Here is a 71910-nt window from a genome sequence, read left to right as displayed (position 1 = left end):
TGTCTAGCATGGATGAATTGGGTGAGCGTGTTGCTCATCTTTATGCGAAGGTTCGTCGTATAGTCTTATCTTGCACAGACTCCCCTTGCAGAGCTTAAAATTCCCGTTCCTGAATTTTTTTCGGGAGATAGGTCGAGATTTTTGAGCTTCAAAAATAATTGTAAATTATTTTTTGACCTGCGCCCTAAGTCCTCAGGGAATCCCGTACAGCAGGTTAAGATTGTCATCTCCTTGCTGCGTGGTGACCCTCAGGACTGGGCCTTCTCTTTAGCGTCTGATGATCCGATTCTCAATGATGTGGACTCCTTTTTTCAGGCCTTGGGATTATTATATGACAAACCCAATATTGTGGACCAAGCAGAAAATGTCTTGTTGTCCTTAACTCAGGGTTTGGATTCTGCAGAAACGTTTTGTCAGAAATTTCGTAAGTGGGCGGTCCTTACCAAATGGAATGATGATGCGCTTGCGACTCTTTTTCGCAAGGGTATTGCTGATACTGTGAAGGATGTAATGGTAGGATTTCCCGTCCCTTCTGGTCTTGATGCCTCTATGACCTTGGCCATTCAGATTGATAGGCGTTTACGTGAGCGCAGGAAGATACAGTACCTGCTGGTTTTGTGCCTGTGGAACAGCCTTTGTAGCCTATGGAGTGTGATAGGGTCCTTTCTAATGCTAGTCGGCAGGGGTTCAGACGGAAGAATAGACTGTGCTTCTATTGTGGAGACGCTTCTCATAACATCTCTGTCTTCCCTAAACGTGAAAGGAGATTGGCTACCTCTGTTACTGTGGGTTCTTTGCAACCAAAGTTTCTTTTGTCTGTCACATTGATTTGCTCATTGTCTTCCTTTTCTGCATTTGCCTTTGTGGACTCAGGGGCAGCGCTCAATTTGATGGATTTTGGGTTTGCTAGGGATTGTGGTTTTCCCATGGTTCCTTTGCAAACTCCTATTCCTTTAAGAGGCATTGATGCTACCCCTTTGGCAGAACATAAACCCCAATTTTGGACCCAGGTGCCTATGAGAGTTGCACCAGCGCATCAGGAAACTTGTACATTTTTAGTATTGCATAATCTACAGGATACCTTGGTACTGGGATTTCCGTGGTTGCAGACCCATAATCTGGTTCTTGACTGGAGATCCTTGTCGGTAGCTAGTTGGGGTTGTCAAGGTTTGCATCAGGACCTTTCCGTGTCGTCCACGTCTGCTCAGGCAGTTGATGTTCCGGCTTTCTTGTCTGATTTCCGTGATGTATTTAACACTAGAACTACTGGACTTGTGACACTTATATAGAAATACATGGTGCAAAGTAGTCAAAATGACTACCTCAGTAGTTCTAGTGTTAATGACCAGGAATCTGATTCTCTGCCCCCACACCGGGACTGTGACTGTGTCATTGAGTTGGTGCCCGGTTGTAAATTTCCCAAGGGGCGGATTTTCAACTTGTCTGTGCCCGAACATGATGCTATGCGGTCATACATTCAAGAATCATTGGAGAAGGGGCACATTCGGCCCTCATCTTCTCCTTTGGGTGCTGGCTTCTTCTTTGTTGCTAAGAAAGATGGTTCGTTGAGGCCTTGTATTGATTACCGTCTTCTTAATAAAATTACGGTCAAATATCAGTACCCTTTGCCTCTGATGTCTGATCTGTTTTCTAGAGTGCAGAGTGCAAAATGGTTTACGAAACTGGATCTCAAGGGTGCGTATAATCTCATCCGTATTAAGGAGGGTGATGAATGGAAGACGGCTTTTAATACTCCTGAGGGGCATTTTGAGTACCTAGTGATGCCTTTTGGGCTCACTAATGCACCCTCCGTCTTCCATGCCTTCATGAATGATATTTTTCGGGACCTTATTGGTAAATTTTTGATTGTGTATTTGGATGACATCTTGATTTGTTCTGATGATTGGGACTCTCATGTGGGGCAAGTACGGGATGTTTTTCAGATACTTAAGGATAATGCACTTTACGTTAAGGGGTCAAAGTGCCTCTTTGGGGTGCAAAGGATTTCCTTTTTGGGCTTCATCCTGTCTCCCTCCGCTATTGAAATGGACCCGGTTAAGGTTCAGGCTATTTACGACTGGGTGCAACCGACTTCTCTAAAATCTCTGCAGCGGTTTTTGGGGTTTGCTAATTTTTACCGTAAATTTATAGCCAATTTTTCTGCCATTGTCAAACCTCTGACAGATTTGACAAAGAAGGGAGCTGATGCTGAGAATTGGACCCCTGAGGCTATTGTGGCCTTCCAGGAGCTTAAAAGGCGATTCACTTCTGCCCCAGTTCTGCAGCAACCTGATGTGTCTCGCCTATTTCAAGTTGAGATCGATGCCTCAGAGATCGGAGCAGGTGCTGTTCTGTCTCAACGAGACGCTACTTCGGGTAAACTTAAGCCCTGTGCCTTTTTCTCTCGGAAATTTGCTCCTTCTGAACGGAATTATGATGTGGGGAACCGGGAATTATTGGCTATGAAGTGGGCATTTGAAGAGTGGAGGCATTGGTTGGAGGGGGCTAGGCATCAAGTTGTGGTGCTTATGGACCACAAGAATCTCATCTATCTGGAATCGTCCAAGAGGTTGAATCCTCGGCAGGCCAGGTGGGCTTTGTTTTTTCCCCGGTTTAATTTTGTGGTCTCTTTTTTGCCGGGCACCAAGAATGTTAAGGCCGATGCCCTTTCCAGGAGTTTCTGCACTGACTCTTTGGAGGTTGTCGAACCGTCTACTATCCTGAATGATGGTGTAGTTTTCTCGGCTATTTCGCCTGATCTGCGGTTGGCACTGGCGGAGTTTCAGGGGGATAAACCTGAGAGATGTCCTACAGGGAAACTGTTTGTCCCAGACCAATGGAGAGACCGAGTTTTCTCTGAGGTTCATTGCTCTGTTTTGGCGGGTCATCCTGGCATTTTTGGTACTCGGGATCTTGTGAGACGCTCTTTTTGGTGGCCTTCCCTGTCCCGAGATGTCCGTCGTTTTGTGCAGTCGTGTGGAGTTTGTTCTAGGTCCAAGCCCTGTTGTTCACGTTCTAGTGGGCTATTATTGCCTTTGCCTGTACCTAAGAAACCTTGGACGCACATCTCTATGTATTTTATTTCAGAGCTTCCTGTCTCTCAGAAAATGACTGTGATTTGGGTGATCTGTGACAGATTCTCCAAGATGGTCCACTTGGTTCCCCTATCTAAGTTGCCGTCTTCATCAGAGTTGGTGCCTTTGTTTTTGCAACATGTTGTCCGTTTGCATGGTATTCCCGAAAACATTGTTTCTGACAGAGGGGTGCAGTTTGTATCCAGGTTTTGGAGGATTTTTTGCTCCAAATTGGGTGTTCAGCTGTCTTTCTCCTCGGCGTTTCATCCTCAGACCAACGGTCAGACTGAAAGGGCTAACCAGACCCTGGAGACCGATTTACGGTGTTTTGTTTCTGCGGATCAGGATGACTGGGTTTCGTTTTTGCCTTTGGCTGAATTTGCCCTTAACAATAGAGCTAGCTCTACCACGTTGGTGTCCCCCTTTTTCTGCAATTTTGGGTATCACCCTAGGTTCCTCTCAGGGCAGCTTGAGGCGTCTGACTGTCCGGGGGTGGATTTGGTGGTCAACAGAATGCAGCAGATTTGGGGGCAGGTAGTGGATAAATTGTTTTAGTCCCAAGAAACTGCCCAAAAGTTTGCCAACCGGCGTCGGACTGTTGGTCCCCGGTTTAAAGTAGGGGACATGGTGTGGTTGTCCTCTAAAAATATTCCTATGAGAGTTTCGTCTCCTAAATTTAAGCCCAGATTTATTGGACCTTATAAGATTTCGGAGATTATTAACCCTGTATCTTTCCGTTTGACTCTGCCTGCGTCATTTAAGATTCACAATGTCTTCCATAAGTCCTTGTTGAAGAAACATGTGGAGCCGGCAGTTCCTGCAGCAGCGCCTCCTGACCCTGTTTTGGTACAAGGGGATCTGGAGTATGAGGTTGAAAAAATTCTAAAATTCTGGATTCCCGTCGCAGTAGGCGTCAGCTTCAGTACCTTGTGAAATGGAAGGGTTATGGGCAGGAGGATAACTCTTGGGTTGTGGCTTCTGACATTCATGCGGACAGGTTGGTTCGCGCCTTCCATCATGCTCATCCCAAGCGACCCGGTGGCGTGGGTGAGGGTTCGGTGACCCCCTCCTCAAGGGGGGGGGTACTGTTGTGAATGTTAGTTATGTCTTGGCTGCTGGGAGGCTCCCTCTGGTGGCCAGGAAGGGTTTGGACAGAGACCAGGTGTGTTGTGCAGTGGGTGTTTCCTTTGCTAACTCTCTGCTTATTTAAGTCCTGGTCTGATTGCAGGCTGTTGCCGGATGTCAGTTGTTCTTTGTATCTCTAGCCTGCTTAATCCTGCTCTACACCACATCCAATCCAGATAAGTTCTTGCTCTTTATTTATTGTCTGGTTCTTTGCTTATCTGGGTTTGTCATTTGTTGTGGTTGGTTTCAGTTTATTTCCCTCCAGGGATTTTCCCCCTCAGTGGATTGTTGAGGAACTCCCTGCAGTTCTGTGTGTTGCTCCTTTGGGTCCATGTGTTTGTGATCTGAGGACCTTTTTGTACTATCAGGAAGTTGGTATTTTGCAGGGTTTTTCTCTGGCTACCATCAGTCCCTTTCCTGTCCTTTCCTATTTTAGTCAGCGGGGGCCTCACCTTTTGCTAATCCTGTCATCTACCTGTGTATTGTGTTTTTCCTATATCACCACAGTCTTTGAATGTGGGGGGCTTGCTATTCTTTTGTATTTTCTGAGGCAGAGAGTTATTCATCTTTCCTACCTTTAGGATAGTTAGTTCTCCGGCTGGGTTCGCGGTGCACAGGATGTTAGTTCACCCCTCGGCTACTTCTAGTTGTGTTGGTTAGTAAGGGGATGGCGGCCGGATTAGTTGCCAATGCTCTTGTCACCTTTTTGCCGATGATTTGTGGTGGCCTTCCATGGTTCCGGATCATAACAGGGCAGCACCCCTTTTCCCCAGTCCGGAAACAGGACCAGGCTACCCAAGTGGGAACGGGTACTGTGCTACGCACCCAGCAGTCATTCAGAGGCCCCACGTCCAAGGGGACCCCTGACCCGGAGGATGGTCACCGGTTCTGATGGTGACCGGACCCCAGCCTGCTCTGCTGCGGGTCCCTCCTCCAACCAGCCTCTCCGGAGACTGGCAGTTGCGGAAAGGGCAGTTGGACAATATTTACAAGCCCAATAGTTATTGGGTGGCTTGCTAGTTCTCAGCCTTGTCTTTGGGGAAAAAGGGGACAACATCAGTCCCAATGGGGACGGGCGCTTCAGCAGCCGGTTCCGCTGGCATGAAACAAAACAACTGTAGGGTCCCAACGGGGACTTGCTGTAGGGTCCTGTCACTTGGGTCCCAGGGCCTATCCACAACACTTGACTCCGGTACAGCTGCCTCCTGAAGCTTTCCCACAGTCCACCACCGGACAGCACGAGCCCCCAATGCCACCCTCCCTCACGGGCGACACTGTCCCACAGGACTCCATTTTCAGCTGCCGGCGGTGCGGGTACGACTGCTCCTCTGACCGGACTCTTTAATCTTGAGGGCTAACTGGAACATCAACAGGGTCCCAACGGGGACCGACAGCAAGGTAGCCGGGAACCGCTACCGATTCAACTCTCTTCAGAATAAATGTGGGCATGCACATCCGCTCTCCTGCCCAGGAGCCAGGACCACTTGGGTGCCCACAGCGCCGGCTACGACCGGCCTCTCATACTGCCGTGGGCCCCACCAATCAGTGGTCTGCTCTGGATCAGCCTGTGTGGGGGACGGGCACAGCTGGAGTCCCTCCTTTCCGGCTACGACCGGCACCTTCAGTAATGAGGGGTCCTGCTGTGACGTGGCCTGCTCTGCCGCTTGGCAGCTGCGTCCCCACCGTGCTTCAGCCGAGGCCGGGTGTCTGGACTTCTGGGCGAGGGTCGCCTCCGTTGCGGTCATGCTCGGGGTCGTCGGCGGTGCTGGAGCAATGGTGACGGTAAGGCTTGAGAGCCCAGTAACTGGGTCCTCCCCCGTAGGTGGTACGGGCTCCGCTGCCACGGACTGGGGCAGCAGGTTGGTCGGGGCGTTGGCTGCGGGCACGGGCGACGAGGGAGATGGTGTGGCAGACGGGAGCAGGCCGGGTCCTTCAGCCGCAGCGGCTGATCGCTGAGGGACATAGGGGCGTGGGTCACTGCTTACCCGCTCCTCCGAGATTATCTCCACTTCGCGTGCCCGGACAGCTGCAGCCAGGCCCTTCCTCCCCAACATCCACTCGCCAGCATGAAGTGGACTTGGGCCTGGATCTTCCGCCACACCCTGCCGCATTGGTGTCCAGGAACGTGTTTCGGCAGAGTCCTGGCGTCCCTACTCTCCACAGCGCTAGTTACATGTCGCCATTCTTCACCCGCTCCACCTTGGTCTTTCTACAGCACTTCTCTCTTTGGAGGCGGGGCTTCACTTTCGCGCCTTCACTGAACGGGGAAGATGACTCGAGCGGGAAACCTTCGCGTCCAAAATAGCGGATCTTCAGATTTTTCAGCGGGACGCCGCTGACGGGAACCACAAGGCGCACTTCTACTGGTAAGTAGACTGGTTCTATCCTGTTCGTGACGCCAGGAGAGTCGATGTGTACCGCCCAGCGGCCTCGGCTGTGGCCGCAGAGCCGCTTAGGTCCGCGTTCGTGTGTCAGTGGCTCGAGCGCCTCCGGACCCGGTGGTCACGTCGCTCTGGAAGGGTGTAGTGGCGGTGCACACAGGGGTTGTGGGGTGGTTGTGTTGTACAGTTCGTGACGCCACCCACGGGTTGTGGTGATGGTGGACACCACCGCTGCGGTGAAGGTACGGGGACTCCCGGGAGCGGTGTAGTGGCGCAGCTAGGTGTTGACCCCTCCGTGGGTAGGGGATGTTGGTCCCGGGGCCCGTTTGGTGAGAGGCTGGGGTGCAGGGCACAGTGTGGCGGTGCAGCGCGGTGCGGTGCCTGAAGGCACTGGTGTACTCACTCTGATACAAGACACTGGAGGCGCTGGTAAACCAAACGGGGTGATGGACGGGGCCCGCAGCCGGCTGCAGTTTCTCCAGATAGGTTGGTAATGTCCGCATTTCTCCCGCACCTGTATGTGATCTTGGCTACCATGCCTGGGCACTGGTAGCCCGCTCCCCGGCGTATATGTGTCGTAGGAGCCCGTTTGCCCGCAGACGCTGGCCCCTTGGATCTCTGGCCTCTGGCGGTGGCTCCTATCCGGATGGGTTGGGCTGTTGCCTTCAATCGGGACTTAGGTGGGAATGAACCCCTGAGGTCCAGACCGCAATATGTTGATTTGACTATGGTGGTGTCTTATAGCCTAGTTCGGGGTCTGAGTACCCTGCCTGGTGCTCTGGTATCCAGTTGGCTCCCCGGTTCAGTTCCGGCGGGCCACTACCCTGTCTCGGTCCCTTACGGTTCCACCGGTCGTACTCCCAGTCTCCTGCAGGCGGCCACTACCATCTGCCTGCCTGACTGATCAGGGGTCCTAGGCTCCAACCCAGGCCCCAAGCAGAACTGTGCTCCTCTCACTCCTCTCTCCAAACTCAACCTCTAACTCCATCTGCTTGTGTTTTCCTGCCTCAGGTCAGCAGACTCCTCGGAGGGCGTGTCTATCCGCCTGCCTCCGTCCACTTGGTGTGCCTGTCTGACTCTGAGGGAGGCAATCAGGTCTTTTGGTTGACTGATGGTACCTTACTGGGGTATGTGGGGTGTATGTGGTGTGTGTGATGACCTGTGACCCCTGGGGTGTCCAGGGCGTCAGAAAAGCACCTCCCCTACCCGTGGAGGGGATAACATCCAGCTGCTCCACTCCATCGATCCCGGGCATCACCCCCAGTGGCAGCGGCGGTGCCACCAAAATCCCCGCACCTTACGGGTGGCGTCACTGGCCAAACCTTCCCTATACGAGTATATAAATCCTCTTTTTCACTTGCGGGCGATAGACGGGTGCTCAGGTCCGGGTCCAACTTCCCCTCGAGCCACCGCCACGACCCCGGATCTGAGCATCTTGAGCAGCCCCCCTGCCGTGGTCTGTGCCCTGCCCGCAACACTGGGACTGTAAAAAGCAGCATTTTACTTGCATAGATTTGCATAAAACCAAGGTAAATATGCAGCTAAAAAATGCTGCAAAAATGCTGCAAAAATTCCCAGTGTGAACATAGCCTTAGACGACTTGCTCGTCAGCCTTCGTTGCTTTTGTTTCTGGTAACGGTTTACAGAATATAATGCACAATTTACATTTTATTCTGTTGTCACTTTCTGGCACTCACCACTTGTAAATTTAATAATACTACTTACACTTTAGACTGCTGTATTTACTTATTAGTGCCGACTATTAATATGTGCCAGTGTGCGTGTATAAACATTATATATTTGTTGCACATTTATTTGTGTCTATCGATTGCTGTAATTGTGCACCCCTGACTGTTGTGCTGTGCCCTTTTTGGATTTTTTGCTCACTTTTGCTTACCTTGCGTATTTTTTACTAACTAATAAAGATTGTATTTATTATTCAAATTTTGGCTATTTTTGTATATAGGTTTCAGTTAAAGGTATGGTCTTTTGAATTACAATGCTTGGGTTTAGTGATATAGAATTTGATATGTTTATACCCACTGGTGTTTTGGCACATAGTCAAAGTTTAATAGCATTTTAAGCCTGCCCGATGCCTGCATGCTGAAATCCACTGTGGGGAGGAAATTAACTTTAATTCTCCCAGCAGCATTTTGGTTTCAGTTAAAGGGGAGACCTCAACGCGGATTCACTTACATCTCTGTTTATGGACATCGGAGGCTGTAACCATGCTGTTACGGTTGCTGCGAGCACTGGAGACTAAGTCCAGATTTCTTGCTACTGCACATGTGCGAGCGCTGGAGACTAAGTCCAGATTTCTTGCTACTGCACATGTGCGAGCGCTGGAGACTAAGTCCAGATTTCTTGCTACTGCACATGTGCGAGCGCTGGAGACTAAGTCCAATCTTGGAGCCATTGCACATGTGCGGGTGACATCATCGCTGACACGAGGTCACATGTCTCTGACACCTTCTATGCCGATTGGTCGCTGGTCATGTGCTTGTGACGTCTTGCTCGGTGATAGGCCAGCATGACGTCACTCCTGTCGTTCTGGCAGCGGATTGGCTCTGGTGTCCTCCATATTGGATGAGGCACAGAGTCTATATAAGACCCTGACACACGCCGCATGGTGCTCAGTCCTCTTGGTTCATGCATATGAGTAGACGCTCTGTGCGCGTTCCTCTAGGCATTCCTCTGTCTATGCTAGGTGAGCGCTACCGGCAGGGTAGCGTTCTTATACCTTACAGCTTCGGCTGCTGTCCGTATCCTTACCTCTTAGGGGAGCGGACATAGGCAGGTGCCTGAGGCACATGGTCTGGCTGGGCCTTGTGATTCTACTCGTAGGTGGACGTTGCCGCTAGGGTAACGTTCCTTATACTGCGTCTGGCAGTTGTTCGTATCCTCGCACACTAGGGGAGCGAACAGAGGTAGGAGCTTTGTGCGGCTTACGCTGCTGTTCGTCTCTTTTGCACCACTAGAAGAGCGGACCTAGGCAGGTGCCATATCTAGTGGTTCGTGTCCTCGCACACTAGTGGAGCGAACGCAGGTAGGAGCTTTGTGCGGCTTACGCTGCTGTTCGTCTCTTTTGCACCACTAGAAGAGCGGACCTAGGTAGGTGCCATTTCGCACACATTGCCTTTGTCTCTGTGATTATTAACAGAGATCATTCCACACACCCTCCAAGTAAGGGAGGAATTGCTTTACTTACTTATTATATCCTTCTGTGAGTTAACAGAGGTATTGCACTCTGCCATAGTCTGCAGCAAAGTCTTTGCACGGTGGACCCTGACTGTCTGATACTCCTTTCAGTTATTATCAGACAGCCCCCCGTAACACATGCCCTCAACACTCACTGACCGCCTCCTCTACTGCTGAGTGGAAAAAGTTACAATAATGTGTAGAATGAGCTCAACATTTTTCATTTTTACAAGAGATGTATTGCATTGCATCACTTCCAGGAGCATTGTATCTCTTCCAGGAGCATTGTATCTCTTCCAGGAGCATTGCATCTCTTCCAGGAGCATTGCATCTCTTCCAGGAGCATTGTATGTCTTCCAGGAGCATTGCATCTCTTGCAGGAGCATTGCATCTCTTCCAGGAGCATTGCATCTCTTCCAGGAGCATTGTATCACTTCCAGGAGCAATGCATCTCTTCCAGGAGCATTGTATCACTTACAGGAGCAATGCATCTCTTCCAGGAGCATTGTATCACTTCCAGGAGCAATGCATCTCTTCCAGGAGCATTGCATCTCTTCCAGGAGCATTGCTTCTCTTCCAGGAGCATTGTATCTCTTCCAGGAGCATTGTATCTATTCCAAGAGCATTGTATATCTTCCAGGAGCATTGTACCTCTTCCAGGAGCATTGTATCTCTTCCAAGAGCATTGCATCTCTTCCAGTAGCATTGTATCTCTTCCAGGAGCATTGCATCTCTTCCAGGAGCATTGTATCACTTCGAGGAGCATTGCATCTCTTCCAGTAGCATTGCATCTCTTCCAGGAGCATTGCTTCTCTTCCAGGAGCATTGCATCTCTTTCAGGAACATTGTATCTCTACCAAGAGCATTGTATCTCTTCCAGGAGCATTGTATCTCTTCCAAGAGCATTGTATCTCTTCCAGGAGCATTGCACTTCTTCCAGGAGCATTGTATCTCTTCCAGGAGCATTGTATCTCTTCCAGGAGCATTGCATCTCTTCCAAGAGCATTGTATATCATCCAGGAGCATTGTATCTCTTCCAGGAGCATTGTATCTCTTCCAGGAGCATTGTATCTATTCCAAGAGCATTGTATATATTCAAGGAACATTGTATATCTTCCAGGAACATTGTATCTCTTCCAAGAGCATTATATCTCTTCCAGGAGCATTGTATCTCTTCCAGGGGCATTGCATCTCTTCCAAGAGCATTGTATCTCTTCCAGGAGCATTACATCTCTTCCCGGAGCATTGCATCTCTTCCCGGAGCATTGCATCTCTTCCGGGAGCATTGCATCTCTTCCAAGAGCATTGTATCTCTTCCAAAAGCATTGTATCTCTTCCAGGAGCATTGCATCTCTTCCAGGAGCATTGCATTTCTTCCAAGAGCAATGCATCTCTTCCAGGAGCATTGCATCTCTTCCTAGAGCATTGTATCTCTTCCAAGAGCATTGCATCTCTACCAGGAGCATTGCCTTTTTTCCAGGAGCATTGTTTCTCTTCCAGGAGCATTGCATCTCTTCCAAAAGCATTGCATCTCTTCCAAGAGCATTGTATCTCTACCAGGAAAATTGCATCTCTTCCAGGAGCATTGCATCTCTTCCAAGAGAATTGCATCTCCTCCAAGAAAATGGCATCTCTTCATGGAGCATTGCATCTCTTCCAGGAGTATTGCATCTCTTCTAGGAGCTATGTATCTCTTCCAGGACCATTGCATCTCTTCCAGGAGAATTGCATCTCTTCCAAGAGCATTGCATCACTTCCAAGAGAATTGCATCTCTTCCTGGAGCATTGCATCTCTTCTAGGAGCTATGTATCTCTTCCAGGAGCATTGTATCTCTTCCAGGAGCAATGCATCTCTTCCAGGAGCATTGCATCTCTTCAAGGAGCATTGTATGTCTTCCAGAAGCATTGCATCTCTTACAGGAGCATTGCATCTCTTCCAGGAGCATTGTATGTCTTCCAGGAGCATTGCATCTCTTGCAGGAGCATTGCATCTCTTCCAGGTGCATTGTATCTCTTTCAGGAGCATTGTATCTATTCCAAGAGCATTGCATCTCTTCCAGGAGCATTGTATCTCTTCCAGGAGCATTGTATCTATTCCAAGAGCATTGTATATCTTCCAGGAGCATTGTACCTCTTCCAAGAGCATTGCATCTCTTCCAGTAGCATTGTATCTCTTCCAGGAGCATTGTATCACTTCCAGGAGCATTGCATCTCTTCCAGGAGAATTGCTTCTCTTCCAGGAGCATTGCATCTCTATCAGGAGCATTGCATCTCTTTCAGGAGCATTGTATCTCTTCCAAGAGCATTGTATCTCTTCCAGGAGCATTGCATTTCGTCCAGGAGCATTGTATCTCTTCCAGGAGCATTGCATCTCTTCCAGGAGCATTGTATCTCTTCCAGGAGCATTGCACTCTTCCAAGAGCATTGTATATCATCCAGGAGCATTGTATCTCTTCCAGGAGCATTGTATCTCTTCCAGAAGCATTGTATCTCTTCCAGGAGCATTGTATCTATTCCAAGAGCATTGTATATATTCCAGGAGCATTGTATATCTTCCAGGAGCATTGTATCTCTTCCAGGAGCATTGCATCTCTTCCAGGAGCATTGTATCTCTTCCAAGAGCATTATATCTCTTCCAGGAGCATTATATCTCTTCCAGGGGCATTGCATCTCTTCCAAGAGCATTGTATCTCTTCCAGGAGCATTGCATCTCTTCCAGGAGCATGGCATCTCTTCCCGGAGCATTGCATCTCTTCCCGGAGCATTGCATCTCTTCCGGGAGCATTGCATCTCTTCCAAGAGCATTGTATCTCTTCCAAAAGCATTGTATCTCTTCCAGGAGCATTGCATCTCTTCCAGGAGAATTGCATCTCTTCCAAGAGCATTGCATCTCTTCCAGGAGCAATGCATCTCTTCCAAGAGCATTGTATCTCTTCCAAGAGCATTGCATCTCTACCAGGAGCATTGCCTGTTTTCCAGGAGCATTGTTTCTCTTCCAGAAACAATGCATCTCTTCCAAGAGCATTGCATCTCTTCCAGGAGCATTGCATCTCTACCAGGAGCATTGCCTTTTTTCCAGGAGCATCGTTTCTCTTCCAGGAGCATTGCATCTCTTCCAACAGCATTGCATCTCTTCCAAAAGCATTGCATCTCTACCAGGAGCATTGCATCTCTTCCAGGAGCATTGCATCTCTTCCAAGAGAATTGCATCTCCTCCAAGAAAATGGCATCTCTTCCTGGAGCATTGCATCTCTTCCAGGAGTATTGCATCTCTTCTAGGAGCTATGTATCTCTTCCAGGACCATTGCATCTCTTCCAGGAGAATTGCATCTCTTCCAAGAGCATTGCATCACTTCCAAGAGAATTGCATCTCTTCCTGGAGCATTGCTTCTCTTCCAGGAACATTGTATCTCTTCCAGGAGCATTGTCTGTTTTCCAGGAGCATTGTATTTCTTCCAAGAGCACTGCATCTCTTCCAAGAGCATTGCATCTCTACCAGGAGCATTGCATCTCTTCCAGGAGCATTGCATCTCTTCCAAGAGCATTACATCTCTTCCAAGACCATTGCATCTCTTCCAGGATCATTGTATCTCTTCCAGGATCATTGTATCTCTTCCAGGAGCATTGCATCTCTTCCAGGAGCATTGTATCTTTTCCAGGAGCATTGCATGTCTTCCAGGAGCATTGTATCTCTTCCAGGAGCATTGCATCTCTTCCAGGAGCATTGCATCTCTTCCAGGAGCATTGCATCTCTTCCAGGAGCATTGCATCTCTTCCAGGAGCATTGCATCTCTTCCAGGAGCATTGCATCTCTTCCAAGAGCATTGTATCTCTTCCAGGAGCATTGCATCTCTTCCAGGAGCATTGCATCTCTTCCAAGAGCATTGTATCTCTTCCAGGAACATTGCATCTCTTCCAAGAGCATTGTATATATTCCAGGAGCATTGTATATCTTCCAGGAGCATTGTATTTCTTCCAGGAGCATTGCATCTCTTCCAGGAGCATTGTATCTCTTCCAAGAGCATTATATCTCTTCCAGGAGCATGGCATCTCTTCCCGGAGCATTGCATCTCTTCCCGGAGCATTGCATCTCTTCCGGGAGCATTGCATCTCTTCCAAGAGCATTGTATCTCTTCCAAAAGCATTGTATCTCTTTCAGGAGCATTGCATCTCTTCCAGGAGAATTGCATCTCTTCCAGGAGCAATGCATCTCTTCCAAGAGCATTGCATCTCTTCCAAGAGCATTGCATCTCTACCAGGAGCATTGCCTTTTTTCCAGGAGCATTGTTTCTCTTCCAGGAGCAATGCATCTCTTCCAAAAGTATGGCATCTCTTCCAAGAGCATTGCATCTCTACCAGGAGCATTGCATCTCTTCCAGGAGAATTGCATCTCCTCCAAGAAAATTGCATCTCTTCCTGGAGCATTGCATCTCTTCCAGGAGTATTGCATCTCTTCTAGGAGCTATGTATCTCTTCCAGGACCATTGCATCTCTTCCAGGAGCATTGCATCTCTTCCAAGAGCATTGCATCACTTCCAAGAGAATTGCATCTTTTCCTGGAGCATTGTATCTCTTCTAGGAGCTATGTTTCTCTTCCAGGAGCATTGCATCTCTTCCAGGAACATTGTATCTCTTCCAAGAGCATTGCCTGTCTTCCAGGAGCATTGTATATCTTCCAAGAGCACTGCATCTCTTCCAAGAGCATTGTATCTCTACCAGGAGCATTGCATCTCTTCCAGGAGCATTGCATCTCTTCCAAGAGCATTACATCTCTTCCAAGAGCATTACATCTCTTCCAAGACCATTGCATCTCTTCCAGGAACATTGTATCTCTTCCAGGAGCATTGCGTCTCCTCCAGGAGCATTGTATCTCTTCCAGGAGCATTGTATATCTTCCAGGAGTATTGTATCTCTTCCAGGAGCATTGCATCTCTTCCAAGAGCATTGTATGTCTTCCAGGAGCATTGCTTCTCTTCCAGGAGCATTGTATCTCTTCCAGGAGCATTGCATCTCTTCCAGGAGCATTGCATCTCTTCCAGGAGCATTGCATCTCTTCCAGGAGAATTGCATCTCTTCCAGGAGCATTGCATCTCTTCCAGGAGCATTGTATCTCTTTCAGGAGCATTGCATCTTTTCCAAGAGCATTGTATGTCTTCCAGGAGCATTGCATCTGTGGCGCCCCTGAGGCTTCCGTCGCCACAGGAACATTACACCCCATCCAGCGGTGTGATGTCCCATTCTGGGTAAGGAAAGGAGTGAACGCCGGTCCCCAGGCAAATCTACACTACACCCATTGTTAGGTACACACTGGGACCAGGGACAGTGGCAGCAACCCTCCCATGCTGCATGCTGGGAGGGGCCGTAAGACCCATCCCTGCTCCTATAGGGTACAGCTTAGCAACTGGGGAGGTGGGAGGAGCCACCAGAGAGCAGACAGAGAAAGGAAGGTCAAGTTTGAGCAGTCTGAGAGAGAGGGGAGAAGGAGGAGGAGGTCTTCGGGAGGCAGAGGAGAAGGAGAGAGAGTAAGAAAGTCAGGAGCTAAAGAGAAGAAAGTGACGCTTCCTGGTGAAGAACCTGGAACTCAGAGGGTCCAGGTGACACCAAGTAGAGAGAAGAAGGGATTCCAGGGCCACAGATAGCTTTTGAGCTGGTGGCCTGTTCCACAGGAACATCGGTGGAGGGATCAAGCTGCAACAGGGGATGGTCCCTAGAAACAGAAGGAGTGAAAAATCATCTCCAACAGTAAAAACCGAGGCCCAGGGAAAGTTGCAAACTCCCTGGGCCATAGCCCACAGCAGAACCTCTAGAAAAGGGGCAAATAACCGACAGGCGAGCTCCCAGCCCGGAGGATGTAGTGGAGGCCGAGCCAGGTTCATCCTACAAGGGCAAGGCTGATGGAGACAGCTGAGGACAGAGACACTTTAGAGAAGGGTACTGGCTTTCATTCCAAGATCTACCCAGGATTGGCCGAGGTCCCTGACGGTGGGTTCCAGCCGCCCAGAGGCACCAGTGTGCTTCAGCCCAGGAAATGTGAGTAAAGACCTTGGAATTGCACCCTCTGGTGTTGTCTCAGTTATTGTCACCTGCATAGACTTCCATCACATCATAGACTCTTACAAACACCAACTGTGCCCCGGGGTACCGCTCCACCTGTGGGGAGCAGTACCATCATTGCTGCCATTCCATCACCCCGGAGGCCTCATACAGCAGCGGCGGCTTAATAGCCGCATACCACAGGTGGCGTCACGACAACCATAAACTTTATTCACCAGCCATATTTAATTGACACCCATCAGGGCCACGGAGTCGGGCCCCGCCACCACTGACGACCCCCGGACTAGTCCGGCCCGGCACCGGGTGTCCCATAGCCCTGGGAGTGGGAGGGAGAGCGAGTCACATCTCTTCCAGGAGCATTGCATCTCTTCCAGGAGCATTGTATCTCTTCCAGGAGCATTGTATCTCTTCCAAAAGCATTGTATCTCTTCCAGGAGCATTGTATATCTTCCAGGAGCATTGTATCTCTTCTAGGAGCATTGCATCTCTTCCAGGAGCATTGTATCTCTTCCAGGAGCATTGTATATCTTCCAGGAGCATTGCATCTCTTCCAAAAGCATTGTATCTCTTCCAGGAGCATTGTATATCTTCCAGGAGCATTGTATCTCTTCCAGGAGCATTGCATCTCTTCCAAGAGCATTGTATATCTTCCAGGAGCATTGCATCTCTTCCAAGAGCATTGTATCTCTTCCAAAAGCATTGTATCTCTTCCAGGAGTATTGCATCTCTTCCAGGAGCATTGCATCTCTTCCAGGAGCAATGCATCTCTTCCAGGAGCATTGCATCTCTTCCAGGAGCATTGCATCTCTTCCAGGAGCATTGCATCTCTTCCAGGAGCAATGCATCTCTTCCAAGAGCATTGCATCACTTCCAAGAGAATTGCATCTCTTCCAGGAGCATTGCATCTCTTCTAGGAGCATTGTATCTCTTCCAGGAGCATTGTATCTCTTCCAGGAGCATTGCATCTCTTCCAGGAGAATTGCATCTCTTCCAGGAGCATTGCATCTCTTCCAGAAGCATTGCATCTCTTCGAAGAGCATTGCATCTCTTCCAAGAGCATTGTATCTCTTCCAGGAGCATTGCATCTCTTCCAAGAGCATTGTATCTCTTCCAGGAGCATTGCATCTCTTCCAAGAGCATTACATCCCTTACAAGACCATTGCATCTCTTCCAAGAGCATTGTATCTCTTCCAGGAGCATTGTATCTCTTTCTGGAGCATTGCATCTCTTCTAGGAGCATTGTATCTCTTCCTGAAGCATTGCATGTCTTCCAGGAGCATTGTTTCTCTTCCAGGAGCATTGCCTGTCTTCAAGGAGCATTTTATCTCTTCCAGCAGCATTGTATCTCTTCTAGGAGCATTGTATCTCTTCCAGGAGCATTGCCTGTCTTCCATGAGCATTGTATCTCTTTCAGGCCCCCTGCACGCGTCCGTGAAAATTTACGCACGTGTGTTACGTCCGTTTTTCGGGTCCGTTTTCCATTTTTGTGTCCTTTTTTTTGGTCCATGTGGCATCTGTGTGAACTGCGCATGCTAGCCGTGTATGCGTGTGAAACTTAACTGACGTGTGTGTGTGTGTTGTCCGTGTGAAGTGTCCGTGTGTGTGATGCTAAATGTCATTGATACATAACCGCTGACAGCAGACAGAGTCGCGCGCTGAGAATGAACTCGCGTGAACTTCACCCGACTTCATCCTCATAGCGTGGCTCTGTTTGTGTCGTGTCCTGATTAGCGGTCACCCGTGAAACACTCACCGGTGACCGCTAATCCCCTGAGTGACTGCAGTGAGCAGTGAGATTACCGCTACTGTCACTCAGGTTACCCGTGGCTACCTGGATCCTCCTCCCGTGACCGCAACTCACCTGTGACTTCATCGCTGTCACACGGGCGACTTGCTGTCACAGTTGGAGGATCCAGCGGTGGCTGCGAGTGACCTCAGTGACAGCACAGCTGATCGCGCTACTCACCTCAGTTGCTGCGTGGAGTTGACAGGAGCGGCGGTGTTCTTCTGCAGCTCCTGTCCCCTTCATGTAGCAGGACTGGAAGCGACGAGGGACCTCCGTGGATTACGCCGGACATGGTTGGTTATTTGTGGTATAATAAATTGGTTAACGAGAGTATTTGTTATTGTTTATTATTTCAAATAAAGGATTTTTTCACTGTGTGTGTTTATTAACTTTAACTTGCTGGTTAATCATTGGGGGTGTCTCATAGACGCCTGCAATGATTAATCTTGGACTTATTGGCAGCTATGGGCTGCCATTAACTCCTTATTACCCCGATTGCCAACGCATCAGGGCAAATCAGGAAGAGCTGAGTAGAGTCCCAGAACTGCCGCATCTGTTGTATGCGGCAATTCTGGGCGGCTTCTGGCTGATATTGTTAGGCTGGAGGGCTCCCAGTCTTCAGCCGTATGGCTTTATCTTGGCTGGAATCAAAATTGGGGGGACCACACGCCGTTTTTTATAATTAATTATTTTTTTCTACTGCACAGTATAGTCCTGCCCCCCGGCGGCTGTGATTGGCTGCAGTGAGGCAGCTGTCACTCAGCGTGGGGGCATGTCTCACTGCAACCAATCATATGCGCCGGTGGGCGGGGAAAGCAGGGAATACGAGATTGTTTAATGAGCGGCCGACTTTTTCAAAAGAGGAAAAGCCGCTGGAGTTTAGTGAACAGCCGTGCAGCGCTGCGGCAGTGATCGGGGAACGGTAAGTATGAGAGAGGGGGGAGACTGACCGACAGACTGTGAGACGGGGACAGACAAGACAGAGAGAGACCGACAGACAGACAGAGAGACCGACCGACGGACTGAGGGAGATAGACTGGAAAAAAAAATGACCGACATCGCTAGAAAAAAGTACAAAATGTACACGGAGCATACAGAGATGCATCCGTGTCACGTATTGTGCGCACATAACCATTGACTTTCATGGTGTCCGTGTGTGCGTGTTCCGTGCAGAAAACGGACATGCATCCGTGCAAAATGGAAACACATACGGATCACGCACACGGACACATGGGCTGTATGGAAAAACGCACGTGTCAATACAAACATAGCATAACATTGGCGTACGTATGTCCGTGTCTCCGGTATCACGGAAATGGATCAAACACGCACGTGTTTCACGGACGTGTGAAGGGGGCCTCAGGAGCATTGCATCTCTTCCAGGAGTATTGCATCTCTTCCAAGAGCATTGCATCTCTTCCAGGAGCATTGCATCTCTTTCAGGAGCATTGTATCTCTTCCAGGAGCATTGCATCTCCTCCAAGAGCATTGTATCTCTTTCATGAGCAATGGATCTCTACCAGGAGCATTGCATCTCTTCCAGGAGCATTGTATCTCTTCCAGGAGCATTGCATCTCTTCCAAGAGCATTGCATCTCTTCCAGGAGCATTGCATCTCTTCCAAGAGCATTGTATCTCTTCCAGGAGCATTGCATCTCTTCCAGGAGTATTGTATCTCTTCCAGGAGCATTGCATCTCTTCCAAGAGCATTGTATCTCTTCCAGGAGCATTGCATCTCTTCCAGGAGCATTGTATCGCTTCCAAGAGCATTGTATCTCTTCCAGGAGCATTGCATCTCTTCCATGAGTATTGCATTTCTTCCAAGAGCATTACATCTCTTCCAATAGCATTGTATCTCTTCCAGGAGCATTGCATCTCTTCCAGGAGCATTGCATCTCTTCCAGGAGCATTGCATCTCTTCCAGAAGTATGGCATCTCTTCCAGGAGCATTGTATCTCTTCCAGGAGCATTGCATCTCTTCCAGGAGCAATGCATCTCTTCCAGGAGCATTGCATCTCTTCCAGGAGCATTGTATCTCTTCCAGGAGCATTGCATCTCTTCCAGGAGCAATGCATCTCTTCCAGGAGCATTGCATCTCTTCCAGGAGCATTGTATCTCTTCCAGGAGCATTGCATCTCGTCCAAGAGTATTGTATCTCTTCCAGGAGCATTGCATCTCTTCCAGGAGCATTGTATCTCTTCCAGGAGCATTGCATCTGTGTCGCCCTGGGCAAGCCAGGGGACACAGATAACAACACCACTACACCCCACGCTCCAGGTAGGCACACCTGCTAACCAGAAATCCTTGTTGCCTTCCTCCAGAGGTTGATGATGCACACCAGGGGGTGGGCCAGGCGGTTGGCTCCGCCCACCAAGGAGCTCACAACTCTGGAGGCAGGAAGTAAACCAGGCAGTTAGCTCAGGGGAGAGCTGGAGAGAGGAGTTCTGTCAGGGAGGAGGAAGTGGAAGGAGTGAGGAGTAGCCCAGGCAGGGGCTAGAGTAAACAACAAGAAGTGAAAGCGAAGGAAAGGAAAGTGAAAAAGGAGGAAAGCAAGAAGTGGAGACAGCGCAGAGAGTGTGCAAAGCCTGAGAGCCCAGCTGTGTGTAGGGCTAGAACAGCAAGGTCAGCGACGGCGGTGACTGTCCGGAGTGGGACAGTTCGGAAGTTCCTGGAAGGACCCCGTTGGCTGTGTGCCCGGTGGTCTGGAGCAGTGTTCCGAAGGACAGTCAGCACCAGGGCAGGGGCCTCTCGGACCCCGGCAAGGCTAGGAGTCGCCCAATTTGCCGAATCCGTCAGTGACGGGGACGCAGATCCCCCAACAACAAAGTCCCGATTGACGGCAACAGCCCGACCATTAACGGGGAGACACCGCCACCGCCAAGGCACCAGTTTCCCCAGGGCCAGCGCCTGCGGGCAAAGTGTAGAGCTCCTCCGGCCCAGATTGCAGTCGGGGAGCGGGTAACCGGAGGGAATCCACCGATACCACCAGACCACACAGGTGCAAGGAAGAGAGAAGTCACCGTCACCTACCGGGAGTGCAGGTGCAGCCGTCTGTGGGACCGTCCTACCAGCCGTTGGTTTACCGTACAAACTGTGTCCGTGTCAGGCTGAGTGAGTACCATAGTGCCGCAAGGCACAGCGCTGCCCGCGCGTCCCTGCGCCCTCCAGGCCCTACACTTTACATCTCTCCACCGGGCCCCGGGATCACCAACCCCTACCCACGGAGGGGCAACACAACACCTGGCTGCTCCCATCACCATCCCCGGGACCCCCACACCGAGCAGCGGTGGTGCAATCACCACAACCGTGGGTGGCGTCACGAACTATAACCCCAACAAACAACCCCCCTTTCACTCACGGGCGAGGAGTGCCGCTCGAGACACCCCGGGATCCGGCCCGCAGCTCGAGCCACCAGGAGCAACTGCCGGACCCGAGCAGAAGGGGTGAGCGCGGTGTGCTGACACCCTCCTCCCCGCCCGCGACAACTTGGCGTCACGAACAGGATCTTACCGCTCTGCCGTCAGGTAGAGGTGCGCCTTGTTACCGCCGGAGGCATCCGGCAGAAAAATTTCAGAAGCCGCCATCTTTGGCGCGAAAAGTTCCCGCTCGAGCGTCTTCTCGAGCAGTAGAAGCGCGAAGGCCAAAACCCCGTCCCGAGAGAGGAGGGGCCGGAAAGAGCTAAGGGGGACGCGATGGCGGCTGGCGGCATGTAGTCGCCGCTATAAAAGCAGGGACGCCAGGACCTTGCCAGAATACAGTTCCTGGAACCAAACAGTGGAGATACCATGTGGATGCCGTCCCGAAACACCGTGGCCCCCGCACCGGGAACCGCAGCGTGGGTGGAAATCCGGACCGCGCAGCTCCACCTAAGGCTGCAGGTCAAGATGCAGCTCCTCATGGAGGAGTGGGAGACCGACATGGCGGACGTTGTGGCAGCCGTGCGGAGACGCGAGGAGGAAGCGGAGGAAGGGAGGGTGAGTGACCCACGCCCCTATGTCCCGGAGGGACCGGTCGCTGCGGCTGAGGGACCCGGTCCAAGCCCTCTCCCCCCATTGCCTCCTTCGCCACCCGTCCCGGAGGCCGTGACCCCGCCACTAGGCCCGCTACCACCGCAACCGGTAGCGATACCCAGCCCGTCCGCCCCAGCGGACCGACCTGTAGCCGGAGCCCGAAGTCAACCGGAGGCATTGCCATGGAAGGCCCCAAAGATTGTGCCAGAGACAGTCCCCGAGCAGTTCCCCGAGCCGGAGCCGATGACCCGCTCCGAGCCGAAGGCCCCACTGCGGAAAGCCCCTGTGCCCATCCCCCACACCTCGGCTGAGGTGGCGCCGGGTTGTTGCTGCAAGGCAGCGCCCAAGGCCATGACACCGCGGGATACGCCGCCCACCTTTCTGACAGTGGGTAACGTACTGGATGTCCCGCGGGGCTCAACCCGTGCGCCGGAGCCATACTGGGACAGGGAGCCAACCAAGCTGGGCCTGGAAATCGCGGAGAGGGAGCGAAGAAAAGCCGAGCTGGTAGCCCGAGCCATCCGGGAAAAGGAGAACCTGCGGCAAGCGACCTTCCGTGTCCAGGGCCCGTTCTACGAGGGACAGGTGCGGCGCTTCGATATCCGCCGGGGCTACGGGTTCATATACGAACCGGGCCTGGAGGCCGAGGTGTTTGTAGCCCGGCGGGATGTGCATGCCCATCTGCCCGAGGAGCATCCTGGCCGCAACCTAATACCAGGGGACATGGTGCGTTACACTCGGCACTGCGGAGAGAGGGGGTGGTTTGCCCTGGACGTAAAGCTGAAGGGCAGCCCGGAGAGCAAGGTGAGCTCTGCACCCCCTCCCTCGGATGAAGCAGCAGCAGGACCGGAGTAGGGCAATGGAGGCCCGCAGCACCGTCCCCGTTGGGACCGCCACTGAGTTGTTTGTTGTTTGAAAGTTTTGAAAAATGAAAAAATGATTTACCGAAGTTTACCTGATTGTCTGCAGTGATTAGCAACCGGCAGGAGCCGGCACCGTTGTCCCCGTGGGGACCGTTTAAAGTTTAAAAATGCATGGGAACTATCCATGGACAAGCCCGTGAACTCTGCAGGGCAACCACAAACGTTAGTGGCTTGTAAATATGTTGGGTACCGTTACCGTTTCCGCAATGCCGCCTCCGGAGAGGCAGGTTGGAGGGAGGGCCCTGAGCAGAGCAGGCCAGGGCCCAGCCACCAAAGGGACCGGTGGCTACCCTCTGGAGGGCAAGGACAGATCCCGCTCGGGTGACTTGTGCTGGACTGTGGGTCAAGGGGTGCTGCCTGGGTTTTAGGGGCAGCATCAGGGCGAGGTTGCTTGGGTGGGAGAGAGCGGAAACCGTGACCGTACACCGTTGAAACGTTAAAAGTAAAATGTGCCTCCCGTCTTGGGAAGAGTTGATTGAAAATGTTATGCTTATGTTTTGTTTAACCCTGTTATCCCCTTTTTACAGAAAAATAAAACCGGTGTAGGACGGCAGCCCGCGGACGGTCTGCATTTTGCTAAGGGGGAATGTGTCGCCCTGGGCAAGCCAGGGGACACAGATAACAACACCACTACACCCCACGCTCCAGGTAGGCACACCTGCTAACCAGAAATCCTTGTTGCCTTCCTCCAGAGGTTGATGATGCACAGCAGGGGGTGGGCCAGGCGGTTGGCTCCGCCCACCAAGGAGCTCACAACTCTGGAGGCAGGAAGTAAACCAGGCAGTTAGCTCAGGGGAGAGCTGGAGAGAGGAGTTCTGTCAGGGAGGAGGAAGTGGAAGGAGTGAGGAGTAGCCCAGGCAGGGGCTAGAGTAAACAACAAGAAGTGAAAGCGAAGGAAAGGAAAGTGAAAAAGGAGGAAAGCAAGAAGTGGAGACAGCGCAGAGAGTGTGCAAAGCCTGAGAGCCCAGCTGTGTGTAGGGCTAGAACAGCAAGGTCAGCGACGGCGGTGACTGTCCGGAGTGGGACAGTTCGGAAGTTCCTGGAAGGACCCCGTTGGCTGTGTGCCCGGTGGTCTGGAGCAGTGTTCCGAAGGACAGTCAGCACCAGGGCAGGGGCCTCTCGGACCCCGGCAAGGCTAGGAGTCGCCCAATTTGCCGAATCCGTCAGTGACGGGGACGCAGATCCCCCAACAACAAAGTCCCGATTGACGGCAACAGCCCGACCATTAACGGGGAGACACCGCCACCGCCAAGGCACCAGTTTCCCCAGGGCCAGCGCCTGCGGGCAAAGTGTAGAGCTCCTCCGGCCCAGATTGCAGTCGGGGAGCGGGTAACCGGAGGGAATCCACCGATACCACCAGACCACACAGGTGCAAGGAAGAGAGAAGTCACCGTCACCTACCGGGAGTGCAGGTGCAGCCGTCTGTGGGACCGTCCTACCAGCCGTTGGTTTACCGTACAAACTGTGTCCGTGTCAGGCTGAGTGAGTACCATAGTGCCGCAAGGCACAGCGCTGCCCCCGCGTCCCTGCGCCCTCCAGGCCCTACACTTTACATCTCTCCACCGGGCCCCGGGATCACCAACCCCTACCCACGGAGGGGCAACACAACACCTGGCTGCTCCCATCACCATCCCCGGGACCCCCACACCGAGCAGCGGTGGTGCAATCACCACAACCGTGGGTGGCGTCACGAACTATAACCCCAACAAACAACCCCCCTTTCACTCACGGGCGAGGAGTGCCGCTCGAGACACCCCGGGATCCGGGCCGCAGCTCGAGCCACCAGGAGCAACTGCCGGACCCGAGCAGAAGGGGTGAGCGCGGTGTGCTGACACCCTCCTCCCCGCCCGCGACACATCTCTTCCAAGAGCATTGCATCTCTTCCAGGAGGATTGTATCTCTTCCAGGGTCATTGCATCTCTTCCAGGAGCATTGCATCTCTTCCAGGAGCATTGCATCTCTTCCAAGAGCATTGTATCTCTTCCAGGAGCATTGCATCTCTTCCAGGAGCATTGTATCTCTTCCAGGAGCATTACATCTCTTCAAATAGCATTGTATCTCTTCCAGGAGCATTGCATTTCTTCCAAGAGCATTGTGTCTTTTCCAGGAGCATTGCATCTCATCCAAGAGCATTGCATCTCTTCCAGGAGCATTGCATCTCTTCCAAGAGCATTGTATCTCTTCCAGGAGCATTGCATCTCTTCCAGGAGCATTGTGTCTCTTCCAAGAGCATTGCATCTCTTCCAAGAGCATTGCAGCATTGCATCTCTTCCAGGAGCATTGCATCTCTTCCAAGAGCATTGTATCTCTTCCAGGAGCATTGTATTTCTTCCAGGAGCATTGCATCTCTTCCAGGAGTATTGTATCTCTTCCAGGAGCATTGCATCTCTTCCAAGAACATTGTATCTCTTCCAGGAGCATTGCATCTCTTCCAGGAGCATTGTATCGCTTCCAGGAGCATTGCATCTCTTCCAGGAGCATTGCATCTCTTCCAAGAGCATTGTGTCTCTTCCAGGAGCATTGCATCTCATCCAAGAGCATTGCATCTCTTCCAGGAGCATTGCATCTCTTCCAAGAGCATTGTATCTCTTCCAGGAGCATTGCATCTCTTCCAGGAGCATTGCGTCTCTTCCAAGAGCATTGCATCTCTTCCAAGAGCATTGCATCTCTTCCAGGAGCATTGCATCTCTTCCAGGAGCATTGCATCTCTTCCAAGAGCACTATATCTCTTCCAAGAGCATTGTATCTCTTCCAAGAGCATTGCATCTCTTCCAGGAGCATTGTATCTCTTCCAAGAGCATTGCATCTCTTCCAAGAGCATTGCATCTTTTCCAAGAGCATTGCATCTCTTCCAGGAGCATTGCATCTCTTCCAAGAGCATTGTACCTCTTCCAGTAGCATTGCATCTCTTCCAGGAGCATTGCATCTCTTCCAGGAGTATTGCATCTCTTCCAGGAGCATTGTATCTCTTCCAGGAGCACTGCATCTCTTCCAGGAGCAATGCATCTCTTCCAGGAGCATTGCATCTCTTCCAGGAGCATTGTATCTCTTCCAGGAGCATTGCATCTCTTCCAGGAGCATTGCATCTCTTCCAGGAGTATTGTATCTCTTCCAGGAGCATTGTATCGCTTCCAAGAGCATTGTATCTCTTCCAGGAGCATTGCATCTCTTCCAGGAGTATTGCATTTGTCGCGGGCGGAGGAGGAGACGCCGCGCTCTCCCACTGCTACTCGGGTCCGGCTGCCGCGGCTTGCTGCTGCCGCTGCTCGGTGGCTCGAGCGATGGGCCGGATCTCGGGGACTCGAGCGGCGCTCCTCGCCCGTGAGTGAAAGGGGTTGTTTGGGTGTTGTTAGGGCCAGGTGGACGGGCAGACCCAGGAGGTGCATCCACTGGGCCGAACTCCTTGATGAAGGTAAGGGGTCCGGTAGCTGGAGCACTACGGGTAGCAGGACAGTCCGTGCACAAGAGTAGAATGGAGAAGTCCCTGGGACCACGGAGTCACTGATGGTAGTCCGGGTGACAGAGCTCAGGTTCGGAAGCCGAGATGTTGTCAGGCGGAGTCCGGAACCGATGGAGCGAGAGGACGGGTCACCGCAGGGATCAGAGATGGAACGGACTGTCAGGATGGCAGATAGTCAACGTTCGGGGTTCGGGATTCGGCAGGACCGGATGGCGAGGCAGGATCGGCTCTAGAAGAGAGATAGGTGAGTATATCACAGGAACACAAGGAGACCTGACTCCTAGCTTGGGAAACACGAAGAACAGGCCCCGCCCACTTGGACACTTAACCCCTTTATACCCTGTACCTGTGTGCTCAATTTCCTGTCAGTGGACGCTGGCCCTTTAAGAAAGGGTCAATGACCGCGCGCGCGCCCTAATGCGCATGCGCGAGGCCCGGGTGCCAGAAGCCAGGGCAGGGAGCGGTGAGGAGGAAGCAGCAGAGCCGGGCTGGGGCTGAGTAGCCGACGGGCGCCGGGAGCGGGGACCAGGACGCCTGGGAACCGCAGGCAATGGAGGCTGGAGACCGGGGAGCGGCGGATGCCGGACAGAAGAACCGGGGAGCGACGCAGGGAAGCCGGAGAGCGTGGCAGGTGAGCCGGGGAGCAGAGCAGGGGACCCGGGGAGCGTGACAGTACCCCACCCCCCACGCCCCCCTCCCCGCAACCGGGACAGGAAGGCACGGATCAGAGGAGTACCCACATTCTCCCGGGGTTCCCAGGACCTATCCTCAGGACCATACCCTGCCCAGTCCACCAGGAAGAACTGTCGGCCCCGTACGGTTTTCATGGCCACGATATCCCTTACCGCATAGATGTCGTCATCGGCAATAGGAGGAGGAGCCGAACTGGCAGCAGCGGAGAAGGGACCAAGGACAACCGGCTTGAGCAGGGAGACGTGGAAGGAGTTGGGTATCCTCATCGTGGCCGGGAGCTGCAGCTTGTAGGAGACCTCATTGATCTTGCTGAGGACTTTAAACGGCCCAATGTAGCGAGGTCCCAGCTTGTAGGATGGTAGCTTCAATCGGACGTACTTGGAAGCAAGCCAGACGAGATCTCCTGGAGAGAAACACGGAGGGTCCAGACGCCTCTTGTCTGCGTGTCTCTTCATCCACAGGGAAGCACGTCCAAGGGACGCCTTAACAGAGTCCCAAATGGTTGCAAAGTCACGGGCTACAGCATCAGCAGCAGGGACATCCGAGGAAGAGGATACAGGCAATGGGACGGAAGGCTGAAGTCCGTAAATGACATGGAAGGGAGAGCTGGAGGAGGACTCACTGACGTGGTGGTTATGGGAGAATTCAGCCCAAGGAAGAAGCGTGGACCAGTCGTCATGATGGGCGTTGACGTAGTGACGTAAGAAGGAGGTCAAGATCTGATTGACCCGTTCCACTTGGCCGTTCGACTGAGGATGGTAGGCTGAAGAAAAGTCCAGAGTCACTCCCAGATGTTTGCAGAGAGCCCTCCAGTCGGACACAATGTGTGATGGAAAGCCATGCAAGCGGAAGATGTGTTGTATATAGGCGTCAGCGAGTTCCTGGGCAGAGGGCAGTCCAGCCATAGGGACGAAATGAGCCATTTTAGAGAACCGATCCACCACGACCCATATGACTGTGTGTCCGGAGGACAATGGCAAGTCCGTAATAAAGTCCATCGCAATGTGTTGCCACGGAACTGAGGGTATAGGCAGAGGCAGAAGACGGCCATATGGCAGGTGTTTGGGCGTCTTGTTCCTGGCACAAGAGGAGCAGGCTGAGACAAAAGAAGCGACGTCCGTGCGAAGGGATGGCCACCAGTAATGACGTACAATCGTACTCCATGTTCTCTTCTGACCAGCATGACCGGCTATTTTCGAGGCATGGCCCCAGTGTAACACTTTTTGCCTGTCAGTCTCAGAGACATAGATCTTCCCGGGCGGTATCTGGGCCAGGGTGACAGGAGTCACCGTAATGATTTTACTAGGGCAGATGATGGGCTGGGATGTCTCCTCCTCCTGCTCCATGGGCATGAAAGACCTGGACAAGGCATCTGCGCGTACATTCTTGTCCGCGGGTCGGAAATGGAGCTGGAAATCGAATCTGGCAAAGAACAAGGACCACCTGGCTTGCCGTGGGTTCAGTCGCTGAGCAGACCGCAGGTATTCCAGGTTCTTGTGGTCCGTGTAAATAATAACGGGGTATACTGCTCCTTCCAGAAGGTAGCGCCATTCCTCCAGAGCCAGTTTGACTGCCAATAGCTCTCGGTCACCGATGGTGTAGTTGCGTTCAGGCACTGAGAAGCTCTTGGAGAAGAAACCGCAAGTCACCATCTTCCCGGAGGAGGACTTCTGCATGAGCACTGCTCCGGCTCCCGAGGAGGAGGCATCTACCTCCAAGGTGAACTGTCGGTTTAACTCCGGACGGTGGAGCACAGGAGAGGAGGCAAATGCCCGCTTCAGAGAGCCAAACGCGGCGTCGGCCGCAGGTGACCAGTCCTTTGGATTAGCCCCCTTCTTGATCAAGGCGGAGAGAGGAGCAGTCAGAGCAGAGAAGTGAGGAATGAACTGGCGGTAATAGTTGGCGAATCCCAGAAAGCGTTGGATTGCCTTTAGTCCAGAAGGAGGAGGCCAGTTGAGAATGGAAGAGACCTTCTTCGGATCCATCTGCAGTCCGGTATCGGAGATGACGTAACCCAGGAAGGGAAGAGAAGACTGCTCGAAGACACACTTCTCGTACTTGGTGTACAGACGATTCTCCCTCAGTCGTCGTAGTACCAGCTGCACGTTCTCTCTGTGGGTCTGGAGGTCCGGAGAAAAGACCAGGATGTCATCAAGATACACCACCACACAGATGTAGAGAAGGTCCCGGAACACGTCGTTCACCAATTCCTGAAAGACTGCTGGTGCGTTACACAGGCCGAAGGGCATCACACAGTATTCATAGTGCACATCGCGAGTATTGAACGCGGTCTTCCATTCGTCCCCAGAGCGGATGCGGACCAGGTTGTAGGCACCCCGAAGATCCAACTTGGTGAACACACGAGCTCCTCCAAGCCGATCAAACAATTCGGGGATGAGCGGCAGGGGGTACTTGTTTTTCACGGTGATTTGGTTCAATCCCCGGTAGTCTATGCATGGGCGTAGGTCACCTTCTTTCTTCTTAACGAAGAAGAAGCCTGCTCCAGCAGGAGAGGAGGATCTCCGAATGAATCCCCTTGCCAGGCTCTCTGTGATGTAAGTAGACATAGCCCTTGTTTCGGCTGGAGACAGCGGATATATCCGTCCTCGAGGTGGTGTAGTTCCCGGGAGCAGGTCGATGGCACAATCGTAAGGACGATGTGGCGGAAGTACCTCTGATTCCTTTTTGTCAAAGACGTCCGCGAAGGACCAATAGGCCGAGGGCAGTCCCGGTAGGGACTCTGGAACCGGAGGTCGTCGGATGGGTTGTATGGTCTTCAGACAGTTCTCATGGCAAGAAGAGCCCCATCGGGTGATTTCACCAGTGCCCCAGCTGACTGACGGTTCGTGTGTCCGTAACCAGGGAAGTCCCAGCAGGATTTGATGGGACATGTGTGGGAGGACGTAGAGAGCGATGTTCTCGGTGTGCAGGGCACCGATACGCAGTTCGACCGGCCTGGTAATCCAGGAGATGGTGTCAGAGAGGGGTCTCCCATCCACAGAGGCAATCACGAGGGGTTTGTCGAGTGGAGTAACAGGCACCTGGTACTTGTCCACTGTGGCCTGCTGGATGAAATTGCCTGCTGCCCCAGAATCGAGGTACGCCTCAGCCGTGAACCGCGTCTCTCCCGTTGTCACTTGAACTGTCCACATAACCGGGTCTGAGAGAGTCCCAGCACCTAGGGTGGCCTCTCCTACCAACCCTAGGCTTTGGAGTTTCCCGGCCTCTCTGGACAGGAGCGTAGCAGGTGTGTGCCCTCTCCGCAGTAGAAGCAGAGGCCCTTGGCGAGCCGCTCTGCTCGGCGTTGTTCAGACTGCCGCACACGGTCGATCTGCATGGGCTCGTGGACGGAGACACCAGATGCCATTGACTGAAGTACGGCGGGCTTCTGCGGAGGAGAGGAATGCCGTACCGGACGTCTCTCACGGGACACCTCTTTGGATCGCTCCTGAAAGCGAATGTCCACTACGAGTCGCTAGGGTAATCAGGGCATCCAGGGTGGACGGTACGTCCACGACCAGCCAGCTCATCTTTAATTCGACCCGAGAGTCCTTCCCAGAAGGCGGCGGTTAGAGCCTCGTTGTGCATTCACATCCCGCCGGGCTACAAACACTTCTGCCTCCAGGCCCGGTTCATATATAAACCCATAGCCCCCGGCGGACATCAAACCGCCTCACCTGTCCTTCATACAGCGGTCCCCGGACACGGAATGTCGCCTGGCGGAGGTTCTCCTTCTCCCGGATTGCACGGGCCACTAATTCCGCTTTCTTCCTTTCTTTTTCACCGATCTCCAGGCCCAGCGGTACCGGCTCCCTGTCCCAATTCGGCGCTGCTGCGAGCTCCGGCGCACGGGTGTCTTGGCATTGGGCGCCACCTTGCAGCGACAACCCGGCGCTACCTCAGCCGAGGTGTGGGGGATGGGCACAGGGGCTTTCCGCAGCTGGGCCTCCGGCTCGGAACGGTTCATCAGCTCCGGCTCGGGGACTTTCTCTGGAGACGCCTCCGGTGCGGTTTTCGGAGCCTTCCAAGACAGCATCTCTCGGTCGACTACGGGCTCCGGCTGCAGGTCGGCCCGCCTGGGCGGGCATGCTGGGTAGTGCTACCGGTTGCGGTGGTAGCAGGCCTAGTGGCGGGGTCACGGCCTCCGAGACGGGTGGCGAGGGAGGCAGCGGGGGGAGAGGGCTTGGACCGGGTCCCGCAGCCGCAATGACCGGCCCTTCCAGGGCATCGGGGCGTGGGTCACTCACCCTCCCTTCCTCCGCTTCCTCCTCGCGTCTCCGCACGGCTGCTATAACGTCCGCCATGTCGGTCTCCCACTCCTCCATGAGGAGCTGCATCTTAACCTGCAGCCGTTGGTAGAGCTGCGCGGTCCGGATCTCCACCCACGCCGCGGTTCCAGGCGCGGGGGCTACGGTGTTGCGGGACGGCATTCACATGCTGCTGGTGGCTTCTCCCAGGAACAAGATGTCCGCAGAGTCCTGGCGTCCCTGCTTTTATAGCTGCTCTCACATGCAGCCAGCCGCCATCGCGTCCCCCTTAGCTTCTTTCCAGCCCCTCCTCTATCGGCGCGGGGTTTTGGCCTTCGCGCCTCTGCTACTCGAGAGGACGCTCGAGCGGGAACTTTTGGCGCCAAAGATGGCGACTTCTGAAATTTTTCAGAAGGGATACCTCCGGCGGTCACAAGGCGCACCTCTACCCAACGGCAGAGCGGTAAGATCCTGTTCGTGACGCCAAGTTGTCGCGGGCGGAGGAGGGGACGCCGCGCTCTCCCACTGCTACTCGGGTCCGGCTGCCGCGGCTTGCTGCTGCCGCTGCTCGGTGGCTCGAGCGATGGGCCGGATCCCGGGGACTCGAGCGGCGCTCCTCGCCCATGAGTGAAAGGGGTTGTTTGGGTGTGGGGATTGTTTATTGTCCGTGACGCCACCCACGGTTGTGGTGATTTGTTGGCACCACCGCTGCTCTGTATGGGGATCCCGGGAAGGATGGTATGGAGCAGCCAGTTGTTGTGTTGCCCCTCCGTGGGTAGGGGTTGGTGATCCTGGGGCCCAGTGAAGAGTTGGGAGATGCAGGGCTTGGTGGGCGCAGGGACGCGGGGGCAGCGCTGTGCCTTGCGGCACTGTGGTACTCACTCAGCCTGAGACGATGACACAGTTCTGTTAGGGCCAGGTGGACGGGCAGACCCAGGAGGTGGATCCACTGGGCCGAACACCTTACTGAAGGCAAGGGGTCCGGTAGCCGGAGCACTACACGTAGCAGGACAGTCCGTTCAAATGAGTGGAATGGAGAAGTCCCTGGGACCACGGAGTCACTGATGGTAGTCCGGGTGACGGAGCTCAGGTTCGGAGGCTGAGATGTTGTCAGGCAGAGTCCGGAACCGATGGAGCGAGAGGACGGATCACCACAGGGATCAGGGATGGTACGGACTGACGGGATGGCAGATAGTCAGCGTTCGGGGTTCGGGAATCGGCAGGACCGGATGGCGAGGCAGGAGCGGCTCTAGAAGAGAGATAGGTAAGTATATCACCGACACAAGGAGACCTGACTCCTAGCTTAGGAAACACGAAGAACAGGCCCCGCCCACTTGGAAAGGAACCCCCTATACACCCTGCACCTGAATCTGCAATATCCTGTTTGGAGGATGCTGGCCCTTTAAGAGAGGGTCAATGACCGCGCGCGCGCCCTACTGCGCATGCGCGAGGCCCGGGTGCCAGAAGCCAGAGCAGGGAGCGGTGCACAGAAGGCAGGAGCGTTCAGCATCGCAGATGGGTGCCGGGACCGAGGATCGGGTTGCCTGGAGGACGCAGGTGAGTATGCATGGGAGCCGGGGAGCGTGGCCGGGGAGCCGGGGAGCGTTGAAAGGGAGCCGGTGAGCATGGCAGGGAGGCCGGTGAGCGTGACAAGTTCTCGGTAAAACACACGGCTGGAAAGACGGTTCCCACGGACGGCTGCACTTGCTTTCCCCAGTAGGTGACGGTGACGGTCCCTCTGTCCTGCACCTAAGTTGACAATGGTTGTGATGGGTTCCCACCGGTAACCCGCTCCCCGGCTTGGATATGGGCCGGAGGAGCCCTACTTTGCCCGCAGATGCTGGCCATGAGAAACTGGTGCCCTGGCGGTGGCGGTGTCTCTCTGTAACGGTCGGACTGTTGCCTTCAATCGGGACTTGGTTGTTTGGAGACAGACGTCCCCTTCACTGACGGATTTGGCAAATTTACGGCGACTCCCAGCCTTGCCGGGGTCCGAGAGGCCCCTGCCCTGGTGCTGACTGTTCTTCGTATACTGCTCCAGACCGCCGGGTCACTACCCGTCCGCGGTCCTTCCAGCAACCTCCGAGCAGTCCCCCTCCAGACTGTCACCGCCGTTTGCTGACCTTGCTGACACTGTCCGGGCACACAGCCGAACCAACTTCAGGCTTTACTACTCTCACTTTTTCTGTCACTTCAGCTTTTCTCCTTTGCTCCACTACTACTTCACTTCCACTTCCTTAACTCATCTCTGTTCACTTAGCTCCTCACTCAAGCTCTGCCTGAGCTAAACTCCGTTCTTTCCACTTCTCCCTCCAAACTCTAACTGCCTGGTTCTCCCGCCTCCAGGGCTGTGAACTCCTCGGTGGGCGGAGCCAACTGCCTGGCCCACCCCCTGGTGTGAACATCAGCCCCGGGAGGAAGGCAACAAGGATTTTGGTAGCCTAGGTGTTCCTAACTGGGGTGTAGGGTGTGGTGGTGTTGTGACCTGTGACCCCTGGCTTGCCCAGGGCGTCATACATTTCTTCCAAGAGCATTACATCTCTTCCAATAGCATTGTATCTCTTCCAGGAGCATTGCATCTCTTCCAGGAGCATTGCATCTCTTCCAGGAGTATGGCATCTCTTCCAGGAGTATGGCATCTCTTCCAGGAGTATGGCATCTCTTCCAGGAGCATTGTATCTCTTCCAGAAGCATTGTATCTCTTCCAGGAGCATTGCATCTCTTCCAGGAGCAATTCATCTCTTCCAGGAGCATTGCATCTCTTCCAGGAGCATTGTATCTCTTCCAGGAGCATTGCATCTCTTCCAAGAGCATTGTATCTCTTCCAGGAGCATTGCATCTCTTCCAGGAGCATTGTATCGCTTCCAGGAGCATTGCATCTCTTCCAGGAGCATTGCATCTCTTCCAAGAGCATTGTATCTCTTCAAGGAGCATTGCATCTCTTCCAGGAGCATTGTATCTCTTCCATGAGCATTACATCTCTTCCAATAGTATTGTATCTCTTCGAGGAGCATTGCATCTCTTCCAAGAGCATTGTGTCTCTTCCAGGAGCATTGCATCTCTTCCAGGAGCATTGCATCTCTTCCAAGAGCATTGTATCTCTTCCAGGAGGATTGCATCTCTTCCAGGAGCATTGCATCTCTTCCAAGAGCATTGTATCTCTTCCAAGAGCATTGCATCTCTTCCAGGAGCATTGCATCTCTTCCAAGAGCATTGCATCTCTTCCAGGAGCATTGCATCTCTTCCAGGAGCATTGTATCTCTACCAGGAGCATTGTATCTCTTTCAGGAGCATTGTATCGCTTCCAGGAGAATTGCAACTCTTCCAGGAGCATTGCATTTCTTCCAAGAGCAATAAATCTCTTCCAATAGCATTGTATCTCTTCCAGGAGCATTGCATCTCTTCCAGGAACATTGCATCTCTTCCAGGAGCATTGTATCTCTTCCAGGAGCATTGCATCTCTTCCAGGAGTATTGTATCTCTTCCAGGAGCATTGCATCTCTTCCAAGAGCATTGTATCTCTTCTAGGAGCATTGCATCTCTTCCAGGAGCATTGTATCGCTTCCAGGAGCATTGAATCTCTTCCAGGAGCATTGCATCTCTTCCAGGAGCATTGTATCGCTTCCAGGAGCATTGCATCTCTTCCAGGAGCATTGAATCTCTTCCAGGAGCATTGCATCTCTTCCAGGAGTATTGTATCTCTTCCAGGAGCATTGTATATCTTCCAGGAGCATTGCATCTCTTCCAGGAGCATTGCATCTCTTCCAGGAGCATTGCATCTCTTCCAAGAGCATTGTATCTCTTCCAGGAGCATTGTATCTCTTCCAAGAGCATTGTATCTCTTCCAGGAGCATTGCATCTCTTCCAGGAGCATTGCATCTCTTCCAGGGGCATTGCATCTCTTCCAGGAGCATTGCATCTATTCCAGGAGCATTGTATCTCTTCCAGGAACATTGCATCTCTTCCAGGAGCATTGCATCTCTTCCAGGGGCATTGTATCTCTTCCAGGAGCATTGCATCTCTTCCAAGAGCATTGCATCTCTTCCAGGAGCATTGTATATCTTTCAGGAGCATTGCGTTTGTAACGGGGGCAGGGGGCGCCTCAGGGGGTGTAGTCGGGTTCCCTCACCTTGTGGGCCGCAGGCTGAACCCCGGCCCGGCCGTTACTTGCAAAACAGGTGTGTTGTTGGGGCAGAGTGTGGATGGCAGGGGCACATACATGTCAGCATTCTTTCTGTGCTCTTCAGCTCCCTTTTCACACATAGGAAAGAGGCAGTTACAGACAGCAGGTAAACTAAACACCAATTTATTGTATAGCGCTTCCATTCTTTGTTTGCAGCAGGTTTACTTCAGTACGTTCCACATTAAAGGTTCTTTCCTTACAAAACGGTTCCCTTTACAAAACGGTTCCCTTTTTCCCCGGTAACTTTCCTTTGCCTGCAGGGGCCAAGTGTTATCCCCCTGGTAGCTGCACTCCAATCCCGGGTTTAGTCCAGCCCTATCCTAGGGGTTTGTTTAGACTATGGGACGGCTCCAGTACTCACTACCGGCTCCAGACTAGTTCCGACTTCTCCACTTCTTCTCAAAGGTTTACTCTGCTTTTCCTTGCTACGGGTGTTCCCGTCTCCGCTTCTTCTGCCTCTGCACCCACTTCCACACTCTGCCCCGTCACCTCAGACAGAGCTTACTTGCCTCTCACATCTCACTGCACACTGGACTCTGCATTCAGAACCCTTCCTTCCCCACCTAGGCTGCCCTGCCCCTTCCTTCCCTGCCACTGTTACCAGGGGAACCACTGCTCTACACTGGCACCTAGTGGGGAAACCGTTTATGACAGGTAACATTTTACCATCAACATTTGCCACCACACCATGTGGCGTCTTCAGGGGGGGGGAAACGTCTTCTCCACACTAGGGGTCCGTCCACCCCTTACATTCCTCCCCTCTTTAACCTCAGCCTCCTGGCGAGGTTCCGCACCTGCAAGACAACGCATATAGAAAACACACACACGTTTCTTCAGCAGTATTCTTTTTCTTTCTTATCAATAAAAAACTAATTTAAAAACTAACGTATCAAAGCACACCAGATTGGCACACAAGTCCGGTGCCCGGAATCCCTCCAGGGAAGCTCCCGGTCTTAGTCGCACATCTGCCCGGAGGCCCTCCTCAGGCGCTCCCGGTCTTAGCTGACCTTCTGCCTGGAGGCTATTTCCAAGCGCTCCCGGTCTTTGGGTGGGCAGAAAACAACAAGACAACAAGATTCCTTCTTAACAGTCACGGAAGGAGTCCACGCACAGTTCTGCATTAAGCTCCTCTCGGGTCCAGTACTTTTAACGTTACTGTAACTGGAAACTAGAGTTGAGCGCGGTTCGTGGTTCGAGGTTCTCCAGTTCTAAGCTCGAGTGATTTTTGGGGCTGTTCGAGATCGAACTAGAACTCGAGCTTTTTGCAAAAGCTCGATAGTTCTAGATACGTTCGAGAACGGTTCTAGCAGCAAAAAGCAGGGCTTTTTACAGCTACAGTGTGCAGGAGCCATCGCTGGCAGCCTGCCACAAGCTGGTAACCAAGATAAACATCGGGTATCCAAGCAAAGCGCTTTGGTTAGCAACCCGATGTTTATCTTAGTTACGTGCAGGAAGCCCACACTTTCCCGCTCAGCTCACTCCGCCCCCTCCTGCCCGCGGCATGTACACATACATATACACACACACACACACTCTCACACACGCACCCCCCCCTCCCCCCCCTCCCACAGCTACAGTGAGCAGGAGCCATCGCTGGCAGCCTGCCACAAGCTGGTAACCAAGATAAACATCGGGTATCCAAGCAAAGCGCTTTGGTTAGTAACCCGATGTTTATCTTAGTTACGTGCAGGAAGCCCAAACTTCCCCGCTCAGCTCGCTTCGCCCCCCTCCTGCCCGCGGCATGTACACATACATACACACACACACACACACTCTCACACACGCACCCCCCCCACCCCCCCCCCCTCCCAGCTACAGTGAGCAGGAGCCATCGCTGGCAGCCTGCCACAAGCTGGTAACCAAGATAAACATCGGGTATCCAAGCAAAGAGCTTTGGTTAGTAACCCGATGTTTATCTTAGTTACGTGCAGGAAGCCCAAACTTCCCCGCTCAGCTCACTCCGCCCCCTCCTGCCCGCGGCATGTACACATACATACACACACACACACACTCTCACACACGCCCCCCCCCCCCCGCTCGGCTTACCTGCGGTGATGAAGTCCCGCCATCCCGACCTCAGCGCTGTCACTGTCCTCCATGGCCGCCGCTTGTCACATCGCCTCTCGCTTCCGACCCGAGACTGACACTGGCGGTGACGTCACGGACCTCTCGCGATATTTGGCTGTGAAGGCGGCGGTCATTGACCTCAGTGACAGGGGCTGTCAGTGTGCTGGAGATCAGCGCAGGTAATGTACCTCGCTGACAGCAGCACTTGTCATCCCCTGCAGTGACCTGGGCTGACCCATTGATGTTAGCTCAGGTCACTGCATTGCTCTCCCAGCCAATGGGGAACATCCTGCTGTTCATTGACTGGGACAGTGTGGATCGTCATGGCAACCCCTTGGATTACAGCAGACCTGGATTTGTTTTTCATTCTAATAAATTGGTTAAAGAGGGAATGTTTTGGGGAGTGTTTTTTCAAATAAAAATGTGTTTGTCGTCTATTTTTTTTTATTACTGACTGGGTTGGTGATGTCGGGTATCTGATAGACGCCTGACCTCACCAACCCCAGGGCTTGATGCCAGGTGACATTACACATCTGGTATTAACCCCATATATTACCCCGTTTGCCACCGCACCAGGGCGCGGGATGAGCTGGGGCGAAGCACCAGGATTGGTGCATCTAATGGATGCGCCACTTCTGGGGCGGCTGCGGCCTGCTATTTTTAGGCTTGGGAGAGTCCAATAACCATGGACCTCCCTAGTCTGAGAATATCAGGCCCCAGCTGTCTGGCTGGTGATCCAATTTTGGGGGACCCCTACGTGTTTTTTTTTTTTAAATTATTTATTTAATTTAAAATAACAGCGTGGGGTGCCCTCAGTTTTGGATTACCAGCCAAGGTGAGGTTGCCAGCTGTGGTTTGCAGGCTGCAGCCGTCTGCTTTACCCTAGCTGGCTACAAAACTAGGGGGAACCCTACGTCATTTTTTTTTTTCATTTTTTTGGCTAAATACAAAGCTAAGCACCCCTTAGTGCCACATGAAAGGCACCAAAGGGTGCTCCACTTTTTCTCCACTTTTTCTCCACTTTTTCTCCACTTATGGAGAAAAAGTGGAGAATAAGTGGAGAAAAAGTGGAGAAAAAGTGGAGAAAAAGTGGAGAAGAAGTGGAGAAAAAGTGGAGAAAAAGTGGAGAAAAAATAGAGAAAAAGTGGAGAAAAAAATGGAGAAAAAGTGGAGAAAAAAATGGAGAAAAAGTGGAGAAAAAATAGAGAAAAAGTGGAGAATTTTTTTCTCCACTTTTTCTCCACTTTTTCTCCACTTTTTCTCCATTTTTTTCTCCACTTTTTCTCCTCTTTTTCTCCACTTTTTCTCCATTTTTTTTCTCCACTTTTTCTCCACTTTTTCTCCATTTATTCTCCACTTTTTCTCCACTTTTTCTCCACTTTTTCTCCACTTTTTCTCCACTTTTTCTCCATTTTTTTCTCCACTTTTTCTCCACTTTTTCTCCACTTTTTCTCCACTTTTTCTCCACTTTTTCTCCATTTTTTTCTCCACTTTTTCTCCACTTTTTCTCCATTTATTCTCCACTTTTTCTCCACTTTTTCTCCATTTTTTTCTCCACTTTTTCTCCACTTTTTCTCCATTTATTCTCCACTTTTTCTCCACTTTTTCTTCATTTTTTTCTCCACTTTTTCTCCACTTTTTCTCCACTTATTCTCCACTTATTCTCCACTTTTTCTCCACTTTTTCTCCATTTTTTTCTCCACTTTTTCTCCACTTTTTCTCCATTTATTCTCCACTTTTTCTCCATTTTTTTCTCCACTTTTTCTCCACTTTTTCTCCACTTTTTCTCCACTTTTTCTCCATTTTTTTCTCCACTTTTTCTCCACTTTTTCTCCACTTATTCTCCACTTATTCTCCACTTTTTCTCCACTTTTTCTCCATTTATTCTCCACTTTTTCTCCACTTTTTCTCCATTTTTTCTCCACTTTTTCTCCATTTTTTTCTCCACTTTTTCTCCACTTTTTCTTCACTTTTTCTCCATTTATTCTCCACTTTTTCTCCATTTTTTTCTCCACTTTTTCTCCACTTTTTCTCCACTTTTTCTCCATTTTTTCTCCACTTTTTCTCCACTTTTTCTCCATTTATTCTCCACTTTTTCTCCATTTTTTTCTCCACTTTTTCTCCACTTTTTCTCCACTTTTTCTCCATTTTTTTCTCCACTTTTTCTCCACTTTTTCTCCATTTATTCTCCACTTTTTCTCCATTTTTTTCTCCACTTTTTCTCCACTTTTTCTCCACTTTTTCTCCACTTATTCTCCACTTTTTCTCCATTTTTTTCTCCACTTTTTCTCCACTTTTTCTCCATTTATTCTCCATTTATTCTCCACTTTTTCTCCACTTTTTCTCCATTTTTTTCTCCACTTTTTCTCCACTTTTTCTCCACTTTTTCTCCACTTTTTCTCCACTTTTTCTCCATTTATTCTCCACTTTTTCTCCACTTTTTCTCCATTTTTTTCTCCACTTTTTCTCCATTTTTTTCTCCACTTTTTCTCCACTTTTTCTCCACTTTTTCTCCATTTATTCTCCACTTTTTCTCCATTTTTTTCTCCACTTTTTCTCCACTTTTTCTCCACTTTTTCTCCATTTTTTTCTCCACTTTTTTTCCACTTTTTCTCCACTTATTCTCCACTTTTTCTCCACTTTTTCTCCACTTTTTTCTCCACTTTTTCTCCACTTTTTCTCCACTTTTTCTCCACTTTTTCTCCATTTTTTTCTCCACTTTTTCTCCACTTTTTCTCCACTTTTTTCTCCACTTTTTCTCCACTTTTTCTCCACTTTTTCTCCACTTTTTCTCCATTTTTTTCTCCACTTTTTCTCCACTTTTTCTCCACTTATTCTCCACTTATTCTCCACTTTTTCTCCACTTTTTCTCCATTTATTCTCCACTTTTTCTCCACTTTTTCTCCATTTTTTCTCCACTTTTTCTCCATTTTTTTCTCCACTTTTTCTCCACTTTTTCTCCATTTATTCTCCACTTTTTCTCCATTTTTTTCTCCACTTTTTCTCCACTTTTTCTCCACTTTTTCTCCATTTTTTTCTCCACTTTTTCTCCACTTTTTCTCCATTTATTCTCCACTTTTTCTCCATTTTTTTCTCCACTTTTTCTCCACTTTTTCTCCACTTTTTCTCCACTTATTCTCCACTTTTTCTCCATTTTTTTCTCCACTTTTTCTCCACTTTTTCTCCATTTATTCTCCATTTATTCTCCACTTTTTCTCCACTTTTTCTCCATTTTTTTCTCCACTTTTTCTCCACTTTTTCTCCACTTTTTCTCCACTTTTTCTCCACTTTTTCTCCATTTATTCTCCACTTTTTCTCCACTTTTTCTCCATTTTTTTCTCCACTTTTTCTCCATTTTTTTCTCCACTTTTTCTCCACTTTTTCTCCACTTTTTCTCCATTTATTCTCCACTTTTTCTCCATTTTTTTCTCCACTTTTTCTCCACTTTTTCTCCACTTTTTCTCCACTTTTTCTCCACTTTTTCTCCATTTATTCTCCACTTTTTCTCCATTTTTTTCTCCACTTTTTCTCCACTTTTTCTCCACTTTTTCTCCATTTTTTTCTCCACTTTTTCTCCACTTTTTCTCCATTTATTCTCCACTTTTTCTCCATTTTTTTCTCCACTTTTTCTCCACTTTTTCTCCACTTTTTCTCCACTTATTCTCCACTTTTTCTCCATTTTTTTCTCCACTTTTTCTCCACTTTTTCTCCATTTATTCTCCATTTATTCTCCACTTTTTCTCCACTTTTTCTCCATTTTTTTCTCCACTTTTTCTCCACTTTTTCTCCACTTTTTCTCCACTTATTCTCCACTTTTTCTCCACTTTTTCTCCATTTATTCTCCACTTTTTCTCCACTTTTTCTCCATTTTTTTCTCCACTTTTTCTCCATTTTTTTCTCCACTTTTTCTCCACTTTTTCTCCACTTTTTCTCCATTTATTCTCCACTTTTTCTCCATTTTTTTCTCCACTTTTTCTCCACTTTTTCTCCACTTTTTCTCCACTTTTTCTCCACTTATTCTCCACTTTTTCTCCACTTTTTCTCCATTTATTCTCCACTTTTTCTCCACTTTTTCTCCATTTTTTTCTCCACTTTTTCTCCATTTTTTTCTCCACTTTTTCTCCACTTTTTCTCCACTTTTTCTCCATTTATTCTCCACTTTTTCTCCATTTTTTTCTCCACTTTTTCTCCAATTTTTCTCCACTTTTTCTCCACTTATTCTCCACTTTTTCTCCACTTATTCTCCACTTATTCTCCACTTTTTCTCCACTTTTTCTCCATTTATTCTCCACTTTTTCTCCATTTTTTTCTCCACTTTTTCTCCACTTTTTCTCCACTTTTTCTCCACTTTTTCTCCATTTTTTTCTCCACTTTTTCTCCACTTATTCTCCACTTTTTCTCCACTTATTCTCCACTTATTCTCCACTTTTTCTCCACTTTTTCTCCGTTCGTTTTTCTATGGTCGGTCTACCCATTAGCTCTGCCATGCATACTGTAGCTCTACACCTACTGCACATGTTACTTTATGATTGACATCTCTTTCGTACCAGAGCTGTCTAAGTCTACTCTGACCCCATATTTGTCATTACTATATTGTCCTTGTACTGTATTATGACATTTGTATCATGTGTTTCATTTCTTGCTGTGTTGCAGTTTTTTTGCTGCATCCCAATTGTACCTCTACATTGTTCGAGTTTATGTTATTGTTCTCTCACTCTTATGTGATACTGATTATTGTCATTTTTCATGATTACATGCAGATAAGTCCAATCTGACGAAGGCTCAGGCCGAAACGTCAATTGTAACTTGTTTTGGACAAAAACATATATGCTTATGAAAAAAAAATGTTCTTAATAAGGACCAATAAAGAGTGATTTTGCATTACTATCCATTGGGACTTACTGACTTAGTCTGGGAGATGCTGGAAGAGTTGGATACAGCGCCAGAAGATGGCGCTTCTATGAAAATGCCATTTTCTGAGGCGGCTGCAGACTGCAATTCGCAGCAGTGGGGCCCAGAAAGCTCAGGCCAACCTGTGGTGCAGATTCCAATCCCCAGCTGCCTAGTTGTACCTGGCTGGACACAAAAATGGGGCAAAGCCTACGTCATTTGTTTTCTTATTATTTCATGAAATTCATGAAATAATAAAAAAAGGGCTTCCCTTTATTTTTGGTTCCCAGCCGGGTACAAATAGGCAACTGGGGGTTGGGGGCAGCCGTACTTGCCTGCTGTACCTGGCTAGCATACAAAAATATGGCGAAGCCCACATAATTTTTTCAGGGGGCAAAAAACTTCTGCATACAGTCCTGGATGGAGTATGCTGAGCCTTGTAGTTCTGCAGCTGCTGTCTGTATGGAGAAGAGCAGACAGCAGCTGCAGAACTACAAGGCTCAGCATACTCCATCCAGGACTGTATGCAGAAGTTTTTTGCCCACCAAAAAAATGACGTGGGCTTCGCCATATTTTTGTATGCTAGCCAGGTACAGCTGGCAGCCACGGGCTGCCTCCAACCCCCAGTTGCCTATTTGTACCCGGCTGGGAACCAAAAATATAGGGAAGCCCGTTTTTTTTAATTATTTCACTTATTTCATGAAATAATTAAAAAACAAATGACGTGGGCTTCGCCCCATTTTTGTGTCCAGCCGGGTACAACTAGGCAGCTGGGGATTGGAATCCGCAGCACAGGTTAGCCCGAGGTTTGTGGGCGCCTCTGCTGCGGATTTCAGTCCGCAGCCGTCCCAGAATATGGCGCTCTCATAGAAGCGCCATCATCTGGCGCTGTATCCAACTCTTCCAACAGCCCTGGAGCCGGGTGGCCTGTTGGGTAATCATGAGTTAATACTGGCTTTGTTTTACCAGCCAGTATTAAGCCAGAGATTCTTAATGTCAGGCACGTTTGACCCGGCCATTAAGAATCTCCAATAAAGGGTTAAAAAAAAGACACCACACAGAGAAAAAATACTTTAATAGAAATAAATACACAGACACATTAGAGACTCCATCTTTATTACCCCCTGTCAGCCCTCCACGATCCTGCTCTTCTGTCTTCTTTCTTTCTAGTGTAGTAGTAGTGACGATTGTAGTGAGGAAGGATGAGATTCACCAGCTCATCACTTGGGGCTGGGGAACCTCGATCCTCACTACAATCATCACTACAATCGGGAAGCAGCGTGCAGCCTTCACTCCGTGAGTGATCAGTGCTGGCTGCTAGCGGTAACGCTGACAGACGCGTTACCATAGCAACGGTGCTCTCGGAGCCGCGGTTAGCGGTGACGTCACCGCTAACTGCGTTGCTATGGCAACGGTGATCTCCGTTAATGACCGGCTGTGTCAGCCGGTCCCTAACGGAACGGGGAGTCGACCGTGTGCTAGAGCATGTCGCCGGTACACGGCGATACACATATGTGCACCGTGTACCGGAGAGATGCACTCGCAGGTCCTACATGACGTGTCATAGTCATGTGACCAGTCTGTAGCCAATGATATAATAGCCACGTGACTGGTCACATGGCTATTTTGACGTCACGATAGGTCCTGCATCTCTGCTGGCAGTGCAGGTCACCGGGAGGATTCAGCGATCATCGGATGGAATAGCGGCAGGAGACAGAGTGCAGAAGGGATCGCGAGGACCGGTAAGTGTTATGGCAATGTTTATTAACTGTTTGTGTACATTTATCATGCATTTTTATGTGTTTGTGATTGCCTCCCATTATAGCCTATACGTTCGAGTTCGGTTCGTCGAACGTTCGAAGAGCCGAACTCGAACGGGACCCCGTTCGGCGAACCGGCCTCGAGCCGAACCGGGACCGGTTCGCTCATCTCTACTGGAAACATTCACCGGCTTTCAACAGTACCGGTTTTCAACGGCAAACAAATCACTCTCTTCCGGACGATTACCTCTGGTTCTGGGATATCTTGCCAGTACAGGGCCTTAACTCCTGAGGGGGGCAGAGGGCCTACCTTAACAGACGCGGGCGCCTCCGGAATCTGTACGGATGCTCCTGGTGGCCCGCTCCCCAGAGTCAGCCGGGACTTGTAGGTGGCCCGGACTTCCGTCGTCGTTTCCCCGGTAACGGCATCCCATGAGGTAAAAAACGTGACCTTCGCTGGTTTCTCCGAGACTCCAGTCACGGCCGGTATCATGTTTGCCGGCAACGTGATGGTGGGTAACTCTCCCACCGAGCTCTCCATCGGACGTCCTCTTCCGTGTCCTACGGGCACCAGCGCGCCCGCTACGGCTTGCTTGTCTGTCCTGGCCTCCATTTTGTGTAGCACAGGTAACTGGAACTGTTGCTTCTGCTGCTGGGATTGCAATGGCGCCGGGGAAGGTGGAGGCGGTTCTTCTTTTCCCGCTTTAGCACACACTCCGCCCCCGGCTTCACCCAGCAGGTCTGCATAGCGTTGGCGACGCCTTTTCTTTCTTGCAGCGCCGCCCACGTCTCTAGACCTCTGCAGCTTCTTGGGGCAAGTACCTCCCCTCTTTGGGCGGCGCACTCCGGGCTTCTTCCTCCCAGGCCAGCCCAGTGCTTTTCGTTTGGCGCCAACTTTTCGCGCCTCCACTGAGTCCATGAGGACGGCCGCCATCTTGCCGCCATCTTGTGGCCCGTTCAGCACGTCAGGCACCACTTGATCTTCCTCACAGTCTCTGGTCAGAATTTCTTGCATGCAGGCTTGATCCTGCCGACTACGCCAAAATGTAACGGGGGCAGGGGGCGCCTCAGGGGGTGTAGTCGGGTTCCCTCGCCTTGTGGGCCGCAGGCTGAACCCCGGCCCGGCCGTTACTTGCAAAACAGGTGTGTTGTTGGGGCAGAGTGTGGATGGCAGGGGCACATACATGTCAGCATTCTTTCTGTGCTCTTCAGCTCCCTTTTCACACATAGGAAAGAGGCAGTTACAGACAGCAGGTAAACTAAACACCAATTTATTGCATAGCGCTTCCATTCTTTGTTTGCAGCAGGTTTACTTCAGTACGTTCCACATTAAAGGTTCTTTCCTTACAAAATGGTTCCCTTTACAAAACGGTTCCCTTTTTCCCCGGTAACTTTCCTTTGCCTGCAGGGGCCAAGTGTTATCCCCCTGGTAGCTGCACTCCAATCCCGGGTTTAGTCAAGCCCTATCCTAGGGGTTTGTTTAGACTATGGGACGGCTCCAGTACTCACTACCGGCTCCAGACTAGTTCCGACTTCTCCACTTCTTCTCAAGGGTTTACTCTGCTTTTCCTTGCTACGGGTGTTCCCGTCTCCGCTTCTTCTGCCTCTGCACCCACTTCCACACTCTGCCCCGTCACCTCAGACAGAGCTTGCTTGCCTCTTACATCTCACTGCACACTGGACTCTGCATTCAGAACCCTTCCTTCCCCACCTAGGCTGCCCTGCCCCTTCCTTCCCTGCCACTGTTACCAGGGGAACCACTGCTCTACACTGGCACCTAGTGGGGAAACCGTTTATGACAGGTAACATTTTACCATCAACATTTGCCACCACACCATGTGGCGTCTTCAGGGGGGGGGGGGGGAAACGTCTTCTCCACACTAGGGGTCCGTCCACCCCTTACACATCTCTTCCAGAAGCATTGCATCTCTTCCAAGAGCACTGTATCTCTTCCAGGAGCATTGTAACTCTTCCACGAGCATTGCATCTCTTCCAGGAGCATTGCATCTCTTCCAGGAGCATTGTATCTCATCCAAGAGCATTGCATCTCTTCCAGGAGCATTGCATCTTTTCCAGGAGCATTGTATCTCTTCCAGGAGCATTGCATCTCTTCCAAGAGCATTGTATGTCTTCCAGGAGCATTACATCTCTTCCAGGAGCATTGTATCATTTCCAAGAGCATTGCATCTCTTCCAGGAGCATTGTACCGCTTTCAGGAGCATTGCATCTCTTCCAGAAGCATTGCATCTTTTCCAAGAGCACTGTATCTCTTCCAGGAGCATTATATCTCTTCCAGGAGCATTGCATCTCTTACAGGAGCATTGCATCTCTTCCAGGAGCATTGTATCTCTTCCAAGAGCATTGCATCTCTTCCAGAAGCATTGCATCTCTTCCAGGAGCATTGTATCTCTTCCAGGAGCATTGCATCTCTTACAGGAGTATTGTATCTCTTCCAGGAGCAATGAATCTCTTCCAGGAGCATTGCATCTCTTCCAGGAGCATTGCATCTCTTCCAAGAGCATTGCATCTCTTCCAGGAGCATTGCATCTCTTCCAGGAGCATTGCATCACTTCCAGGAGCATTGCATCTCTTCCAGGAGCATTGCATCTCTTCCAAGAGCATTGTATCTCTTCCAGGAGCATTGCATCTCTTCCAGGAGCATTGTATCTCTTCCATGAGCATTACATCTCTTCCAATAGCATTGTATCTCTTTGAGGAGCATTGCATATCTTCCAAGAGCATTGTGTCTCTTCCAGGAGCATTGCATCTCTTCCAGGAGCATTGCATCTCTTCCAAGAGCATTGTATCTCTTCCAGGAGCATTGCATCTCTTCCAGGAGCATTGCATCTCTTCCAGGAGCATTGCATCTCTTCCAAGAGCATTGCATCTCTTCCAAGAGCATTGTATCTCTTCCAAGAGCATTGCATCATTTCCAAGAGCATGGCATCTCTTCCAGGAGCATTGTACCGCTTTCAGGAGCATTGCATCTCTTCCAGAAGCATTGCATCTTTTCCAAGAGCACTGTATCTCTTCCAGGAGCATTGTATCTCTTCCAGGAGCATTGCATCTCTTCCAGGAGCATTGCATCTCTTCCAGGAGCATTGTATCTCTTCCAGGAGCATTGCATCTCTTCCAGGAGTATTGTATCTCTTCCAGGAGCATTGCATCTCTTCCAAGAGCATTGTATCTCTTCCAGGAGCATTGCATCTCTTCCAGGAGCATTGTATCGCTTCCAGGAGCATTGCATCTCTTCCAGGAGCATTGCATCTCATCCAAGAGCATTGTATCTCTTCCAGGAGCATTGCATCTCTTCCAGGAGCATTGCATCTCTTCCAGGAGCATTGCATCTCTTCCAGGAGCATTGTATCGCCTCCAGGAGCATTGCATCTCTTCCAGGAGCATTGCATCTCATCCAAGAGCATTGTATCTCTTCCAGGAGCATTGCATCTCTTCCAGGAGCATTGCATCTCTTCCAAGAGCATTGTATCTCTTCCAAGAGCATTGAATCAAATCAAATCAAATCAAATAAGCTTTATTGGCAGGACCAAATACAAATTAGTTTTGCCAAAGCAAGTGTACATTAGGGACTGGGGCTGTGGGGATGGTGGGTGGGGACTGTAGGTAGGATGGATGGGGCACATCCAAGGTGGGGACTGTGGGGGCACTTCTAGGATGGGGGCTATGGAAGCCCATGGCTTATGATGGGGCATATCCAGGGTGGGGACTGTATTGTATCTCTTCCAAGAGCATTGCATCTCTTCCAGGAGCATTGCATCTCTTCCAGGAGCATTGCATCTCTTCCAAGAGCATTGCATCTCTTCCAAGAGCATTGTATCTCTTCCAAGAGCATTGCATCTCTTCCAGGAGCATTGCATCTCTTCCAAGAGCATTGCATCTCTTCCAGGAGCATAGCATCTCTTCCAAGAGCATTGTATCTCTACCAGGAGCATTGTATCTCTTTCAGGAGCATTGTATCGCTTCCAGGAGAATTGCAACTCTTCCAGGAGTATTGCATTTCTTCCAAGAGCATTAAATCTCTTCCAATAGCATTGTATCTCTTCCAGGAGCATTGCATCTCTTCCAGGAACATTGCATCTCTTCCAGGAGCATTGTATCTCTTCCAGGGGCATTGCATCTCTTCCAGGAGTATTGTACCTCTTCCAGGAGCATTGCATCTTTCCAAGAGCATTGTATCTCTTCCAGGAGCATTGCATCTCTTCCAGGAGCATTGTATCGCTTCAAGGAGCATTGCATCTCTTCCAGGAGCATTGCATCTCTTCCAAGAGTATTGTATCTCTTCCAGGAGCATTGCATCTCTTCCAGGAGTATTGTATCTCTTCCAGGAGCATTGCATCTCTTCCAGGGGCATTGCATCTCTTCCAGGAGTATTGTACCTCTTCCAGGAGCATTGCATCTTTCCAAGAGCATTGTATCTCTTCCAGGAGCATTGCATCTCTTCCAGGAGCATTGTATCGCTTCAAGGAGCATTGCATCTCTTCCAGGAGCATTGCATCTCTTCCAAGAGTATTGTATCTCTTCCAGGAGCATTGCATCTCTTCCAGGAGCATTGTATCGCTTCAAGGAGCATTGCATCTCTTCCAGGAGCATTGCATCTCTTCCAAGAGTATTGTATCTCTTCCAGGAGCATTGCATCTCTTCCAGGAGTATTGTATCTCTTCCAGGAGCATTGCATCTCTTCCAGGAGCATTGCATCTCTTCCAAGAGCATTGTATCTCTTCCAGGAGCATTGCATCTCTTCCAAGAGCATTGTATCTCTTCCAGGAGCATTGTATCGCTTCCAGGAGTACTGCATCTCTTCCAGGGGCATTGTATCTCTTCCAGGAGCATTGCATCTCTTCCAGGAGCATTGCATCTCTTCCAGGAGCATTGTATATCTTCCAGGAGCATTGCATCTCTTCCAGAAGCATTGCATCTCTTCCAAGAGCACTGTATCTCTTCCAGGAGCATTGTATCTCTTCCAGGAGCATTGCATCTCTTCCACGAGCATTGCATCTTTTCCAGGAGCATCGTATCTCATCCAAGAGCTTTGCATCTCTTCCAGGAGCATTGCATCTTTTCCAGGAGCATTGTATCTCTTCCAGGAGCATTACATCTCTTCCAATAGCATTGTATCTCTTCCAGGAGCATTGCATCTCTTCCAGGAGCATTGTATGTCTTCCAGGAGCATTACATCTCTTCCAGGAGCATTGTATCATTTCCAAGAGCATTGCATCTCTTCGAGGAGCATTGTACCGCTTTCAGGAGCATTGCATCTCTTCCAGAAGCATTGCATCTATTCCAAGAGCACTGTATCTCTTCCAGGAGCATTGTATCTCTTCCAGGAGCATTGCATCTCTTCCAGGAGCATTGTATCTCTTCCAAGAGCATTGCATCTTTTCCAGGAGCATTGCATCTCTTCCAGGAGCATTGTATCTCTTCCAGGAGCATTGCATCTCTTCTAGGAGCATTGCATCTCTTCCAGGAGCATTGCATCTCTTCCAGGAGCATTGCATCTCTTCCAGGAGCATAACATCTCTTCCAATAACATTATATCTCTTCCAGGAGCATTGCATCTCTTCCAAGAGCATTGCGTCTCCTCCAGGAGCATTGCATCTCTTCCAGGAGCATTGCATTTCTTCCAAGAGCATTGAATCTCTTCCAGGAGCATTGTATCTCTTCGAGGAGCATTGCATCTCTTCCAGGAGCATTGCATCTCTTCTAGGAGCATTGCATCTCTTCCAGGAGCATTGCATCTCTTCCAGGAGCATTGCATCTCTTCCAATAGCATTGTATCTCTTCCAGGAGCATTGCATTTCTTCCAATAGCATTGTATCTCTTCCAGGAGGATTGCATCTCTTCCAGGAGCATTGCATCTCTTCCAGGAGCATTACATCTCTTCCAATAGCATTGTATCTCTTCCAGGAGCATTGCATCTCTTCAAGGAGCATTGTGTCTCTTCCAGGAGCATTGCATCTCTTCCAGGAGCATTGCATCTCTTCCAGGAGCATTGCATCTCTTCCAAGAGCATTGTATCTCTTCCAAGAGCATTGTATCTCTTCCAAGAGCATTGCATCTCTTCCAAGAGCATTGTATCTCTACCAGGAGCATTGTATCTCTTTCAGGAGCATTGTATCGCTTCCAGGAGAATTGCAACTCTTCCAGGAGTATTGCATTTCTTCCAAGAGCATTAAATCTCTTCCAATAGCATTGTATCTCTTCCAAGAGCATTGTACCGCTTTCAGGAGCAGTGCATCTCTTCCGGAAGCATTGCATCTTTTCCAAGAGCACTGTATCATTTCCAGGAGCATTGTATCTCTTCCAGGAGCATTGCATCTCTTCCAGAAGCATTGCATCTCTTCCAGGAGCATTGTATCTCTTCCAAGAGCATTGCATCTCTTCCAGGAGCATTGCATCTCTTCCAGGAGCATTGTATCTCTTCCAGGAGCATTGCATCTCTTCCAGGAGCATTGTATCTCTTCCAGGAGTATTGTACCTCTTCCAGGAGCATTGCATCTTTCCAAGAGCATTGTATCTCTTCCAGGAGCATTGCATCTCTTCCAGGAGCATTGTATCGCTTCAAGGAGCATTGCATCTCTTCCAGGAGCATTGCATCTCTTCCAAGAGTATTGTATCTCTTCCAGGAGCATTGCATCTCTTCCAGGAGCATTGTATCGCTTCAAGGAGCATTGCATCTCTTCCAGGAGCATTGCATCTCTTCCAAGAGTATTGTATCTCTTCCAGGAGCATTGCATCTCTTCCAGGAGTATTGTATCTCTTCCAGGAGCATTGCATCTCTTCCAGGAGCATTGCATCTCTTCCAAGAGCATTGTATCTCTTCCAGGAGCATTGCATCTCTTCCAAGAGCATTGTATCTCTTCCAGGAGCATTGTATCGCTTCCAGGAGTACTGCATCTCTTCCAGGGGCATTGTATCTCTTCCAGGAGCATTGCATCTCTTCCAGGAGCATTGCATCTCTTCCAGGAGCATTGTATATCTTCCAGGAGCATTGCATCTCTTCCAGAAGCATTGCATCTCTTCCAAGAGCACTGTATCTCTTCCAGGAGCATTGTATCTCTTCCAGGAGCATTGCATCTCTTCCACGAGCATTGCATCTTTTCCAGGAGCATCGTATCTCATCCAAGAGCTTTGCATCTCTTCCAGGAGCATTGCATCTTTTCCAGGAGCATTGTATCTCTTCCAGGAGCATTACATCTCTTCCAATAGCATTGTATCTCTTCCAGGAGCATTGCATCTCTTCCAGGAGCATTGTATGTCTTCCAGGAGCATTACATCTCTTCCAGGAGCATTGTATCATTTCCAAGAGCATTGCATCTCTTCGAGGAGCATTGTACCGCTTTCAGGAGCATTGCATCTCTTCCAGAAGCATTGCATCTATTCCAAGAGCACTGTATCTCTTCCAGGAGCATTGTATCTCTTCCAGGAGCATTGCATCTCTTCCAGGAGCATTGTATCTCTTCCAAGAGCATTGCATCTTTTCCAGGAGCATTGCATCTCTTCCAGGAGCATTGTATCTCTTCCAGGAGCATTGCATCTCTTCTAGGAGCATTGCATCTCTTCCAGGAGCATTGCATCTCTTCCAGGAGCATTGCATCTCTTCCAGGAGCATAACATCTCTTCCAATAACATTATATCTCTTCCAGGAGCATTGCATCTCTTCCAAGAGCATTGCGTCTCCTCCAGGAGCATTGCATCTCTTCCAGGAGCATTGCATTTCTTCCAAGAGCATTGCATCTCTTCCAGGAGCATTGTATCTCTTCGAGGAGCATTGCATCTCTTCCAGGAGCATTGCATCTCTTCTAGGAGCATTGCATCTCTTCCAGGAGCATTGCATCTCTTCCAGGAGCATTGCATCTCTTCCAATAGCATTGTATCTCTTCCAGGAGCATTGCATCTCTTCCAATAGCATTGTATCTCTTCCAGGAGGATTGCATCTCTTCCAGGAGCATTGCATCTCTTCCAGGAGCATTACATCTCTTCCAATAGCATTGTATCTCTTCCAGGAGCATTGCATCTCTTCAAGGAGCATTGTGTCTCTTCCAGGAGCATTGCATCTCTTCCAGGAGCATTGCATCTCTTCCAGGAGCATTGCATCTCTTCCAAGAGCATTGTATCTCTTCCAAGAGCATTGTATCTCTTCCAAGAGCATTGCATCTCTTCCAAGAGCATTGTATCTCTACCAGGAGCATTGTATCTCTTTCAGGAGCATTGTATCGCTTCCAGGAGAATTGCAACTCTTCCAGGAGTATTGCATTTCTTCCAAGAGCATTAAATCTCTTCCAATAGCATTGTATCTCTTCCAAGAGCATTGTACCGCTTTCAGGAGCAGTGCATCTCTTCCGGAAGCATTGCATCTTTTCCAAGAGCACTGTATCTCTTCCAGGAGCATTGTATCTCTTCCAGGAGCATTGCATCTCTTCCAGAAGCATTGCATCTCTTCCAGGAGCATTGTATCTCTTCCAAGAGCATTGCATCTCTTCCAGGAGCATTGCATCTCTTCCAGGAGCATTGTATCTCTTCCAGGAGCATTGCATCTCTTCCAGGAGCATTGTATCTCTTCCAGGAGCATTGCATCTCTTCCAAGAGCATTGTATCTCTTCCAGGAGCATTGCATCTCTTCCAGGAGCATTGCATCTCTTCCAGGAGCATTGCATCTCTTCCAAGAGCATTGTATCTGTTCCAAGAGCATTGTATCTCTTCCAAGAGCATTGCATCTCTTCCAGGAGCATTGCATCTCTTCCAAGAGCATTGCATCTCTTCCAGGAGCATTGCATCTCTTCCAAGAGCATTGTATCTCTACCAGGAGCATTGTATCTCTTTCAGGAGCATTGTATCGCTTCCAGGAGCATTGCATCTCTTCCAGGAGCATTGTATCTCTTCCAGGAGCATTGCATCTCTTCCAGGAGTATTGTATCTCTTCCAGGAGCATTGCATCTCTTCCAGGAGCATTGTATCTCTTCCAGGAGCAATGTATCGCTTCCAGGAGTACTGCATCTCTTTCAGGGGCATTGTATCTCTTCCAGGAGCATTGCATCTCTTCCAGGAGCATTGCATCTCCTCCAGGAGCATTGTATATCTTCCAGGAGCATTGCATCTCTTCCAGAAGCATTGCATCTCTTCCAAGAGCACTGTATCTCTTCCAGGAGCATTGTATCTCTTCCACAAGCATTGTATCTCTTCCAGGAGCATTGCATCTCTTCCAGGAGCATTGTATCTCATCCAAGAGCATTGCATCTCTTCTAGGAGCATTGCATCTTTTCCAGGAGCATTGTGTCTCTTCCAGGAGCATTACATCTCTTCCAATAGCATTGTATCTCTTCCAGGATCATTGCATCTCTTCCAGGAGCATTGTATTTCTTCCAGGAGCATTGCATCTCTTCCAAGAGCATTTTATGTCTTCCAGGAGCATTACATCTCTTCCAGGAGCATTGTATCATTTCCAAGAGCATTGCATCTCTTCCAGGAGCATTGTACCGCTTTCAGGAGCATTGCATCTCTTCCAGAAGCATTGCATCTTTTCCAAGAGCACTGTATCTCTTCCAGGAGCATTGTATCTCTTCCAGGAGCATTGCATCTTTTCCAGGAGCATTGCATCTCTTCCAGGAGCATTGTATCTCTTCCAAGAGCATTGCATCTCTTCCAGGAGCATTTCATCCCTTCCAGGAGCATTGTATCTCTTCCAGGAGCATTGCATCTCTTCTAGGAGCATTGCATCTCTTCCAGGAGCATTGCATCTCTTCCAGGAGCATTGTATCGCTTCCAGGAGCATTGTATCTCTTCCAGGAGCATTACATCTCTTCCAGGAGCATAGCATCTCTTCCAGGAGCATTGCATCTCTTCCCGGAGCATTGCATCTCTTCCAGGAGCATTACATCTCTTCCAATAGCATTGTATCTCTTCCAGGAGCATTGCATCTCTTCCAGGAGCATTACATCTCTTCCAGGAGCATAGCATCTCTTCCAGGAGCATTGCATCTCTTCCCGGAGCATTGCATCTCTTCCAGGAGCATTACATCTCTTCCAATAGCATTGTATCTCTTCCAGGAGCATTGCATCTCTTCCAGGAGCATTGTATCATTTCCAAGAGCATTTCATCTCTTCCAGGAGCATTGTATCTCTTCCAGGAGCATTGTATCTCTTCCAGGAGCATTGCATCTCTTCCAGAAGCATTGCGTCTCTTCCAGGAGCATTACATCGCTTCCAGGAGCATTTCATCTTTTCCAGGGGCATTGTATCTCTTCCAGGAGCATTGCATCTTTTCCAGGAGCATTGTATCTCTACTAAAAGCATTGTATCTCTTCCAGTAGCATTGTATCTATTCCAAGAGCATTGTATCTCTTCCCGGAGCAGTGCATCTCTTCCAGGAGCATAGCATCTCTTCGAGGAACATTGTATCTCTTGCAAGAGCATTGCATCTGTGACGCCCTGGCCTATCAGGTCATCACAGGGTATTGTGCAATCTGCCCTTTTGTGCAATATCTAACTCCTCCTTGGTTTCGGGTCCCCAACTTATGGTGTTGCCAACAGCAGTCAATCAAAATCCTAGGAACACTCTGCACCACACCCACCAGACACACCAGTGGATGGCCTGAATGTAATAGGGTCACCCACTTGGGGGGTTGGTAAGGGGAGGTCAGGAGTGTCAGGAGTAAGGCAGTGAAGCGTAGGAATTGAAGGAGAAAGGAGGTCAGGAGCAAGGCTCCTTGGAAGTAATTAGGTGGCAGACGGTGTTCTGGGCCTAGTAGGAGCTGGACCCCCGGTCGCAGGGGATCGTAGCAAGGGGCATGGAACTGTCAAGCAGGACAGCCGGTGGCCTTGTACCATCACTGGGCTGGGACCAGGGCACGACAGGGTACGTGGCCCCTAGGTCAGGGAGTAGCTTCAGGCAACCTGACAATACACCCGACGAGAATGGAGCCTTCAAGATCCGCTCTCCACTGGCTCCAAAATCGGGGTACTAGCGCAACGAGCGGGATAGAGTTTTCTACCAAAACGGTCCAGAAAATCCCAAGCGTAAACCCTCAAAGGAAGCTCCCACAGTTAGCCACACTGTGGAGCAGGACCCGAATAGTTTTATACTACAGGGGCCAACTAGCAAGAGAACTGAGTGCCAAAGGAAAGGTCACAGATCGTCAGTCAACACCAGTGAGAAAGGGACCCAAACTAGCTCCCCTCGGTGGCAGCAGAGGCCAGAACTTTGGTTTACCAAGTTGTCGGTGTCAGCTTTATGGACTGAGTGAGTTCGCAATTGACCTTTTCACCCCCAATGGCACTTCCCAACTCCATCACCGAGTCTCGGGCATTCCCCCTGCCCGTGGAGGGTCGCAACACCAGGCTGCCCCTCTCATCACCCCGGGTACACCCAACGGCAGCAGTGGTACTCCACCTTACCACACACCACAGGTGGCGTCACGAAATTTAACTATACAACCCCCTGTAAATACCCTCTTTATGTGAGTGGCCACACGACCCCGGGTCCGGACGCCCTTCGAACCACCACGGATCCGAATCCGAACAGCCCGGCTGCAGACGCGGGGGTGGCACACATCTCTTCCAGGAGCATTGCATCTCTTCCAAGAGCATTGTATCTCTTCCAAGAGCATTGCATCTCTTCCAGGAGCATTGCATCTCTTCCAAGAGCATTGTATCTCTTCCAAGAGCATTGTATCTCTTCCAGGAGCATTGCATCTCTTCCAGGAGCATTGCTTCTCTTCCAGGAGCATTGCATCTCTTCCAAGAGCATTATATCTCTTCCAGGAGCATTGCATCTCTTCCAGGAGCATTGTATCTCTTCCAGGAGCATTACATCTCTTCCAATAGCATTGTATCTCTTCCAGGAGCATTGCACCTCTTCCAGGAGCATGTGTCTCTTCCAGGAGCTTTGCATCTCATCCAAGAGCATTGCATCTCTTCCAGGAGCATTGCATCGCTTCCAAGAGCATTGTATCTCTTCCCGGAGCATTGCATCTCTTCCAGGAGTATAGCATCTCTTCCAGGAGCATTACATCTCTTCCAATAGCATTGTATCTCTTCCAGGAGCATTGCATCTCTTCCAAGAGCATTGTATCTCTTCCAAGAGCATTGCATCTCTTCCAGGAGCATTGCATCTCTTCCAAGAGCATTGTATCTCTTCCAAGAGCATTGTATCTCTTCCAGGAGCATTGCATCTCTTCCAGGAGCATTGCTTCTCTTCCAGGAGCATTGCATCTCTTCCAAGAGCATTGTATCTCTTCCAGGAGCATTGCATCTCTTCCGGGAGCATTGTATCTCTTCCAGGAGCATTACATCTCTTCCAATAGCATTGTATCTCTTCCAGGAGCATTGCACCTCTTCCAGGAGCATTGTGTCTCTTCCAGGAGCATTGCATCTCATCCAAGAGCATTGCATCTCTTCCAGGAGCATTGCATCGCTTCCAAGAGCATTGTATCTCTTCCAGGAGCATTGCATCTCTTCCAGGAGTATAGCATCTCTTCCAAGAGCATTACATCTCTTCCAATAGCATTGTATCTCTTCCAGGAGCATTGCATCTCTTCCAGAAGCATTGCATCTCTTCCAGGAGTATTGCATATCTTCCAGGAGCATTGTATCTCTTCCAGGAGTATTGCATCTCTTCCAGGAGCATTGCATCTCTTCCAGGAGCATTGCATCTCTTCCAGGAGCATTGTATCGCTTCCAGGAGAATTGCATCTTTTCCAGGAGTATTGCATCTCTTCCAGGAGCATTGTATCTCTTCCAGGAGCATTGCATCTCTTCCAGGAGCATTGCATCTCTTCCAGGAGCATTGTATCGCTTCCAGGAGTATTGCATCTCTTCCAAGAGCATTACATCTCTTCCAATAGCATTGTATCTCTTCCAGGAGCATTGCATCTCTTCCAGAAGCATTGCATCTCTTCCAGGAGTATTGTATCTCTTCCAGGAGCAATGCATCTCTTCCAGGAGCATTGCATCTCTTCCAGGAGTATTGCATCTCTTCCAAGAGCATTGTATCTCTTCCAGGAGCATTGCATCTCTTCCAGGTGTATTGCATCTCTTCCAGGAGCATTGCATCTCTTCCAAGAGCATTGTATCTCTTCCAAGAGCATTGTATCTCTTCCAGGAGTATTGCATCTCTTCCAAAAACATTGTATCGCTTCCAGGAGCATTGCATCACTTCCAGGAGCATTGCATCTCTTCCAAGAGCATTGTATCTCTTCCAGGAGCATTGTATCGCTTCCAGGAGTACTGCATTTCTTCCAGGGGCATTGTATCTCTTCCAGGAGCATTGTATCTCTTCCAGGAGCATTGCATCTCTTCCAGAAGCATTGTATCTCTTCCAGGAGCATAGCATCTCTTCCAGGAGCATTGCATCTCTTCCAGGAGCATTGTATCTATTCCAGAAGCATTGCATCTCTTCTAGGAACATTGCATCTCTTCCAGGAGCATTGCATCTCTTCCAGGAGCATTGTATCTCTTCCAGGAGCATTGTATCTCTTCCAGGAGCATTACATCTCGTCCAATAGCATTGTATCTCTTCCAGGAGCATTGCATCTCTTCCAGGAGCATTGTATCTCTTCCAGGAGTATTGCATCTCTTCCAGGAGCATTGCATCTCTTCCAGGAGCATTGCATCTCTTCCAGGAGCATTGTATCGCTTCCAGGAGAATTGCATCTTTTCCAGGAGTATTGCATCTCTTCCAAGAGCATTACATCTCTTCCAATAGCATTGTATCTCTTCCAGGAGCATTGCATCTCTTTCAGAAGCCTTGCATCTCTTCCAGGAGTATTGTATCTCTTCCAGGAGCAATGCATCTCTTCCAGGAGTATTGTATCTCTTCCAGGAGCATTGTATCTCTTCCAAGAGCATTGCATCTCTTCCAGGAGCATTGCATCTCTTCCAGGAGCATTGTATCTCTTCCAGGAGCATTGCATCTCTTCCAGGAGCATTGTATCTCTTCCAGGAGTATTGCATCTCTTACAAGAGCATTACATCTCTTCCAATAGCATTGTATCTCTTCCAGGAGCATTGCATCTCTTCCAGAAGCATTGCATCTCTTCCAGGAGCATTGTATTTCTTCCAGGAGCATTGCATCACTTCCAAGAGCATTTTATGTCTTCCAGGAGCATTACATCTCTTCCAGGAGCATTGTATCATTTCCAAGAGCATTGCATCTCTTCCAGGAGCATTGTACCGCTTTCAGGAGCATTGCATCTCTTCCAGAAGCATTGCATCTTTTCCAAGAGCACTGTATCTCTTCCAGGAGCATTGTATCTCTTCCAGGAGCATTGCATCTTTTCCAGGAGCATTGCATCTCTTCCAGGAGCATTGTATCTCTTCCAAGAGCATTGCATCTCTTCCAAGAGCATTGCATCTCTTCCAGGAGCATTGCATCTCTTCCAGGAGCATTGTATCTCTTCCAGGAGCATTGCATCTCTTCTAGGAGCATTGCATCTCTTACCGGAGCATTGCATCTCTTCCAGGAGCATTACATCTCTTCCAATAGCATTGTATCTCTTCCAGGAGCATTGCATCTCTTCCAGGAGCATTACATCTCTTCCAATAGCATTGTATCTCTTCCAGGAGCATTGCATCTCTTCCAGGAGCATTGCATCTCTTCCAGGAGTATTGTATCTCTCCCAGGAGCATTGCATCTCTTCGAAGAGCATTGTATGTCTTCCAGGAGCATTGCATCTCTTCCAGGAGCATTGTATCATTTCCAAGAGCATTTCATCTCTTCCAGGAGCATTGTATCTCTTCCAGGAGCATTGTATCTCTTCCAGGAGCATTGCATCTCTTCCAGAAGCATTGCGTCTCTTCCAGGAGCATTACATCGCTTCCAGGAGCATTTCATCTTTTCCAGGGGCATTGTATCTCTTCCAGGAGCATTGCATCTTTTCCAGGAGCATTGTATCTCTACTAAAAGCATTGTATCTCTTCCAGTAGCATTGTATCTATTCCAAGAGCATTGTATCTCTTCCCGGAGCAGTGCATCTCTTCCAGGAGCATAGCATCTCTTCGAGGAACATTGTATCTCTTGCAAGAGCATTGCATCTGTGACGCCCTGGCCTATCAGGTCATCACAGGGTATTGTGCAATCTGCCCTTTTGTGCAATATCTAACTCCTTTTTGGTTTCGGGTCCCCAACTTATGGTGTTGCCAACAGCAGTCAATCAAAATCCTAGGAACACTCTGCACCACACCCACCAGACACACCAGTGGATGGCCTGAATGGAATAGGGTCACCCACTTGGGGGGTTGGTAAGGGGAGGTCAGGAGTGTCAGGAGTAAGGCAGTGAAGCGTAGGAATTGAAGGAGAAAGGAGGTCAGGAGCAAGGCTCCTTGGAAGTAATTAGGTGGCAGACGGTGTTCTGGGCCTAGTAGGAGCTGGACCCCCGGTCGCAGGGGATCGTAGCAAGGGGCATGGAACTGTCAAGCAGGACAGCCGGTGGCCTTGTACCATCACTGGGCTGGGACCAGGGCACGACAGGGTACGTGGACCCTAGGTCAGGGAGTAGCTTCAGGCAACCTGACAATACACCCGACGAGAATGGAGCCTTCAAGATCCGCTCTCCACTGGCTCCAAAATCGGGGTACTAGCGCAACGAGCGGGATAGAGTTTTCTACCAAAACGGTCCAGAAAATCCCAAGCGTAAACCCTCAAAGGAAGCTCCCACAGTTAGCCACACTGTGGAGCAGGACCCGAATAGTTTTATACTACAGGGGCCAACTAGCAAGAGAACTGAGTGCCAAAGGAAAGGTCACAGATCGTCAGTCAACACCAGTGAGAAAGGGACCCAAACTAGCTCCCCTCGGTGGCAGCAGAGGCCAGAACTTTGGTTTACCAAGTTGTCGGTGTCAGCTTTATGGACTGAGTGAGTTCGCAATTGACCTTTTCACCCCCAATGGCACTTCCCAACTCCATCACCGAGTCTCGGGCATTCCCCCTGCCCGTGGAGGGTCGCAACACCAGGCTGCCCCTCTCATCACCCCGGGTACACCCAACGGCAGCAGTGGTACTCCACCTTACCACACACCAAAGGTGGCGTCACGAAATTTAACTATACAACCCCCTGTAAATACCCTCTTTATGTGAGTGGCCACACGACCCCGGGTCCGGACGCCCTTCGAACCACCACGGATCCGAATCCGAACAGCCCGGCTGCAGACGCGGGGGTGGCACACATCTCTTCCAGGAGCATTGCATCTCTTCCAAGAGCATTGTATCTCTTCCAAGAGCATTGCATCTCTTCCAGGAGCATTGAATCTCTTCCAAGAGCATTGTATCTCTTCCAAGAGCATTGTATCTCTTCCAGGAGCATTGCATCTCTTCCAGGAGCATTGCTTCTCTTCCAGGAGCATTGCATCTCTTCCAAGAGCATTATATCTCTTCCAGGAGCATTGCATCTCTTCCAGGAGCATTGTATCTCTTCCAGGAGCATTACATCTCTTCCAATAGCATTGTATCTCTTCCAGGAGCATTGCACCTCTTCCAGGAGCATGTGTCTCTTCCAGGAGCATTGCATCTCATCCAAGAGCATTGCATCTCTTCCAGGAGCATTGCATCGCTTCCAAGAGCATTGTATCTCTTCCCGGAGCATGGCATCTCTTCCAGGAGTATAGCATCTCTTCCAGGAGCATTACATCTCTTCCAATAGCATTGTATCTCTTCCAGGAGCATTGCATCTCTTTCAAGAGCATTGTATCTCTTCCAAGAGCATTGCATCTCTTCCAGGAGCATTGTATCTCTTCCAAGAGCATTGTATCTCTTCCAGGAGCATTGCATCTCTTCCAGGAGCATTGTATCTCTTCCAGGAGCATTGCTTCTCTTCCAGTAGCATTGCATCTCTTCAAAGAGCATTGTATCTCTTCCAGGAGCATTGCATCTCTTCCAGGAGCATTGTATCTCTTCCATGAGCATTACATCTCTTCCAATAGCATTGTATCTCTTCCAGGAGCATTGCATCTCTTCCAGGAGCATTGTGTCTCTTCCAGGAGCATTGCATCTCATCCAAGAGCATTGCATCTCTTCCAGGAGCATTGCATCGCTTCCAAGAGCATTGTATCTCTTCCAGGAGCATTGCATCTCTTCCAGGAGTATAGCATCTCTTCCAAGAGCATTACATCTCTTCCAATAGCATTGTATCTCTTCCAGGAGCATTGCATCTCTTCCAGAAGCATTGCATCTCTTCCAGGAGTATTGCATCTCTTCCAGGAGCATTGTATCTCTTCCAGGAGTATTGCATCTCTTCCAGGAGCATTGCATCTCTTCCAGGAGCATTGCATCTCTTCCAGGAGCATTGTATCGCTTCCAGGAGAATTGCATCTTTTCCAGGAGTATTGCATCTCTTCCAGGAGCATTGTATCTCTTCCAGGAGCATTGCATCTCTTCCAGGAGCATTGCACCTCTTCCAGGAGCATTGTATCGCTTCCAGGAGTATTGCATCTCTTCCAAGAGCATTACATCTCTTCCAATAGCATTGTATCTCTTCCAGGAGCATTGCATCTCTTCCAGAAGCATTGCATCTCTTCCAGGAGTATTGTATCTCTTCCAGGAGCATTGTATCTCTTCCAGGAGCATTGCATCTCTTCCAGGAGTATTGCATCTCTTCCAAGAGCATTGTATCTCTTCCAGGAGCATTGCATCTCTTCCAGGTGTATTGCATCTCTTCCAGGAGCATTGCATCTCTTCCAAGAGCTTTGTATCTCTTCCAAGAGCATTGTATCTCTTCCAGGAGCATTGCATCTCTTCCAAAAGAATTGTATCGCTTCCAGGAGCATTGCATCTCTTCCAAGAGCATTGTATCTGTTCCAGGAGCATTGCATCACTTCCAGGAGCATTGTATCTCTTCCAGGAGCATTGCATCTCTTCCAAGAGCATTGTATCTCTTCCAGGAGCATTGTATCGCTTCCAGGAGTACGGCATTTCTTCCAGGGGCATTGTATCTCTTCCAGGAGCATTGTATCTCTTCCAGGAGCATTGCATCTCTTCCAGAAGCATTTTATCTCTTCCAGGAGCATTGCATCTCTTCCAGGAGCATTGCATCTCTTCCAGGAGCATTGTATCTATTCCAGAAGCATTGCATCTCTTCTAGGAACATTGCATCTCTTCCAGGAGCATTGCATCTCTTCCAGGAGCATTGTATCTCTTCCAGGAGCATTGTATCTCTTCCAGGAGCATTACATCTCGTCCAATAGCATTGTATCTCTTCCAGGAGTATTGCATCTCTTCCAGGAGCATTGTATCTCTTCCAGGAGTATTGCATCTCTTCCAGGAGCATTGCATCTCTTCCAGGAGCATTGCATCTCTTCCAGGAGCATTGTATCGCTTCCAGGAGAATTGCATCTTTTCCAGGAGTATTGCATCTCTTCCAAGAGCATTACATCTCTTCCAATAGCATTGTATCTCTTCCAGGAGCATTGCATCTCTTCCAGGAGCATTGTATCTCTTCCAAGAGCATTGCATCTCTTCCAGGAGCATTGCATCTCTTCCAGTAGCATTGTATCTCTTCCAGGAGCATTGCATCTCTTCCAGGAGCATTGTATCTCTTCCAAGAGCATTGCATCTCTTCCAGGAGCATTGCATCTCTTCCAGGAGCATTGTATCTCTTCCAGGAGCATTGCATCTCTTCCAGGAGCATTGCATCTCTTCCAGGAGCATTGTATCGCTTCCAGGAGTATTGCATCTCTTCCAAGAGCATTACATCTCTTCCAATAGCATTGTATCTCTTCCAGGAGCATTGCATCTCTTCCAGAAGCATTGCATCTCTTCCAGGAGTATTGTATCTCTTCCAGGAGCAATGCATCTCTTCCAGGAGCATTGCATCTCTTCCAGGAGTATTGTATCTCTTCCAGGAGCAATGCATCTCTTCCAGGAGCATTGCATCTCTTCCAGGAGCATTGCATCTCTTCCAGGAGTATTGTATCTCTTCCAGGAGCAATGCATCTCTTCCAGGAGCAATGCATCTCTTCCAGGAGCATTGCATCTCTTCCAGGAGTATTGCATCTCTTCCAAGAGCATTGTATCTCTTCCAGGAGCATTGCATCTCTTCCAGGAGCTTGGCATCTCTTCCAGGTGTATTGCATCTCTTCCAGGAGCATTGCATCTCTTCCAAGAGCAATGTATCTCTTCCAAGAGCATTGTATCTCTTCCAGGAGCATTGCATCTCTTCCAAAAGCATTGTATCGCTTCGAGGAGCATTGCATCTCTTCCAGGAGCATTGCATCTCTTCCAAGAGCATTGTATCTCTTCCAGGAGCAATGTATCTCTTCCAGGAGTACTGCATTTCTTCCAGGGGCATTACATCTCTTCCAGGAGCATTGTATCTCTTCCAGGAGCATTGCATCTCTTCCAGAAGCATTGTATCTCTTCCAGGAGCATTGCATCTCTTCCAGGAGCATTGCATCTCTTCCAGGAGCATTGTATCTATTCCACGAGCATTGCATCTCTTCTAGGAACAATCCATCTCTTCCAGGAGCATTGCATCTCTACCAGGAGCATTGTATCTCTTCCAGGAGCATTGTATCTCTTCCAGGAGCATTACATCTCGTCCAATAGCATTGTATCTCTTCCAGGAGCATTGCATCTCTTCCAGGAGCATTGTATCTCTTCCAGGAGCATTGCATCTCTTCCAAGAGCATTGTATGTCTTCCAGGAGCATTGTATCATCTCCAAGAGCATTGCATCTCTTCCAGGAGCATTGTATCTCTTTCAGGAGCATTGCATCTCTTCCAGAAGCATTGTATCTCTTCCAGGAGCATTGCATCTCTTCCAGGAGCATTACATCTCTTCCAGGAGCATTTCATCTTTTCCAGGGGCATTGTATCTCTTCCAGGAGCATTGCATCTCTTCTAGAAGCATTGCATCTCTTCCAGGAGCATTGCATCTCTTCCAGGAGCATTGCATCTCTTCCAGGAGCATTACATCTCTTCCAATAGCATTATATCTCTTCCAGGAGCATTGCATCTCTTCCAAGAGCATTGCGTCTCTTCCAGGAGCATTGCATCTCTTCCAAGAGCATTGTATCTCTTCCAGGAGCATTGCATCTCTTCCAGGAGCATTGTATCTCTTCCATGAGCATTACATCTCTTCCAATAGCATTGTATCTCTTCGAGGAGCATTGCATCTCTTCCAGGAGCATTGCATCTCTTCCAGGAGCATTACATCTCTTCCAATAGCATTGTATCTCTTCCAGGAGCATTGCATCTCTTTAAGGAGCATTGTGTCTCTTCCAGGAGCATTGCATCTCTTCCAGGAGCATTGCATCTCTTCCAGGAGCATTGCATCTCTTCCAAGAGCATTGTATCTCTTTCAAGAGCATTGTATCTCTTCCAAGAGCATTGCATCTCTTCCAAGAGCATTGTATCTCTGCCAGGAGCATTGTATCTCTTTCAGGAGCATTGTATCGCTTCCAGGAGAATTGCAACTCATCCAGGAGTATTGCATTTCTTCCAAGAGCATTAAATCTCTTCCAATAGCATTGTATCTCTTCCAGGAGCATTGTACCGCTTTCAGGAGCAGTGCATCTCTTCCGGAAGCATTGCATCTTTTCCAAGAGCACTGTATCTCTTCCAGGAGCATTGTACCTCTTCCAGGAGCATTGCATCTCTTCCAGGAGCATTGCATCTCTTCCAGGAGCATTGCATCTCTTCCAGGAGCATTGTATCTCTTCCAGGAGCATTGCATCTCTTCCAGGAGCATTGTATCTCTTCCAAGAGCATTGCATCTCTTCCAGGAGCATTGCATCTCTTCCAGGAGCATTGTATCTCTTCCAGGAGCATTGCATCTCTTCCAGGAGCATTGCATCTCTTCCAGGAGCATTGTATCGCTTCCAGGAGTATTGCATCTCTTCCAAGAGCATTACATCTCTTCCAATAGCATTGTATCTCTTCCAGGAGCATTGCATCTCTTCCAGAAGCATTGCATCTCTTCCAGGAGTATTGTATCTCTTCCAGGAGCAATGCATCTCTTCCAGGAGCATTGCATCTCTTCCAGGAGTATTGTATCTCTTCCAGGAGCAATGCATCTCTTCCAGGAGCATTGCATCTCTTCCAGGAGCATTGCATCTCTTCCAGGAGTATTGTATCTCTTCCAGGAGCAATGCATCTCTTCCAGGAGCATTGCATCTCTTCCAGGAGTATTGCATCTCTTCCAAGAGCATTGCGTCTCTTCCAGGAGCATTGCATCTCTTCCAAGAGCATTGTATCTCTTCCAGGAGCATTGCATCTCTTCCAGGAGCATTGTATCTCTTCCATGAGCATTACATCTCTTCCAATAGCATTGTATCTCTTCGAGGAGCATTGCATCTCTTCCAGGAGCATTGCATCTCTTCCAGGAGCATTACATCTCTTCCAATAGCATTGTATCTCTTCCAGGAGCATTGCATCTCTTTAAGGAGCATTGTGTCTCTTCCAGGAGCATTGCATCTCTTCCAGGAGCATTGCATCTCTTCCAGGAGCATTGCATCTCTTCCAAGAGCATTGTATCTCTTTCAAGAGCATTGTATCTCTTCCAAGAGCATTGCATCTCTTCCAAGAGCATTGTATCTCTGCCAGGAGCATTGTATCTCTTTCAGGAGCATTGTATCGCTTCCAGGAGAATTGCAACTCATCCAGGAGTATTGCATTTCTTCCAAGAGCATTAAATCTCTTCCAATAGCATTGTATCTCTTCCAGGAGCATTGTACCGCTTTCAGGAGCAGTGCATCTCTTCCGGAAGCATTGCATCTTTTCCAAGAGCACTGTATCTCTTCCAGGAGCATTGTACCTCTTCCAGGAGCATTGCATCTCTTCCAGGAGCATTGCATCTCTTCCAGGAGCATTGCATCTCTTCCAGGAGCATTGTATCTCTTCCAGGAGCATTGCATCTCTTCCAGGAGCATTGTATCTCTTCCAAGAGCATTGCATCTCTTCCAGGAGCATTGCATCTCTTCCAGGAGCATTGTATCTCTCCCAGGAGCATTGCATCTCTTCCAGGAGCATTGCATCTCTTCCAGGAGCATTGTATCGCTCCCAGGAGTATTGCTTCTCTTCCAAGAGCATTACATCTCTTCCAATAGCATTGTATCTCTTCCAGGAGCATTGCATCTCTTCCAGAAGCATTGCATCTCTTCCAGGAGTATTGTATCTCTTCCAGGAGCAATGCATCTCTTCCAGGAGCATTGCATCTCTTCCAGGAGTATTGTATCTCTTCCAGGAGCAATGCATCTCTTCCAGGAGCATTGCATCTCTTCCAGGAGCATTGCATCTCTTCCAGGAGTATTGTATCTCTTCCAGGAGCAATGCATCTCTTCCAGGAGCATTGCATCTCTTCCAGGAGTATTGCATCTCTTCCAAGAGCATTGTATCTCTTCCAGGTGTATTGCATCTCTTCCAGGAGCATTGCATCTCTTCCAAGAGCATTGTATCTCTTCCAAGAGCATTGTATCTCTTCCAGGAGCATTGCATCTCTTCCAAAAGCATTGTATCGCTTCCAGGATCATTGCATCTCTTCCAGGAGCATTGCATCTCTTCCAAGAGCATTGTATCTCTTCCAGGAGCATTGTATCTCTTCCAGGAGTACTGCATTTCTTCCAGGGGCATTGCATCTCTTCCAGGAGCATTGTATCTCTTCCAGGAGCATTGCATCTCTTCCAGAAGCATTGTATCTCTTCCAGGAGCATTGCATCTCTTCCAGGAGCATTGCATCTCTTCCAGGAGCATTGTATCTATTCCACGAGCATTGCATCTCTTCTAGGAACATTGCATCTCTTCCAGGAGCATTGCATCTCTACCAGGAGCATTGTATCTCTTCCAGGAGCATTGTATCTCTTCCAGGAGCATTACATCTCGTCCAATAGCATTGTATCTCTTCCAGGAGCATTGCATCTCTTCCAGGAGCATTGTATCTCTTCCAGGAGCATTGCATCTCTTCCAAGAGCATTGTATGTCTTCCAGGAGCATTGTATCATCTCCAAGAGCATTGCATCTCTTCCAGGAGCATTGTATCTCTTTCAGGAGCATTGCATCTCTTCCAGAAGCATTGTATCTCTTCCAGGAGCATTGCATCTCTTCCAGGAGCATTACATCTCTTCCAGGAGCATTTCATCTTTTCCAGGGGCATTGTATCTCTTCCAGGAGCATTGCATCTCTTCTAGAAGCATTGCATCTCTTCCAGGAGCATTGCATCTCTTCCAGGAGCATTGCATCTCTTCCAGGAGCATTACATCTCTTCCAATAGCATTATATCTCTTCCAGGAGCATTGCATCTCTTCCAAGAGCATTGCGTCTCTTCCAGGAGCATTGCATCTCTTCCAAGAGCATTGTATCTCTTCCAAGAGCATTGCATCTCTTCCAGGAGCATTGTATCTCTTCCATGAGCATTACATCTCTTCCAATAGCATTGTATCTCTTCGAGGAGCATTGCATCTCTTCCAGGAGCATTGCCTCTCTTCCAGGAGCATTACATCTCTTCCAATAGCATTGTATCTCTTCCAGGAGCATTGCATCTCTTTAAGGAGCATTGTGTCTCTTCCAGGAGCATTGCATCTCTTCCAGGAGCATTGCATCTCTTCCAGGAGCATTGCATCTCTTCCAAGAGCATTGTATCTCTTTCAAGAGCATTGTATCTCTTCCAAGAGCATTGCATCTCTTCCAAGAGCATTGTATCTCTGCCAGGAGCATTGTATCTCTTTCAGGAGCATTGTATCGCTTCCAGGAGAATTGCAACTCATCCAGGAGTATTGCATTTCTTCCAAGAGCATTAAATCTCTTCCAATAGCATTGTATCTCTTCCAGGAGCATTGTACCGCTTTCAGGAGCAGTGCATCTCTTCCGGAAGCATTGCATCTTTTCCAAGAGCACTGTATCTCTTCCAGGAGCATTGTACCTCTTCCAGGAGCATTGCATCTCTTCCAGGAGCATTGCATCTCTTCCAGGAGCATTGTATCTCTTCCAAGAGCATTGCATCTCTTCCAGGAGCATTGCATCTCTTCCAGGAGCATTGTATCTCTTCCAGGAGCATTGCATCTCTTCCAGGAGCATTGCATCTCTTCCAGGAGTATTGTATCTCTTCCAGGAGCAATGCATCTCTTCCAGGAGCATTGCATCTCTTCCAGGAGTATTGCATCTCTTCCAAGAGCATTGTATCTCTTCCAGGTGTATTGCATCTCTTCCAGGAGCATTGCATCTCTTCCAAGAGCATTGTATCTCTTCCAAGAGCATTGTATCTCTTCCAGGAGCATTGCATCTCTTCCAAAAGCATTGTATCGCTTCCAGGATCATTGCATCTCTTCCAGGAGCATTGCATCTCTTCCAAGAGCATTGTATCTCTTCCAGGAGCATTGTATCTCTTCCAGGAGTACTGCATTTCTTCCAGGGGCATTGCATCTCTTCCAGGAGCATTGTATCTCTTCCAGGAGCATTGCATCTCTTCCAGAAGCATTGTATCTCTTCCAGGAGCATTGCATCTCTTCCAGGAGCATTGCATCTCTTCCAGGAGCATTGTATCTATTCCACGAGCATTGCATCTCTTCTAGGAACATTGCATCTCTTCCAGGAGCATTGCATCTCTACCAGGAGCATTGTATCTCTTCCAGGAGCATTGTATCTCTTCCAGGAGCATTACATCTCGTCCAATAGCATTGTATCTCTTCCAGGAGCATTGCATCTCTTCCAGGAGCATTGTATCTCTTCCAGGAGCATTGCATCTCTTCCAAGAGCATTGTATGTCTTCCAGGAGCATTGTATCATCTCCAAGAGCATTGCATCTCTTCCAGGAGCATTGTATCTCTTTCAGGAGCATTGCATCTCTTCCAGAAGCATTGTATCTCTTCCAGGAGCATTGCATCTCTTCCAGGAGCATTACATCTCTTCCAGGAGCATTTCATCTTTTCCAGGGGCATTGTATCTCTTCCAGGAGCATTGCATCTCTTCTAGAAGCATTGCATCTCTTCCAGGAGCATTGCATCTCTTCCAGGAGCATTGCATCTCTTCCAGGAGCATTACATCTCTTCCAATAGCATTATATCTCTTCCAGGAGCATTGCATCTCTTCCAAGAGCATTGCGTCTCTTCCAGGAGCATTGCATCTCTTCCAAGAGCATTGTATCTCTTCCAAGAGCATTGCATCTCTTCCAGGAGCATTGTATCTCTTCCATGAGCATTACATCTCTTCCAATAGCATTGTATCTCTTCGAGGAGCATTGCATCTCTTCCAGGAGCATTGCCTCTCTTCCAGGAGCATTACATCTCTTCCAATAGCATTGTATCTCTTCCAGGAGCATTGCATCTCTTTAAGGAGCATTGTGTCTCTTCCAGGAGCATTGCATCTCTTCCAGGAGCATTGCATCTCTTCCAGGAGCATTGCATCTCTTCCAAGAGCATTGTATCTCTTTCAAGAGCATTGTATCTCTTCCAAGAGCATTGCATCTCTTCCAAGAGCATTGTATCTCTGCCAGGAGCATTGTATCTCTTTCAGGAGCATTGTATCGCTTCCAGGAGAATTGCAACTCATCCAGGAGTATTGCATTTCTTCCAAGAGCATTAAATCTCTTCCAATAGCATTGTATCTCTTCCAGGAGCATTGTACCGCTTTCAGGAGCAGTGCATCTCTTCCGGAAGCATTGCATCTTTTCCAAGAGCACTGTATCTCTTCCAGGAGCATTGTACCTCTTCCAGGAGCATTGCATCTCTTCCAGGAGCATTGCATCTCTTCCAGGAGCATTGTATCTCTTCCAAGAGCATTGCATCTCTTCCAGGAGCATTGCATCTCTTCCAGGAGCATTGTATCTCTTCCAGGAGCATTGCATCTCTTCCAGGAGTATTGTATCTCTTTCAGGAGCATTGCATCGCTTCCAAGAGCATTGTATCTCTTCCAGGAGCATTGCATCTCTTCCAGGAGCATTGTATCGCTTCCAGGAGCATTGCATCTCTTCCAGGAGCATTGCATCTCTTCCAAGAGCATTGTATCTCTTCCAGGAGCATTGCATCTCTTCCAGGAGCATTGCATCTCTTCCAGGAGCATTGCATCTCTTCCAAGAGCATTGTATCTCTTCCAAGAGCATTGTATCTCTTCCAAGAGCATTGCATCTCTTCCAGGAGCATTGCATCTCTTCCAAGAGCATTGCATCTCTTCCAGGAGCATTGTATCTCTTCCAGGAGCATTGCATCTCTTCCAAGAGCATTGCATCTCTTCCAGGAGCATTGCATCTCTTCCAAGAGCATTGTATCTCTACCAGGAGCATTGTATCTCTTTCAGGAGCATTGTATCGCTTCCAGGAGCATTGCATCTCTTCTAGGAGCATTGCATCTCTTCCAGGAGCATGGCATCTCTTCTAGGAGTATTGTATCTCTTCCAGGAGCATTGCATCTCTTCCAGGAGCATTGCATCTCTTCCAAGAGCATTGTATCTCTTCCAGGAGCATTGCATCGCTTCCAGGAGTACTGCATCTCTTCCAGAGGCATTGCATCTCTTCCAGGAGCATTGCATCTCTTCCAGGAGCATTGTATATCTTCCAGGAGCATTGCATCTCTTCCAGAAGCATTGTATCTCTTCCAAGAGCACTGTATCTCTTCCAGGAGCATTGTATCTCTTCCACGAGCATTGCATCTCTTCCAGGAGCATTGCATCTCTTCCAGGAGCATTGCATCTCTTCTAGGAGCATTGCATCTTTTCCAGAAGCATTGTGTCTCTTCCAGGAGCATTACATCTCTTCCAATAGCATTGTATCTCTTCCAGGATCATTGCATCTCTTCCAGGAGCATTGTATTTCTTCCAGGAGCATTGCAGCTCTTCCAAGAGCATTGTATGTCTTCCAGGAGCATTACATCTCTTCCAGGAGCATTGTATCATTTCCAAGAGCATTGCATCTCTTCCAGGAGCATTGTACCGCTTTCAGGAGCATTGCATCTCTTCCAGAAGCATTGCATCTTTTCCAAGAGCACTGTATCTCTTCCAGGAGCATTGTATCTCTTCCAGGAGCATTGCATCTTTTCCAGGAGCATTGTATCGCTTCCAGGAGCATTGCATCTCTTCCAGGAGCATTGCATCTCTTCCAAGAGCATTGTATCTCTTCCAGGAGCATTGCATCTCTTCCAGGAGCATTGCATCTCTTCCAGGAGCATTGCATCTCTTCCAAGAGCATTGTATCTCTTCCAAGAGCATTGTATCTCTTCCAAGAGCATTGCATCTCTTCCAGGAGCATTGCATCTCTTCCAAGAGCATTGCATCTCTTCCAGGAGCATTGTATCTCTTCCAGGAGCATTGCATCTCTTCCAAGAGCATTGCATCTCTTTCAGGAGCATTGCATCTCTTCCAAGAGCATTGTATCTCTACCAGGAGCATTGTATCTCTTTCAGGAGCATTGTATCACTTCCAGGAGCATTGCATCTCTTCTAGGAGCATTGCATCTCTTCCAGGAGCATGGCATCTCTTCCAGGAGTATTGTATCTCTTCCAGGAGCATTGCATCTCTTCCAGGAGCATTGCATCGCTTCCAGGAGTACTGCATCTCTTCCAGGGGCATTGCATCTCTTCCAGGAGCATTGCATCTCTTCCAGGAGCATTGTATATCTTCCAGGAGCATTGCATCTCTTCCAGAAGCATTGCATCTCTTCCAAGAGCACTGTATCTCTTCCAGGAGCATTTTATCTCTTCCACGAGCATTGCATCTCTTCCAGGAGCATTGCATCTCTTCCAGGAGCATTGCATCTCTTCTAGGAGCATTGCATCTTTTCCAGAAGCATTGTGTCTCTTCCAGGAGCATTACATCTCTTCCAATAGCATTGTATCTCTTCCAGGATCATTGCATCTCTTCCAGGAGCATTGTATTTCTTCCAGGAGCATTGCATCTCTTCCAAGAGCATTGTATGTCTTCCAGGAGCATTACATCTCTTCCAGGAGCATTGTATCATTTCCAAGAGCATTGCATCTCTTCCAGGAGCATTGTACCGCTTTCAGGAGCATTGCATCTCTTCCAGAAGCATTGCATCTTTTCCAAGAGCACTGTATCTCTTCCAGGAGCATTGTATCTCTTCCAGGAGCATTGCATCTTTTCCAGGAGCATTGCATCTCTTCCAGTAGCATTGTATCTAT

This window comes from Anomaloglossus baeobatrachus, chromosome 5 (assembly GCF_048569485.1).
Source record: "Anomaloglossus baeobatrachus isolate aAnoBae1 chromosome 5, aAnoBae1.hap1, whole genome shotgun sequence".
In the NCBI taxonomy this organism is placed as follows: Eukaryota; Metazoa; Chordata; class Amphibia; order Anura; family Aromobatidae; genus Anomaloglossus; species Anomaloglossus baeobatrachus.
Note: the sequence above shows the minus strand (reverse complement) of the source record.